This window comes from Leuresthes tenuis, unplaced genomic scaffold (assembly GCF_036924035.1).
Source record: "Leuresthes tenuis unplaced genomic scaffold, fLeuTen1.0.hap1 SCAF_23, whole genome shotgun sequence".
Taxonomy (NCBI): domain Eukaryota; kingdom Metazoa; phylum Chordata; class Actinopteri; order Atheriniformes; family Atherinopsidae; genus Leuresthes; species Leuresthes tenuis.
In genome coordinates, this window is record NW_027325377.1 from 1,601,925 (window position 1) to 1,673,824 (window position 71,900).

At 41.0% G+C, this 71,900-nt stretch overlaps 2 protein-coding genes across 2 annotated transcripts; both read right to left on the reverse strand.

Moving 5' to 3' along the window:
• Positions 1 to 8,715: 8,715 nt before the first annotated feature.
• LOC140282810 (uncharacterized protein C11orf98 homolog) lies at positions 8,716 to 14,674 on the reverse strand. The gene is made up of 4 exons (XM_072377370.1): positions 14,550 to 14,674; positions 9,376 to 9,500; positions 9,203 to 9,300; positions 8,716 to 8,994 (listed from the first exon to the last, which is right to left on the reverse strand). Exons 1-4 carry the CDS (start codon positions 14,586 to 14,588, stop codon positions 8,870 to 8,872), a joined length of 387 nt encoding a protein of 128 aa, XP_072233471.1. The 5' UTR covers positions 14,589 to 14,674; the 3' UTR covers positions 8,716 to 8,869.
• A 2,454-nt stretch (positions 14,675 to 17,128) lies between these two features.
• Positions 17,129 to 24,069, reverse strand: pthlha (parathyroid hormone-like hormone a). The gene is made up of 4 exons (XM_072377423.1): positions 23,972 to 24,069; positions 23,765 to 23,876; positions 18,901 to 19,434; positions 17,129 to 17,744 (listed from the first exon to the last, which is right to left on the reverse strand). The coding sequence occupies exons 2-3, from the start codon at positions 23,869 to 23,871 to the stop codon at positions 18,924 to 18,926; spliced, it is 618 nt and encodes a 205-aa protein (XP_072233524.1). The 5' UTR covers positions 23,872 to 23,876; positions 23,972 to 24,069; the 3' UTR covers positions 17,129 to 17,744; positions 18,901 to 18,923.
• Positions 24,070 to 71,900: the final 47,831 nt, after the last annotated feature.

Here is a 71,900-nt window from a genome sequence, read left to right on the forward strand (position 1 = left end):
GATATGAGCTCATCAAATGAAATAAAATTTCCATTTTGGATTATATGTTCCAGATGTTTGATTCCTTTGATCTTCCACAGAGTAAAGTTTAGCATTTTTTTGTTTTGCAGTATGTCAGGATTGTTCCAGATGGGTGTAAGCTTACATGGGACAATTGAAGACTTTGTTATTTTAAGAAATTCCCACCAGGCTGTCAGAGAGGTGCTGATGTTAATGCTTTTGAAACATTTGTGATGTTTTACGTTTTGACTAATAAGTGGCAGGTCAGAGATTTCCAGATTATCACACAATGCTTGTTCTATATTTATCCATGGTTCATCTATTGGGCTAGGTTTAAACCATTTTGATATATACTGTAACCTATTGGCTAAGGAATAGTGCTGAAAATTAGGTAAATCTAATCCACCACTTTCCTTAGTTTTCTGTAGGGTTTTTAAACTAATACGTGGTGGTTTGTTTTTCCACAGAAATTTGGAGATGCAAGAATCTAGTGACTTAAACCAAGTAGCAGATGGTTTTATGGGGATCATTGAGAACAAATAATTAACTTTTGGTAGTATCATCATTTTAATGGTTGTAACTCTCCCCATAAGTGATATAGGTAAGGACTTCCAACGAGAGAGATCGTCCTCTACTGTCTTTAATAATTGCACATAATTTAGCTTTGTTAGCTCTGAGAGCCTGGAGGAAATGTTTATGCCTAAATATCTGATATTTCCTGACTGTAAAGTGATCGCAGGTATATTCTGGACCCTGCAGTTAATGGGCAGAACTGTGGTCTTAGACCAATTGATAGAGTAGTCAGAAAGTGCTGAGAATTTATTTATGAGTGTGATCGTGTGAGTGAGAGACGTTTGAGAGTTCTGAAGGAAAAGTAAAACATCATCAGCATAAAGACTTATTTTATGCTCAATATTTTGGGGTTGGATGCCTTTAATATTTCTTTCTTGTCTGATAGCAGCTGCTAAAGGTTCGATGAAAATAGCAAAAAGTGAGGGAGAAAGTTGGCAACCCTGTCTTGTACCTCTCTGCAGACTGAAGTTTGGAGAGGTTTGATCATTTGTCCTCACACACGCATTTGGGGAGCTATATAATATCCTTATCCAGTTGATGAAGTGTGACCCAAACCCAAATTTGTTTAATGCTGCGAATAAAAATTTCCAGTTCACTCGATCAAATGCTTTTTCTGCATCTAGAGAGACTATTGTGGTTTCCAGGTTGTTGATGTTAGAATAGTCTATGAGATTAATTAGCCTGCGAGTGTTAGTGGATGAGTGTCTACCCTTTATGAAACCTGTCTGGTCAGGATGTATTATAAGTGGAGTTATTTTTTCTATTCTTTTGGCGAGGGCTTTACAAATTATTTTGAGGTCTGCATTTATTAGAGATATTGGGCGGTAGCTGGATGGAAGTATGGGGTCTTTTCCTGGTTTCTGTAGCAAGATAATGTTAGCAGAGTTCATGTGTGGGGATAATCTGCCATTCTGCTTAACTTGTAATACCATTTTGTGAAATGCAGGTGCCAAAACAGTCCAAAATTCTTTGTAGAACTCTGCTGGAAAACCATCTGGTCCCGGGGCTTTGTTACTAGGCATATGTTGAAGGGCTTCATGGAGTTCTCCTATTGAAAGAGGTGAATCCAGAGCCATTGCCTGTTCGGTTTGTAATTTTGGAAGGTTGATATTACTAAGAAACTGATCTATGTTACTATCTGATGGATCATTTTGTGATGAATATAAGGTTTTATAGAAGTCCCTAAAAGCATTGTTGATTACATCGGGGTCATGGGTGACATTTCCTTTTGAGTCTTTAACAGAAGTGATTGTTGTTTTCTCTTTGTTTCTCTTTAGTTGGTTAGCTAGGAACCTTCCAGATTTATTTCCGTGCTCAAAGTTCTCCAAGCGAAGTCTTTGTATGAGAAACTGTGTTTGTTTATCAATAATTTTGTTTAATTCAAGTTTAGCTTTTCTTAATTCATTCAGTGTGTGTTCCTCTTTGGAGGTACTGTAGACAATTTCTAATGATTTAATCCTGAGTTCTAAATCTGATATCCTTGAACTTTCCCTCTTTTTCTTATTTGATGAAAAAGAGATTATTTTGCCTCTCATAACTGCTTTTCCGGCTTCCCAAAGAGTACAAGCTGACATTCCTGGCAGGTCATTATTTTCTAAATATACAGACCATTCCCTTTTGAAATAATTAATAAAATCAGGGTCCTTTATTCTAAGACCTTTATTCTAAGACCTTTCCTCTAAGACCTTTATTCTAAGACCTTTCCTCTAAGACCTTTCCTCTAAGACCTTTCCTCTAAGACCTTTATTCTAAGACCTTTCCTCTAAGACCTTTATTCTAAGACCTTTATTCTAAGACCTTTATTCTAAGACCTTTATTCTAAGACCTTTCCTCTAAGACCTTTATTCTAAGACCTTTATTCTAAGACCTTTCCTCTAAGACCTTTATTCTAAGACCTTTCCTCTAAGACCTTTCCTCTAAGACCTTTATTCTAAGACTTTTCCTCTAAGACCTTTATTCTAAGACCTTTCCTCTAAGACCTTTCCTCTAAGACCTTTATTCTAAGACCTTTCCTCTAAGACCTTTCCTCTAAGACCTTTCCTCTAAGACCTTTCCTCTAAGACCTTTATTCTAAGACCTTTCCTCTAAGACCTTTATTCTAAGACCTTTCCTCTAAGACCTTTATTCTAAGACCTTTATTCTAAGACCTTTCCTCTAAGACCTTTATTCTAAGACCTTTATTCTAAGACCTTTCCTCTAAGACCTTTATTCTAAGACCTTTCCTCTAAGACCTTTCCTCTAAGACCTTTATTCTAAGACTTTTCCTCTAAGACCTTTATTCTAAGACCTTTCCTCTAAGACCTTTCCTCTAAGACCTTTATTCTAAGACCTTTATTCTAAGACCTTTATTCTAAGACCTTTATTCTAAGACCTTTCCTCTAAGACCTTTCCTCTAAGACCTTTATTCTAAGACCTTTATTCTAAGACCTTTCCTCTAAGACCTTTATTCTAAGACCTTTCCTCTAAGACCTTTCCTCTAAGACCTTTATTCTAAGACCTTTCCTCTAAGACCTTTATTCTAAGACTTTTCCTCTAAGACCTTTATTCTAAGACCTTTATTCTAAGACCTTTCCTCTAAGACCTTTCCTCTAAGACCTTTATTCTAAGACCTTTATTCTAAGACCTTTCCTCTAAGACCTTTATTCTAAGACCTTTCCTCTAAGACCTTTCCTCTAAGACCTTTATTCTAAGACTTTTCCTCTAAGACCTTTCCTCTAAGACCTTTCCTCTAAGACCTTTCCTCTAAGACCTTTATTCTAAGACCTTTCCTCTAAGACCTTTATTCTAAGACCTTTCCTCTAAGACCTTTATTCTAAGACCTTTCCTCTAAGACCTTTATTCTAAGACCTTTATTCTAAGACCTTTCCTCTAAGACCTTTCCTCTAAGACCTTTATTCTAAGACCTTTCCTCAAAGACCTTTCCTCTAAGACCTTTATTCTAAGACCTTTATTCTAAGACCTTTCCTCTAAGACCTTTCCTCTAAGACCTTTCCTCTAAGACCTTTCCTCTAAGACCTTTATTCTAAGACCTTTCCTCTAAGACCTTTATTCTAAGACCTTTCCTCTAAGACCTTTCCTCTAAGACCTTTATTCTAAGACCTTTCCTCTAAGACTTTTCCTCTAAGACCTTTATTCTAAGACCTTTCCTCTAAGACCTAAGACCTTTCCTCTAAGACCTTTATTCTAAGACCTTTCCTCTAAGACCTAAGACCTTTCCTCTAAGACCTTTCCTCTAAGACCTTTCCTCTAAGACCTTTCCTCTAAGACCTTTATTCTAAGACCTTTCCTCTAAGACCTTTCCTCTAAGACTTTTCCTCTAAGACCTTTCCTCTAAGACCTTTATTCTAAGACCTTTCCTCTAAGACCTTTATTCTAAGACCTTTCCTCTAAGACTTTTCCTCTAAGACCTTTCCTCTAAGACCTTTCCTCTAAGACCTTTATTCTAAGACCTTTCCTCTAAGACCTTTCCTCTAAGACCTTTCCTCTAAGACCTTTATTCTAAGACCTTTCCTCTAAGACTTTTCCTCTAAGACCTTTATTCTAAGACCTTTCCTCTAAGACCTTTCTTCTAAGACCTTTCCTCTAAGACCTTTCCTCTAAGACCTTTATTCTAAGACCTTTCCTCTAAGACCTTTCTTCTAAGACCTTTCCTCTAAGACCTTTCCTCTAAGACTTTTCCTCTAAGACCTTTCCTCTAAGACCTTTCCTCTAAGACCTTTCCTCTAAGACCTTTCCTCTAAGACCTTTATTCTAAGACCTTTCCTCTAAGACCTTTATTCTAAGACCTTTATTCTAAGACCTTTCCTCTAAGACCTTTATTCTAAGACCTTTATTCTAAGACCTTTCCTCTAAGACCTTTATTCTAAGACTTTTCCTCTAAGACCTTTCCTCTAAGACCTTTATTCTAAGACCTTTATTCTAAGACCTTTCCTCTAAGACCTTTATTCTAAGACCTTTCCTCTAAGACCTTTCCTCTAAGACCTTTCCTCTAAGACCTTTCCTCTAAGACCTTTATTCTAAGACCTTTATTCTAAGACCTTTCCTCTAAGACCTTTCCTCTAAGACCTTTATTCTAAGACTTTTCCTCTAAGACCTTTCCTCTAAGACCTTTATTCTAAGACCTTTCCTCTAAGACCTTTCCTCTAAGACCTTTCCTCTAAGACCTTTCCTCTAAGACCTTTATTCTAAGACCTTTCCTCTAAGACCTTTATTCTAAGACCTTTCCTCTAAGACCTTTATTCTAAGACCTTTCCTCTAAGACCTTTATTCTAAGACCTTTATTCTAAGACCTTTATTCTAAGACCTTTCCTCTAAGACCTTTCCTCTAAGACCTTTCCTCTAAGACCTTTATTCTAAGACCTTTCCTCTAAGACCTTTATTCTAAGACCTTTCCTCTAAGACCTTTCCTCTAAGACCTTTATTCTAAGACCTTTCCTCTAAGACTTTTCCTCTAAGACCTTTATTCTAAGACCTTTCCTCTAAGACCTAAGACCTTTCCTCTAAGACCTTTATTCTAAGACCTTTCCTCTAAGACCTTTCCTCTAAGACCTTTCCTCTAAGACCTTTATTCTAAGACCTTTCCTCTAAGACCTTTCCTCTAAGACCTTTATTCTAAGACCTTTCCTCTAAGACTTTTCCTCTAAGACCTTTCCTCTAAGACCTTTATTCTAAGACCTTTCCTCTAAGACCTTTATTCTAAGACCTTTCCTCTAAGACTTTTCCTCTAAGACCTTTCCTCTAAGACCTTTCCTCTAAGACCTTTATTCTAAGACCTTTCCTCTAAGACCTTTATTCTAAGACCTTTCCTCTAAGACCTTTCCTCTAAGACCTTTCTTCTAAGACCTTTCCTCTAAGACCTTTCCTCTAAGACCTTTCCTCTAAGACCTTTATTCTAAGACCTTTATTCTAAGACCTTTCCTCTAAGACCTTTATTCTAAGACTTTTCCTCTAAGACCTTTCCTCTAAGACCTTTATTCTAAGACCTTTATTCTAAGACCTTTCCTCTAAGACCTTTATTCTAAGACCTTTCCTCTAAGACCTTTCCTCTAAGACCTTTCCTCTAAGACCTTTCCTCTAAGACCTTTATTCTAAGACTTTTCCTCTAAGACCTTTATTCTAAGACCTTTCCTCTAAGACCTTTCCTCTAAGACCTTTATTCTAAGACCTTTCCTCTAAGACCTTTATTCTAAGACCTTTCCTCAAAGACCTTTCCTCTAAGACCTTTCCTCTAAGACCTTTATTCTAAGACCTTTATTCTAAGACCTTTCCTCTAAGACCTTTCCTCTAAGACCTTTCCTCTAAGACCTTTCCTCTAAGACCTTTCCTCTAAGACCTTTATTCTAAGACCTTTCCTCTAAGACCTTTATTCTAAGACCTTTCCTCTAAGACCTTTATTCTAAGACCTTTCCTCTAAGACTTTTCCTCTAAGACCTTTATTCTAAGACCTTTCCTCTAAGACCTAAGACCTTTCCTCTAAGACCTTTATTCTAAGACCTTTCCTCTAAGACCTTTATTCTAAGACCTTTCCTCTAAGACCTTTCCTCTAAGACCTTTATTCTAAGACCTTTCCTCTAAGACCTTTCCTCTAAGACCTTTCCTCTAAGACCTTTCCTCTAAGACCTTTATTCTAAGACCTTTCCTCTAAGACCTTTATTCTAAGACCTTTCCTCTAAGACCTTTATTCTAAGACCTTTCCTCTAAGACCTTTATTCTAAGACCTTTATTCTAAGACCTTTATTCTAAGACCTTTCCTCTAAGACCTTTCCTCTAAGACCTTTCCTCTAAGACCTTTATTCTAAGACCTTTCCTCTAAGACCTTTATTCTAAGACCTTTCCTCTAAGACCTTTCCTCTAAGACCTTTATTCTAAGACCTTTCCTCTAAGACTTTTCCTCTAAGACCTTTATTCTAAGACCTTTCCTCTAAGACCTAAGACCTTTCCTCTAAGACCTTTATTCTAAGACCTTTCCTCTAAGACCTTTCCTCTAAGACCTTTCCTCTAAGACCTTTATTCTAAGACCTTTCCTCTAAGACCTTTCCTCTAAGACCTTTATTCTAAGACCTTTCCTCTAAGACTTTTCCTCTAAGACCTTTCCTCTAAGACCTTTATTCTAAGACCTTTCCTCTAAGACCTTTATTCTAAGACCTTTCCTCTAAGACTTTTCCTCTAAGACCTTTCCTCTAAGACCTTTCCTCTAAGACCTTTATTCTAAGACCTTTCCTCTAAGACCTTTATTCTAAGACCTTTCCTCTAAGACCTTTCCTCTAAGACCTTTCTTCTAAGACCTTTCCTCTAAGACCTTTCCTCTAAGACCTTTCCTCTAAGACCTTTATTCTAAGACCTTTATTCTAAGACCTTTCCTCTAAGACCTTTATTCTAAGACTTTTCCTCTAAGACCTTTCCTCTAAGACCTTTATTCTAAGACCTTTATTCTAAGACCTTTCCTCTAAGACCTTTATTCTAAGACCTTTCCTCTAAGACCTTTCCTCTAAGACCTTTCCTCTAAGACCTTTCCTCTAAGACCTTTATTCTAAGACTTTTCCTCTAAGACCTTTATTCTAAGACCTTTCCTCTAAGACCTTTCCTCTAAGACCTTTATTCTAAGACCTTTCCTCTAAGACCTTTATTCTAAGACCTTTCCTCAAAGACCTTTCCTCTAAGACCTTTCCTCTAAGACCTTTATTCTAAGACCTTTATTCTAAGACCTTTCCTCTAAGACCTTTCCTCTAAGACCTTTCCTCTAAGACCTTTCCTCTAAGACCTTTCCTCTAAGACCTTTATTCTAAGACCTTTCCTCTAAGACCTTTATTCTAAGACCTTTCCTCTAAGACTTTTCCTCTAAGACCTTTATTCTAAGACCTTTCCTCTAAGACCTAAGACCTTTCCTCTAAGACCTTTATTCTAAGACCTTTCCTCTAAGACCTTTCCTCTAAGACCTTTATTCTAAGACCTTTCCTCTAAGACTTTTCCTCTAAGACCTTTATTCTAAGACCTTTCCTCTAAGACCTTTATTCTAAGACCTTTCCTCTAAGACCTTTATTCTAAGACCTTTCCTCTAAGACCTTTATTCTAAGACCTTTCCTCTAAGACCTTTCCTCTAAGACCTTTCCTCTAAGACCTTTCCTCTAAGACCTTTCCTCTAAGACCTTTCCTCTAAGACCTTTATTCTAAGACCTTTCCTCTAAGACCTTTATTCTAAGACCTTTCCTCTAAGACTTTTCCTCTAAGACCTTTCCTCTAAGACCTTTCCTCTAAGACCTTTCCTCTAAGACCTTTCCTCTAAGACTTTTCCTCTAAGACCTTTATTCTAAGACCTTTCCTCTAAGACCTTTCCTCTAAGACCTTTCCTCTAAGACCTTTCTTCTAAGACCTTTCCTCTAAGACCTTTATTCTAAGACCTTTCCTCTAAGACCTTTATTCTAAGACCTTTCCTCTAAGACCTTTATTCTAAGACCTTTCCTCTAAGACTTTTCCTCTAAGACCTTTCCTCTAAGACCTTTCCTCTAAGACCTTTCCTCTAAGACCTTTCCTCTAAGACTTTTCCTCTAAGACCTTTATTCTAAGACCTTTCCTCTAAGACCTTTCCTCTAAGACCTTTCCTCTAAGACCTTTCTTCTAAGACCTTTCCTCTAAGACCTTTATTCTAAGACCTTTCCTCTAAGACCTTTCCTCTAAGACCTTTATTCTAAGACCTTTCCTCTAAGACCTTTATTCTAAGACCTTTCCTCTAAGACCTTTCCTCTAAGACCTTTCCTCTAAGACCTTTATTCTAAGACCTTTCCTCTAAGACCTTTATTCTAAGACCTTTCCTCTAAGACCTTTCCTCTAAGACCTTTATTCTAAGACCTTTCCTCTAAGACCTTTATTCTAAGACCTTTCCTCTAAGACCTTTCCTCTAAGACCTTTATTCTAAGACCTTTCCTCTAAGATCTTTCCTCTAAGACCTTTCCTCTAAGACCTTTATTCTAAGACGAGTTCAGACCAGAGCCGGATTCAAAAGGAGCTTTAATGAACTCAGAATAAAACAAAGAGCAGCTTCAGAGGGTTCAAGCTCAGCTTTCAGACCTGCAGCCTGTCTGTAAAGTAGAAAAACACCAAGGCAAGAATCCCAGAATCCCTCTGAACTGAGTCAGAATAATATAAAATAAAAGCTCAAAGCTTCTTAAAGTCACAGAAACATGAAACAATCTCACTTTTCTCTCATTAAACAGTCAGAACTGGAATAAAAGCAGCTGCAGCTCCACTTTATTTAGTCAGAAACGGGCTTCCGTACTTTTCCTGTCAGCCATAAATCAGTTCATTGCACGTCTGCCATCTCCACATCAGCGTCAGAGGCGTTCTTCTTCTTCTCCTTCTTCTTCTTCTTCTGGGTTGGAGCTGACGAGGAGGACTCCTTCTTCTTCTTCTGTGGTGCTGCTTCGACTGTGGGGAGGACAGAAGTGAACGTTTGGCAGGTTAAGGTTCAGGGGTCAGGGGTCAGCTGAACATGATCACATCCAGGTGTTTAGTTCAGGATTACAGCTCATGACCCCAAACAGTTTGGAAATGCTTCAGAAGGAGGGAAGAAGAGCTGTGACTGGTTTCCAGGTGATGGAGGGTCACCTGAGCGTGGGGGCGGAGCCTCTCTTACCTTCCATCGTTGCCTTCTCCTGCTGCAGGTGCTGCAGCTGCTTCAGCAGCTTCCGTCTCTTCTTCCCAGACAGAGTGATGTTGGCCCTCGGACTCGACCTGAAGGTGGAGAACACAGAGGGTCAGCGGGTGGAGGTCGGAGGTCAGCTGAGCCTCGGCGGGTGGAACACTCACTTCCTCTTCTTCAGGTGATGGACGGTGATGAGACCTTCATCCACGATGGCTCCGACGATCTGATGCTTCTTCCTCTTCTCTCGGCTCTGAACTCGCCGCCTCTTGAAAAGATTCTTTCCCAACTCCTGAAAGAAGAAACGAGGTCAAAGTTCAGGAGGTGAAGCCGCTGGTCCCCAAAGCAAGGACATAGAAACTGATCAAAGTAACTATTTCTAGTTTGAATGTTTGAAGAACAGTTTTGTTTTCTAAATATTAGGCTTTTTTAAAGTCCTGATCAACAGTTCTGCAGCTTTCTGAAACCTTTAAAGTGTCCTGATCAACAGTTCTGCAGCTTTCTGAAACCTTTAAAGTGTCCTGATCAACAGTTCTGCAGCTTTCTGAAACCTTTAAAGTGTCCTGATCAATAGTTCTGCAGCTTTCTGAAGCCTTTAAAGTGTCCTGATCAACAGTTCTGCAGCTTTCTGAAACCTTTAAAGTGTCCTGATCAGCAGTTCTGCAGCTTTCTGTAACCTTTAAAGTGTCCTGATCAATAGTTCTGCAGCTTTCTGAGACCTTTAAAGTGTCCTGATCAACAGTTCTGCAGCTTTCTGAAACCTTTAAAGTGTCCTGATCAATAGTTCTGCAGCTTTCTGAAACCTTTAAAGTGTCCTGATCAATAGTTCTGCAGCTTTCTGAAGCCTTTAAAGTGTCCTGATCAACAGTTCTGCAGCTTTCTGAAACCTTTAAAGTGTCCTGATCAGCAGTTCTGCAGCTTTCTGTAACCTTTAAAGTGTCCTGATCAATAGTTCTGCAGCTTTCTGAAACCTTTAAAGTGTCCTGATCAATAGTTCTGCAGCTTTCTGAAACCTTTAAAGTGTCCTGATCAACAGTTCTGCAGCTTTAAACCTTTAAAGTGTCCTGATCAACAGTTCTGCAGCTTTCTGAAACCTTTAAAGTGTCCTGATCAATAGTTCTGCAGCTTTCTGAAACCTTTAAAGTGTCCTGATCAACAGTTCTGCAGCTTTCTGTAACATTTAAAGTGTCCTGATCAATAGTTCTGCAGCTTTCTGTAACCTTTAAAGTGTCCTGATCAACAGTTCTGCAGCTTTCTGTAACCTTTAAAGTGTCCTGATCAATAGTTCTGCAGCTTTCTGAAACCTTTAAAGTGTCCTGATCAACAGTTCTGCAGCTTTCTGTAACATTTAAAGTGTCCTGATCAATAGTTCTGCAGCTTTCTGTAACCTTTAAAGTGTCCTGATCAACAGTTCTGCAGCTTTCTGAAACCTTTAAAGTGTCCTGATCAACAGTTCTGCAGCTTTCTGTAACCTTTAAAGTGTCCTGATCAATAGTTCTGCAGCTTTCTGAAACCTTTAAAGTGTCCTGATCAACAGTTCTGCAGCTTTCTGTAACCTTTAAAGTGTCCTGATCAATAGTTCTGCAGCTTTCTGAAACCTTTAAAGTGTCCTGATCAATAGTTCTGCAGCTTTCTGAAACATTTAAAGTGTCCTGATCAACAGTTCTGCAGCTTTCTGTAACATTTAAAGTGTCCTGATCAATAGTTCTGCAGCTTTCTGTAACCTTTAAAGTGTCCTGATCAACAGTTCTGCAGCTTTCTGAAACCTTTAAAGTGTCCTGATCAACAGTTCTGCAGCTTTCTGAAACCTTTAAAGTGTCCTGATCAACAGTTCTGCAGCTTTCTGAAACCTTTAAAGTGTCCTGATCAACAGTTCTGCAGCTTTCTGTAACCTTTAAAGTGTCCTGATCAATAGTTCTGCAGCTTTCTGTAACATTTAAAGTGTCCTGATCAATAGTTCTGCAGCTTTCTGTAACCTTTAAAGTGTCCTGATCAACAGTTCTGCAGCTTTCTGAAACCTTTAAAGTGTCCTGATCAACAGTTCTGCAGCTTTCTGTAACCTTTAAAGTGTCCTGATCAATAGTTCTGCAGCTTTCTGAAACCTTTAAAGTGTCCTGATCAATAGTTCTGCAGCTTTCTGTAACCTTTAAAGTGTCCTGATCAATAGTTCTGCAGCTTTCTGAAACCTTTAAAGTGTCCTGATCAACAGTTCTGCAGCTTTCTGAAGCCTTTAAAGTGTCCTGATCAACAGTTCTGCAGCTTTCTGAAACCTTTAAAGTGTCCTGATCAACAGTTCTGCAGCTTTCTGAAACCTTTAAAGTGTCCTGATCAATAGTTCTGCAGCTTTCTGAAACCTCTAAAGTGTCCTGATCAACAGTTCTGCAGCTTTCTGAAACCTTTAAAGTGTCCTGATCAATAGTTCTGCAGCTTTCTGAAACCTCTAAAGTGTCCTGATCAATAGTTCTGCAGCTTTCTGTAACCTTTAAAGTGTCCTGATCAATAGTTCTGCAGCTTTCTGAAACCTTTAAAGTGTCCTGATCAACAGTTCTGCAGCTTTCTGAAACCTTTAAAGTGTCCTGATCAACAGTTCTGCAGCTTTCTGAAACCTTTAAAGTGTCCTGATCAATAGTTCTGCAGCTTTCTGAAGCCTTTAAAGTGTCCTGATCAACAGTTCTGCAGCTTTCTGAAACCTTTAAAGTGTCCTGATCAGCAGTTCTGCAGCTTTCTGTAACCTTTAAAGTGTCCTGATCAATAGTTCTGCAGCTTTCTGAGACCTTTAAAGTGTCCTGATCAACAGTTCTGCAGCTTTCTGAAACCTTTAAAGTGTCCTGATCAATAGTTCTGCAGCTTTCTGAAGCCTTTAAAGTGTCCTGATCAACAGTTCTGCAGCTTTCTGAAACCTTTAAAGTGTCCTGATCAGCAGTTCTGCAGCTTTCTGTAACCTTTAAAGTGTCCTGATCAATAGTTCTGCAGCTTTCTGAAACCTTTAAAGTGTCCTGATCAATAGTTCTGCAGCTTTCTGAAACCTTTAAAGTGTCCTGATCAACAGTTCTGCAGCTTTAAACCTTTAAAGTGTCCTGATCAACAGTTCTGCAGCTTTCTGAAACCTTTAAAGTGTCCTGATCAATAGTTCTGCAGCTTTCTGAAACCTTTAAAGTGTCCTGATCAACAGTTCTGCAGCTTTCTGTAACATTTAAAGTGTCCTGATCAATAGTTCTGCAGCTTTCTGTAACCTTTAAAGTGTCCTGATCAACAGTTCTGCAGCTTTCTGTAACCTTTAAAGTGTCCTGATCAATAGTTCTGCAGCTTTCTGAAACCTTTAAAGTGTCCTGATCAACAGTTCTGCAGCTTTCTGTAACATTTAAAGTGTCCTGATCAATAGTTCTGCAGCTTTCTGAAACCTTTAAAGTGTCCTGATCAACAGTTCTGCAGCTTTCTGTAACATTTAAAGTGTCCTGATCAATAGTTCTGCAGCTTTCTGTAACCTTTAAAGTGTCCTGATCAACAGTTCTGCAGCTTTCTGTAACCTTTAAAGTGTCCTGATCAATAGTTCTGCAGCTTTCTGAAACCTTTAAAGTGTCCTGATCAACAGTTCTGCAGCTTTCTGTAACCTTTAAAGTGTCCTGATCAATAGTTCTGCAGCTTTCTGAAACCTTTAAAGTGTCCTGATCAATAGTTCTGCAGCTTTCTGAAACATTTAAAGTGTCCTGATCAACAGTTCTGCAGCTTTCTGTAACATTTAAAGTGTCCTGATCAATAGTTCTGCAGCTTTCTGTAACCTTTAAAGTGTCCTGATCAACAGTTCTGCAGCTTTCTGAAACCTTTAAAGTGTCCTGATCAACAGTTCTGCAGCTTTCTGAAACCTTTAAAGTGTCCTGATCAACAGTTCTGCAGCTTTCTGAAACCTTTAAAGTGTCCTGATCAACAGTTCTGCAGCTTTCTGTAACCTTTAAAGTGTCCTGATCAATAGTTCTGCAGCTTTCTGTAACATTTAAAGTGTCCTGATCAATAGTTCTGCAGCTTTCTGTAACCTTTAAAGTGTCCTGATCAACAGTTCTGCAGCTTTCTGAAACCTTTAAAGTGTCCTGATCAACAGTTCTGCAGCTTTCTGTAACCTTTAAAGTGTCCTGATCAATAGTTCTGCAGCTTTCTGAAACCTTTAAAGTGTCCTGATCAATAGTTCTGCAGCTTTCTGTAACCTTTAAAGTGTCCTGATCAATAGTTCTGCAGCTTTCTGAAACCTTTAAAGTGTCCTGATCAACAGTTCTGCAGCTTTCTGAAGCCTTTAAAGTGTCCTGATCAACAGTTCTGCAGCTTTCTGAAACCTTTAAAGTGTCCTGATCAACAGTTCTGCAGCTTTCTGAAACCTTTAAAGTGTCCTGATCAATAGTTCTGCAGCTTTCTGAAACCTCTAAAGTGTCCTGATCAACAGTTCTGCAGCTTTCTGAAACCTTTAAAGTGTCCTGATCAATAGTTCTGCAGCTTTCTGAAACCTCTAAAGTGTCCTGATCAATAGTTCTGCAGCTTTCTGTAACCTTTAAAGTGTCCTGATCAATAGTTCTGCAGCTTTCTGTAACCTTTAAAGTGTCCTGATCAATAGTTCTGCAGCTTTCTGAAACCTTTAAAGTGTCCTGATCAACAGTTCTGCAGCTTTCTGAAGCTCTTTCACAGTTTTTCTTTGGAGATTTTCTGCTTTTCCCCTCATCTTCAGTCCTTGTTCCTGAGCATTTTCAGTGTTTTTTCTTTGTTCAGCCACTTAACTCTGACCTTTGACCCATTCAGGCAGAAAAAAGGCTCCTAACTCAAGGGATGAACCAGTGTTGTGTCGACACAGAACAGACAACTTAGCAAAGAAGCCATTTTAAACTGGATCTTTAGGCACTTTGTTACCAGCAGCCTGTCACAAAGACACATCATTTGTTCCAGACCAGAGATTCACTTTAAAGCTGCTGAGAACTGATAAAAAACTCTGTTTCTGCCTCAGATTCTGGGTTTATGTTCATGTTTGAACATGTTTCAGTGAATCTCTGCAGCTGCTTCCTGGTTTTATATCAAATGTAGCAGAAATTAAGCTGATCAGGACCGTTGATCTGTCAAGACCAAACATTCATTTTAATATTAAAGAGGAAAATCTTCACAAACACTCTGATTCCAAACTAAAAGCGACCTTTTTCCATCATATTCTGTTTTTAAATGGTTTTAACTACAGTTTCTCCATCAGAACCAGAATTTAACGGGTTTTACTGAGACTCGGTTGTTCTAAAAACTTAAACCTGGTTCTATAACGGAGTCTAAACACACTTTTACACAGTCTGAGATCAATAAGTTCCGGTTTTCTTACTGTTTTCGGTCTGTTTATCTTTCCTCCTGGAGGCGACATGTTTCTGTAGGTCCTCACATGGACCGGAACACGTTCTTCTTCTTCTTCTTCTGCTGCTGCTTCTTCTTCTTCTTCTGTTTTAGAGCTAACTGAAGCTAGCACGGCACATACCGCCCTCTGCCGTATCGGTCCGCTTTAACATGCTGCATTATTTCCTCCTTCTTTCTTTAGATTCAGTTCGTATAGTTTAATCGATCTTTTACAGTTTAATTCTACTAAATAAACAGTTTGAACGGAAAACACTTCAGTGAGCCAGTTTTAGGTGATACTTCTTCTTCTGTGCCTAAATTGCCGGCAGACTCGCAGCTCTCTGCTGCCCCCTGCAGCTCAGTTTCAACATCACCGCAAAGCTTGAAGCAAAAAAGCAACTGATCACAAGAAAACGACATTTTAAGATAAAGAGACAACACAAATATTCAGTTTTTTAATCTATGAAACCACAACTGAACACAAGAAGAGAATCACACGATCTGAAAGCAGCACAAACACAGAAATAGAGAAATGGGGCTGATTAAAAAGCAAGTTGTTGATGCAGGAACTTTGACTGGAGAAGGTTTAATGTGTTTGAAAGTGGGCACTTTGTCTCTTTCTGGTACCCGTCAGGAGTCTGGCTGCTGGAGTCTGAACTGGCTGAAACAGACTGACTGGGAACAAGAATCCGAAGACCTGGAGGTTAAAAACTACCTTCAGGTCATCCCTGGAAAGGATGGATTTCAGTTTAGAGATGCTCCTCAGTTAGTGATCCAACTAAGGAAAACCTTTTTACAGGAAAATAGGAAACTTTTAGTACTTTCTTGTGCTTTTAACCTTTTTAACTTGGTACTTTTTAATTATTTAGAGGCTTTTTAAACCTTCTGAGGATCCAGAATGTATAAAATCTACAGTGTTCCACAGAAAAAAAGATGGCAGTTTTTGAATTTACACGAATATTTTCCAGGCCCTGTAATTATTACACATTTGACTTTGAAACGTCAAATTGGTTTAAAATTCAAATTTAGCATCTACAAAAACCACTGAAAGGAGGTTGATCAGTGGTTTTAATCCCATCCCTCTGCTCATTTATGTGAACATAGTTCGTTAGATTAAAGTTTAAGACACATAAAAGTGTTGCTTCTTAACCAATCAGCTCTTTAAAGCTGGAAAAAAAGGGAGAATAAGGAAGTCTCCTCTGTCTCAAACTGTCTGAAGGAAGATGAAAATCTTTCCCTGACGTTTCGTCCAGTTTTTGGTAGTTTTTGCATTTAAAAAACATCTGAAATGAGTCCACTTCCTGGTTTGTATTTGAGTGTTATATCGATGGAGAGTGACTATGATGATTTTACACTTTCACAGCAGATTTGTCACTTTCAGCTCAGATTATGATCAAATATTCACTTTAGTTTAGGATTAAAGTCCATTATTTTGGCTGAAATATGCCCTCTGCCTGTTTTACACAAACATGGCGTCATGAAACCAGGGTTTCAAAAATATTTCCCTGCCGTTTCGTCCAGTTTTTGGTAGTTTTTGCATTTAAAAAACATCTGAAATGAGTCCACTTCCTGGTTTGTATTTTATAAAACAGAATAAAAGTGTTCGATGGACAGTGATGATGATGATTTTACACTATTTTACATTATTTTGGCTGAAATATGTCCACCTATATCATATTAATATATATATTATATATTATATACTATACAATATTCCCTCTGCCTGTTTTACACAAACATGGAAACCAGGCTGCAGATAACCAGCTCAGTGTGACTCTTTAACTCCTTCTTTGGTGGTAAAACTCTGACATCTGGTGGACAAAAGCAGAAACTGCAACTTTACCCACAGACAAAACATTTTAATATCTTAATAAATATTCTATAAATCTAATATTTGTTCTTTTAGTGATTTTTGTGGGGGTTTTTTCGATTCTGAGCTGTTTAAGATTCAAACTGAAACCCTTTTTCTTTTCAGGACCGAGCAGCTGATCTGATCGGTGCACATCTGGACTCCAGCTGTTAGAGGCTGCAGTTATAACTAATCAGTCTGAGGACCTAAAAGGTGAGAAACTTGGTAGTTGGAGTGTCATTGCTCAGAATTTCACGTTTTAGATCCAAATCATGTTGCTTTTCTGTCAGAAATCTGTCTGTGTGACTCTTTAAGTCCTTCTTTGGTGGTAAAACTCTGACATCTGGTGGACAAAAGCAGAAACTGCAACTTTACCCACAGACAAAACATTTTAATATCTTAATAAATATTCTATAAATCTTATATTTGTTCTTTTAGTGATTTTTATGGGTTTTGAAACCCTTTTTCTTTTCAGGACCGAGCAGCTGATCTGATCGGTGCACATCTGGACTCCAGCTGTTAGAGGCTGCAGTTATAACTAATCAGTCTGAGGACCTAAAAGGTAGTTGTAGTGTCATTGCTCAGAGTTTCACGTTTTAGATCCAAATCATGTTGCTTTTCTGTCATAAATCTGTCAGATCAGAGGATTCTGATGGGAAATAAAATGAATAAAAGTGTCAAAAGCAGAGATAAAGAGACCAAAGATACGGAGACAGAGAGGATGTCAAATGTTTAATCCATTCAGAACAGAGTGTTAATCTCAGTGCAAGTGCCAAAAACAACAATATCGAGCTGTTTGGTTTATGTACAAATCTGAACTTTGGCATTGAGAAGCGTAGCGAGTCGTGGAGGAAAAACACACCGGAGGCATCAGGAGGACTGGAGACAGGAAACGGCTTCAAGGGAGGCAGAAAACATCCAAAGAACAAAGAGAGGGGGTCTTTTCTTCATTTCAACCAACCACAAAACAAGTCCATGAACATAATTAATGGTATATATATTTATATTTATATATCTAAAGTGCATTATGGTACAAAAATATAGAAGGTCAGCAGCACCTCGATACATTTACAAAATAAATACACCATTCAGACAAAATAAATTACTGCAAAAAAGACTTAAATGAAGTAAAAAAAAAAGGAAAAAGCAAGGATTCACAAAGATTAAAATCTGTTGCCCCACAGAGCATCAATAAGTTTTTTTTTTATCATATTCTGCTATCTATTCTGCTATATTTAGAATATTTACACACAATAAATATTTTCCAATTTCTTTCCAAACAATCACAATTACAGAATCGTGAGCATTTAGGAGTCCACTGCGAGTGTCCGAAGGTTTCTGAGAAGAAGATGAAGAAGAAGAAGAAGAAGGAGAAGAAGAAGGAGAAGAAGAAGAAGGAGAAGAGGGTCAGTGCACTGTGAAAATCATTATGAGATAAATCCAACAACAACCTCAGATCAGACAAATCAAAGCTCCTCAAAGCTGAGTTTTCTGCTGTACTTCCTCTGATCACCACAGGGGGCGCCAATGAGTCGTTGGTGTGATATTAAACAGCCGATATTAAACAAACTAGTCATGAAATAAATAAATGGAATTATTCATATGAGATCATAATTATAATTACATTCATTCTAACTTTAAGAGACATTTTTTTAATGTCACTTTTACTTTTCGCTCTTTTACGTCACTAATATTCAAATTAGGGGGCGTGGCAACCGGAAAACCAATATATAACCACACCCCCTTTTTAATATTTAAATGTCGCCAAAACTAAATAAATGAACATATCCTAAAACATTAATAATTAAACTTACGTTTCATCTTTATTTCTATATTCAACTCATTTACTTACATAAGGGAAAGTTATATTTAATAATGAGCACCTGTTGAGCTGTTTTGGTCTTTTTAGTCATTTTAATCAATAAAAAACATGTAATGACTCGTTGGTGTGATATTAAACAGCCGATATTAAACAAACTAGTCATGAAATAAATAAATGGAATTATTCAGATGAGATCATTCTAACTTTAAGAGACATTTTTTTATGTCACTTTTACTTTTTGCTCTTTTACGTCACTAATATTCAAATTAGGGGGCGTGGCAACCGGAAAACCAATATATAACCACACCCCCTTTTTGATATTTAGAAGAAAAGTCGCCAAAACTAAATAAATTAACATTATCCTAAAATATTAATAATTAAAATCAAGTTTCATCTTTATTTCTATATTCAACTCATTTACTTACATAAGGGAAAGTTATATTTAATAATGATGAGCTGTTTTGGTCTTTTTAGTCTTTTTAATCAATAAAAAACATGTAAATTTCCATTAATTTAACACGGATAGCATTTCAGGAAGAAACTAAACTGTCAGCTGGGCTGAAACAGTCAGACCTCAGTATGTTTCAGGAGATAATTAATGCAGTTTGACTCTGTGATGAGAGCATTAAGGGCTACTTCCTGTTGTGCCTCAGCTGTAAAATGATGACTCACCTTCGTCAGAGACTGACGGGGTCTCAATGCAGCGCCCTCTGCAGGCCGAGCAGGGACCTCCACTCCAGGTGGAGTCCGCTCCCGGCTTCGTCTTCCAGCCTCCAGCCCAACGAACGTGCCCTCCTCTTCCTCTTCTCCCCTTCCCGCCTCTTGCCAGACTTCCCTTTCTTCCTCCTCTTGCCGGGCACCTTCAGCACGCTGTCTTTGTACACCTGTGACTTGTTGGTCTCCTGCGGCAGGTTGGTGCCCTCCTCCTCATCCACCTGGAAGCTGAGGGGCAGGTTCTTTGTTCCTCCGGGAGGTTTGGATGGCAGGGTGCTGCCGGTGGTGCTCAGATTGTTGCCGACCCCCGGCAGCACCACGGCGATGGCGCCGCTGCTGCTCCCGCTCGCCCCCGTGGTCCGGAGCGGGAGGTCGCGGACCTCAGCCGTGTGGACGACGTCCAGCAGCTCCTGCAGCCACATGCGACGCCTGACGTCTTGCAGTGTTCGACTTTTGTCGTGCATCAGCTGAGTGTGAGCCACCGAGCGTTTTCTGCAGAAACACAAGAGTTTCTCAGATCAGAACTCCTCTCTTAAAGCTCAAAACAATTAAATCAAAGGGACTTTTGACAGCTTTAGCTTTCTGATGGAACTTTATGTTGAAACAGAGCAAAACTGAGTCAGTTCGTCTGAGTCACCAGCAGAGAGCAGCACAAGCTAAGCAATGAGAGTGAGACGGAAACCAGAAGACATCATCATCTGTTCCTCTTAGATTAGCAGAAATTATTCAGTCCTGTTATTCCCAGGAACATCAGGAGGGCTGAAAGTCTGACGTTGACAGGAATATGAGAAGAAAGACGAAGCTTCTGGTGGATTTTGCTTTCTTTAATGTGGATTTTAACTGAGTCTGAGGGACAAAAACCTGCAGCGAGGCGGCATGTAGCTCCAGATTAATGTTCATATGAAGATTATTGGATTCGCTTTGGTGTTTTATTATGAGAAATCCCTTCTGGTTTATGATATCAGATATGATATCATTAGATCTGATCGACACCTTTACATCTGATCTATACTCTTAGATCTGATCGACACCCTTAGATCTGATCGACACCCTTAGATCTGATCGACACCCTTATATCTGATCTATACCGTTACATCTGATCTATACCCTTAGATCTGATCTATACCGTTACATCTGATCTATACCCTTAGATCTGATCTATTCCGTTACATCTGATCTATACCCTTAGATCTGATCTATACTCTTAGATCTGATCAATACCCTTACATCTGATCGACACCCTTATATCTGATCTATACCCTTAGATCTGATCTATACCATTACATCTGATCGACACCCTTATATCTGATCTATACCCTTATATCTGATCTATACCCTTATATCTGATCTATATCCTTAGATCTGATCGACACCCTTAGATCTGATCGAAACCTTTGGATCTGATCTATACCGTTACATCTGATCTATACCCTTATATCTGATCTATACCCTTAGATCTGATCTATACCGTTACATCTGATCTATACCCTTATATCTGATCTATACCCTTAGATCTGATCCATACCCTTAGATCTGATCGACACCCTTAGATCTGATCTATACCCTTATATCTGATCTATACCGTTACATCTGATCTATACCCTTATATCTGATCTATACCCTTAGATCTGATCTATACCGTTACATCTGATCTATACCCTTATATCTGATCTATACCCTTAGATCTGATCTATATCCTTAGATCTGATCGACACCCTTAGATCTGATCGAAACCTTTGGATCTGATCTATACCGTTACATCTGATCTATATCCTTAGATCTGATCGACACCCTTATATCTGATCTATACCCTTAGATCTGATCTATACCATTAGATCTGATCTATACCCTTACATCTGATCTATACCCTTAGATCTGATCTATACCGTTACATCTGATCTATACCCTTAGATCTGATCTATACCGTTACATCTGATCTATACCCTTAGATCTGATCTATACCATTAGATCTGATCAATACCCTTACATCTGATCTATACCTTTACATCTGATCTATACCCTTACATCTGATCTATACCCTTACATCTGATCTATACTCTTAGATCTGATCTATACCCTTATATCTGATCTATACTCTTAGATCTGATCTATACCCTTACATCTGATCGACACCCTTAGATCTGATCTATATCCTTATATCTGATCGACACCCTTAGATCTGATCTATATCCTTATATCTGATCTATACCCTTAGATCTGATCTATATCCTTATATCTGATCTATACCCTTACATCTGATCGATACCCTTAGATCTGATCGACACCTTTGGATCTGATCGACACCCTTAGATCTGATCGACACCCTTATATCTGATCTATACCGTTACATCTGATCTATACCCTTAGATCTGATCTATATCCTTATATCTGATCGACACCCTTAGATCTGATCGACACCCTTATATCTGATCTATACCCTTAGATCTGATCTATACCGTTACATCTGATCTATACCCTTAGATCTGATCTATACTCTTAGATCTGATCTATACCATTAGATCTGATCTATACCCTTATATCTGATCTATACCCTTAGATCTGATCTATACCATTAGATCTGATCAATACCCTTACATCTGATCTATACCTTTACATCTGATCTATACCCTTACATCTGATCTATACCCTTACATCTGATCTATACTCTTATATCTGATCTATACCCTTAGATCTGATCTATACCCTTAGATCTGATCGACACCCTTATATCTGATCTATACTCTTAGATCTGATCTATACCCTTACATCTGATCTATACCCTTATATCTGATCTATACCCTTAGATCTGATCTATACTCTTAGATCTGATCTATACCTTTACATCTGATCTATACCCTTACATCTGATCTATACTCTTAGATCTGATCTATACCCTTAGATCTGATCTATACCCTTAGATCTGATCGACACCCTTATATCTGATCTATACTCTTAGATCTGATCTATACCCTTACATCTGATCGACACCCTTAGATCTGATCGACACCCTTAGATCTGATCTATACCCTTAGATCTGATCTATACCCTTACATCTGATCTATACCCTTAGATCTGATCGACACCCTTAGATCTGATCGATACCCTTACATCTGATCTATACCCTTAGATCTGATCTATACCCTTACATCTGATCTATACCCTTAGATCTGATCGACACCCTTAGATCTGATCGATACCTTTACATCTGATCTATACCCTTAGATCTGATCGACACCCTTAGATCTGATCTATACCCTTATATCTGATCTATACCCTTAGATCTGATCTATACCCTTATATCTGATCTATACCCTTATATCTGATCCTATTTAATAGGAAATTAAATAAACCTTCTTTAGTTTCTTTCCTTCGTGTCCCTCATATTTCTGCTCAGATTTGCTTCACTATTTAATAAAAACGCCACATGAGTCTGACTTTAGATCCAAATTCTAGACTGAATAATTAATCATAAAGAGAATTTGAAGGATCAAATATTCAGATGGTGGAGCTTTCTGGGCCCAGACAGAATCAGGGTCTAGGTTCTGCTGCGCCACCTACAGGTGAGACCACAGGTAGACAGAAAGATTCACCCAAATGTACCTACAGGTGTGCACAATCTGGCCACACGATGGCGCCATCTGCACAGAGACCAGAGGCTCAGCTCTCCACCAATCGGACTCCAGTTCTGAGTCTTCAAGCATCAGGGTCAGGATGAGCTGCAGTTTAAGGTGTGAAAACAGCAGAGCTGAACCCACTGATGGCTCTGAGCAGATGGGATGGGCAGCAGAAGGATTCGGGCTTTGCTTTGCTGTGGTGTCGCGTTACTCAGAGTCTTAACTCTTAGGAAAACAGGGTACAGCTCGGAGCCTGGGAACCAAAGGTGTCTGAATCCTCCTCCTCCAGCCCAGCCTCTGTTTCTGATTCTGCTCTCCCAAAGTCAAAGTGCCGAGTAATAAGGCAGAGGGAGCCCCTGGGAGCAGCCTTTGTTGATATGCATACAGATATTTCCTGGAAGTCGTCTTTGAAAGCCGATCAGCTGCGTTTTCACCTTTATTACAGCTCAGATCAAACGGGAGGAAATGATCTCAGGCTCTCCCACCTCGGAGAAGATTTCAGCCTCCTGAGAACGAAAGTGTGACAAACAGCAGCAGCTGCTGGTTCTGGTCCTCCCTCCCTCCAGAAAACACAACCAACCAGACTTCTTTTATTTCCCAGGAGGAAAACGCAGCTCAGAAAGTGCTGAAAAGGACCAAACTTTCTGTGATTTAACCATCAGACGTTTAGGTTTTAGATGAAAAACACAGCAAAGCAGACGAATCAAACTAATAATGAGAGGTAATGTCCTCCTGAGCAGATCCTAGATGAATCAGATCAGGTCAGAGGTCACCCGCCATGAAAGGCTCTGTTTCCCCTGACATTTCTTCCCCTGGAAGAGGTCTGATTAAAGCCTCCAGCAGAGCATCTTCTCTCCGCCTCATTAAGACCCGTCACTTCCCAATAATGTGGAAAAAGCTCTCAGAGAGTGTTTGGTACTGGGGCTAAAAGAGCATTTCTTCTGCTTGGCATCGGGCGGCTCAGCGGGAGCAGCAGGTTTGGTTTGGCCGAGCCCAACATCAGCATTATTCATTTCACTCAGCGCCTGTCGGGACGGTCGGCGGCGAGTTTATCGCACCGAGACGCTCTCCGCTTTAGGTAAACACGCAGGTGGGCGAAGGCTAACTAAACAGCTGACGAATGGACACATTTTCCACCCACAAAGCAAAAGAAAGACTCTGGGGCTGATGATTCAGAGGAGAAACAGTTCAATCAAAGCCAGACTTACATTCTGCTGCTCAGGGCATCGATGGGCCGCCCGTCGTGTGGCACCGGAGAGCAGAGCAGGAACAGAGCGAAGCACCACTGCTGCAGGACCCTCCTGGAGAAGAACATCCTTTCTGGAAAGAAACACAGGAGAACATGAGAAACCCGAGTCCAGGAGTCCCTCAGAAGCCACAACAAAGCCGGAGTCAGTCACCAGCGGGGAACTTACTTTCCCACAGCCCTGCCTGTCCCCCACGGAACGATAAACACAAGTTATGTCCTCTCAAAGTTTCCAGCAGCAGGAAAGAGAGATGTCAGAGAAACTCCAGGTGAGAGAAGGAAAAAAAACAGCGCAATCCAGAGGCTCCTCAGTTTAAAACCTCCCTGGAGTGCCAGAGGAGGAGGTCCAGCTGCAGCTCCTGAAGCCCTGCAGGCGTCCGGCGGTTCAAGGTGAGACACGTTGCTGCTGCTGCTGCTGCAGGTCCATCTGATGGGAGGGTTTGCTGCATGCTGCCTGAGAGCTGCAGCAGGTCAGAGGCGAAGGGAAGGGGAGGACTTGTTAACAAAGAGGAGGGCCTCCACCTCTGGGAGGAGGAGCAGGCTGCAGGAAGGTGGCGCTCCAGGGTCAGTTAGTGCTCTCAGAGCCTCTCATGAAGCCAGAGACTCGTCCTGATCTGCAGGGCACCGGTTACCGACCCCCTGAGTCTGGGTCCGGGTGACTCAGGTATTTAAAAGTAACACTAAACTGAAGAAAACCACCTGAAGCAGAGACAACAGCAGGTAAATCTGATGTTTTCACTGCTCCGGGTGACTCAGGTATTCAAAAGTAACATTAAACTGAAGAAAACCACCTGAAACAGCAGGTAAATCTCATGTTTTCACTGCTCCGGGTGACTCAGGTATTTAAAAGTAACGTTAAACTGGAGAAAACCACCTGAAGCAGCAGGTAAATCTGATGTTTTCACTGCTCCGGGTGATTCAGGTATTCAAAAATAACGTTAAACTGAAGAAAACCACCTGAAACAGCAGGTAAATCTGATGTTTTCACTGCTCCGGGTGACTCGGGTATTTAAAAGTAACATTAAACTGGAGAAAACCACCTGAAGCAGCAGGTAAATCTGATGTTTTCACTGCTCCGGGTGACTCAGGTATTTAAAAATAACGTTAAACTGAAGAAAAACACCTGAAACAGCAGGTAAATCTGATGTTTTCACTGCTCCGGGTGACTCAGGTATTTAAAAATAACGTTAAACTGAAGAAAACCACCTGAAACAGCAGGTAAATCTGATGTTTTCACTGCTCCGGGTGACTCGGGTATTTAAAAGTAACATTAAACTGGAGAAAACCACCTGAAGCAGCAGGTAAATCTGATGTTTTCACTGCTCCGGGTGACTCAGGTATTTAAAAATAACGTTAAACTGAAGAAAAACACCTGAAACAGCAGGTAAATCTGATGTTTTCACTGCTCCGGGTGACTCAGGTATTTAAAAATAACGTTAAACTGAAGAAAACCACCTGAAACAGCAGGTAAATCTGATGTTTTCACTGCTCCGGGTGACTCAGGTATTTAAAAATAACATTAAACTGGAGAAAACCACCTGAAGCAGCAGGTAAATCTGATGTTTTCACTGCTCCGGGTGACTCAGGTATTTAAAAGTAACATTAAACTGGAGAAAAACACCTGAAACAGCAGGTAAATCTGATGTTTTCACTGCTCCGGGTGACTCAGGTATTTAAAAATAACATTAAACTGGAGAAAACCACCTGAAACAGCAGGTAAATCTGATGTTTTCACTGCTCCGGGTGACTCAGGTATTTAAAAGTAACGTTAAACTGAAGAAAACCACCTGAAACAGCAGGTAAATCTGATGTTTTCACTGCTCCGGGTGACTCAGGTATTTAAAAATAACATTAAACTGAAGAAAAACACCTGAAACAGCAGGTAAATCTGATGTTTTCACTGCTCCGGGTGACTCAGGTATTCAAAAATAACATTAAACTGGAGAAAACCACCTGAAACAGCAGGTAAATCTGATGTTTTCACTGCTCCGGGTGACTCAGGTATTTAAAAATAACGTTAAACTGAAGAAAACCACCTGAAACAGCAGGTAAATCTGATGTTTTCACTGCTCCGGGTGACTCAGGTATTTAAAAATAACGTTAAACTGAAGAAAACCACCTGAAACAGCAGGTAAATCTGATGTTTTCACTGCTCCGGGTGACTCAGGTATTCAAAAGTAACACTAAACTGAAGAAAACCACCTGAAACAGCAGGTAAATCTGATGTTTTCACTGCTCCGGGTGACTCAGGTATTCAAAAATAACATTAAACTGAAAAAAAACCACCTGAAGCAGCAGGTAAATCTGATGTTTTCACTGCTCCGGGTGACTCAGGTATTTAAAAGTAACGTTAAACTGAAGAAAACCACCTGAAGCAGAGACAACAGCAGGTAAATCTGATGTTTTCACTGCTCCGGGTGACTCAGGTATTCAAAAATAACATTAAACTGAAGAAAACCACCTGAAACAGCAGGTAAATCTGATGTTTTCACTGCTCCGGGTGACTCAGGTATTCAAAAATAACATTAAACTGGAGAAAACCACCTGAAACAGCAGGTAAATCTGATGTTTTCACTGCTCCGGGTGACTCAGGTATTCAAAAATAACGTTAAACTGAAGAAAACCACCTGAAACAGCAGGTAAATCTGATGTTTTCACTGCTCCGGGTGACTCAGGTATTCAAAAATAACGTTAAACTGAAGAAAACCACCTGAAACAGCAGGTAAATCTGATGTTTTCACTGCTCCGGGTGACTCAGGTATTTAAAAGTAACGTTAAACTGAAGAAAACCACCTGAAACAGCAGGTAAATCTGATGTTTTCACTGCTCCGGGTGACTCAGGTATTCAAAAGTAACATTAAACTGAAGAAAACCACCTGAAACAGCAGGTAAATCTGATGTTTTCACTGCTCCGGGTGACTCAGGTATTTAAAAGTAACGTTAAACTGGAGAAAACCACCTGAAACAGCAGGTAAATCTGATGTTTTCACTGCTCCGGGTGACTCAGGTATTTAAAAATAACATTAAACTGAAAAAAAACCACCTGAAACAGCAGGTAAATCTGATGTTTTCACTTCTCCGGGTGACTCAGGTATTCAAAAATAACGTTAAACTGAAGAAAACCACCTGAAACAGCAGGTAAATCTGATGTTTTCACTGCTCCGGGTGACTCAGGTATTCAAAAATAACATTAAACTGGAGAAAACCACCTGAAACAGCAGGTAAAACTGATGTTTTCACTGCTCCGGGTGACTCAGGTATTCAAAAGTAACGTTAAACTGAAGAAAACCACCTGAAGCAGCAGGTAAATCTGATGTTTTCACTGCTCCGGGTGACTCAGGTATTTAAAAGTAACGTTAAACTGGAGAAAACCACCTGAAACAGCAGGTAAATCTGATGTTTTCACTGCTCCGGGTGACTCAGGTATTTAAAAATAACACTAAACTGAAGAAAACCACCTGAAACAGCAGGTAAATCTGATGTTTTCACTGCTCCGGGTGACTCAGGTATTTAAAAGTAACATTAAACTGGAGAAAACCACCTGAAACAGCAGGTAAATCTGATGTTTTCACTGCTCCGGGTGACTCAGGTATTTAAAAGTAACGTTAAACTGGAGAAAACCACCTGAAACAGCAGGTAAATCTGATGTTTTCACTGCTCCGGGTGACTCAGGTATTTAAAAATAACATTAAACTGAAAAAAAACCACCTGAAACAGCAGGTAAATCTGATGTTTTCACTGCTCCGGGTGACTCAGGTATTCAAAAATAACACTAAACTGAAGAAAACCACCTGAAACAGCAGGTAAATCTGATGTTTTCACTGCTCCGGGTGACTCAGGTATTCAAAAGTAACGTTAAACTGAAGAAAACCACCTGAAACAGCAGGTAAATCTGATGTTTTCACTGCTCCGGGTGACTCAGGTATTTAAAAGTAACGTTAAACTGGAGAAAACCACCTGAAACAGAGTTAACAGCAGGTAAATCTGATGTTTTCACTGCTCCGGGTGACTCAGGTATTTAAAAATAACGTTAAACTGAAGAAAACCACCTGAAACAGCAGGTAAATCTGATGTTTTCACTGCTCCGGGTGACTCAGGTATTTAAAAATAACGTTAAACTGAAGAAAACCACCTGAAACAGCAGGTAAATCTGATGTTTTCACTGCTCCGGGTGACTCAGGTATTTAAAAATAACGTTAAACTGAAGAAAACCACCTGAAACAGCAGGTAAATCTGATGTTTTCACTGCTCCGGGTGACTCAGGTATTCAAAAATAACGTTAAACTGAAGAAAACCACCTGAAACAGCAGGTAAATCTGATGTTTTCACTGCTCCGGGTGACTCAGGTATTTAAAAATAACGTTAAACTGAAGAAAACCACCTGAAACAGCAGGTAAATCTGATGTTTTCACTGCTCCGGGTGACTCAGGTATTCAAAAGTAATATTAAACTGGAGAAAACCACCTGAAACAGCAGGTAAATCTGATGTTTTCACTGCTCCGGGTGACTCAGGTATTTAAAAATAACATTAAACTGAAGAAAACCACCTGAAACAGCAGGTAAATCTGATGTTTTCACTGCTCCGGGTGACTCAGGTATTTAAAAATAACGTTAAACTGAAGAAAACCACCTGAAACAGCAGGTAAATCTGATGTTTTCACTGCTCCGGGTGACTCAGGTATTTAAAAGTAACGTTAAACTGGAGAAAACCACCTGAAACAGCAGGTAAATCTGATGTTTTCACTGCTCCGGGTGACTCAGGTATTCAAAAATAACATTAAGCTGAAGAAAACCACCTGAAACAGCAGGTAAATCTGATGTTTTCACTGCTTTAAGACTCAAAGACTCAAAGATCTGACAGCGATCTGTGATAAAATTTAAATATACTGATCTGTGAAATTGTTAAAACAATAAAACACTCTTTAAGTTCTTTAAGGTGCTTAAAAAGCTCTGCTCTGATTGGGCAGCCTGAAAAAGAGGCCCCGCCCACCAAGCTGCAGCAGCTCCACTGAAACTTGAATTTGGACCAAAGCGTTTGATTGGATGATGCGTAACCCTGGAGACGTTCGCGACCCTTTTTCTGCACATTCGACCGTCTTTTCGATGTCTTTTTTCGTGCACGTGAAGCTGTGCACACTCTTTCAGCCCAGAGTGCAGCATCTTCAGTGGAAATTGGGTTCCCATCAATGCTGATCGGAGCTGTAGCCGATAAATCGTTGGTCATGTGACGCCGCAGGTTAAACACAAGCTGACACCAGGTCTTTAAAGCTATCATATTACTTTAGAACGTGTTTGAAGAGTTTATTAATTGATCTGCTGCCCTAAACTTCTTTTATTGGACTGTTCTTGTCTTCATTATTGATTAATCTGATGATTAAGCCCTTGAATGGAGGAGGTCTTTGAGCAGCATCTTCAGAGGAAATTGGGTTCCCATCAATGCTGATCGGAGCTGTAGCCGATAAATCGTTGGTCATGTGACGCCGCAGGTTAAACACAAGCTGACACCAGGTCTTTAAAGCTATAATATTACTTTAGAACGTGTTTGAATAGTTTATTAATTGATCTGCGGCCCTAAACTTCTTTTATTGGACTGTTCTTGTCTTCATTATTGATTAATCTGATGATTAACTGATTAAACCCTTGAATGGAGGTCTTTGAGCCTAAATAATCCTTCATTTCTGCAGCAGTGATGGAGACACAAAGACTTTTTGTGTTTCAGAGCTCTCCCGGGTGTCAGGTTTGTCTCACAGTTCTGGATGTTAACAATTAAGTTCGGGGGTGGCTGTTTTTCCTCGGACTTAAGGGGTTTATTCTACACCGTGAGCACAAACATTTTCTCAGAACTGACGGTCCAAAAGCTCAGAATGTTTAATTAATAACCAGGTCTTTAAAGCTATAATATTACTTTAGAACGTGTTTGAATAGTTTATTAATTGATCTGCGGCCCTAAACTTCTTTTATTGGACTGTTCTTGTCTTCATTATTGATTAATCTGATGATTAAGCCCTTGAATGGAGGTCTTTGAGCAGCATCTTCAGAGGAAATTGTGTTCCCATCAATGCTGATCGGAGCTGTAGCCGATAAATCGTTGGTCATGTGACTCCGCAGGTTAAACACAAGCTGACACCAGGTTTTTAAAGCTGTAATATTACTTTAGAACGTGTTTGAATAGTTTATTAATTGATCTGCGGCCCTAAACTTCTTGATGAACGCTTTATTGGACTGTTTTTGTCTTCATTATTGATTAATCTGATGATTAAGCCCTTGAATGGAGGTCTTTGAGCCTAAATAATCCTTCATTTCTGCAGCAGTGATGGAGACACAAAGACTTTTTGTGTTTCAGAGCTCTCCCGGGTGTCAGGTTTGTCTCACAGTTCTGGATGTTAACAATTAAGTTCGGGGGTGGCTGTTTTTCCTCGGACTTAAGGGGTTCATTCTACACCGTGAGCACAAACATTTTCTCAGACTGACGGTCCAAAAGCTCAGAATGTTTAATTTACTGTCACATGTGATGAGGGAAAGCAGCTCGACTTCCTGCCTGCCTGCAGGAAACCTGAAATGGAAAGTTCTCCTGCTGGTTAAATCCCCGCAGCTCCACTGTTTACAGAAGAAAACCCAGCGTCTGTGAGGTTGGGAGCAACCTGAGGTATTCTGGCGGCTTCTCTGGGTGCCGCTGGGCTTTAAGCGCCCGCTCAGGTGTGCTGGCTCAGGTAGGACAGCTGGAAATGCGAGCTGATGAGCTGTGGCAGGTGAGGATGTTCCTGCAGGAGTCTGTCAGCACCTGCTGTCGCCTGACTTTCACACTCAAATTAAGCCACATTTTAAAGTAAGGCTTCAGTTTAGAGGATGATTTAGATGCATTACTCCTGGAAACGACTCGTTCTGACAGCGTCGTGAAAGAAATCCGACTGAAATGAACATTAATGTCACGTCCACGTCAGCTTTATTAAATAAATACATCCCTCTGAAATCATCCGTTGGGCCACCGGCCTCAGAGCGCCGAGCCAGCAGCCGATGCTGCTGAGATACATGAGCAGGCGCTGGAATTAATGCCACATTTACTCACTGAATCTGTTTCTAATGATCTCCGAAGTTCTCTTACCACTACAGTGATTTTCCACCTCAAACAAGAGTAAAACCTCTGAGGATTTGCTGGATACTCAGTGCTGGAAAAGGCCTTTAAAGGACAGGTGGGTGGAAACTCTTCCTGGGGAAAAGGTTTGTGATCACAGAGAGATTTAATTTGATCTTTAGTCCCATAAACTGACCCCTTTCCAGCCCTCATTTCCTCACATGTTTTAAGGACTTCACAGACGTTATTTAGCTTTTTCTTTGACAAGTTTCCTCAGATTCAGGCTGAATTTGTGGAAGCTGTTTCACTTCCACTTATTGCAGTAAATCCAGTAAATCTGACCTCTGATTGGAGGAATCTGACACAATCCGATCTAAGACTCTTCTTCATGTGTGAGGACCACCAACACTGAGCCACATTATTCGCCTCAGCTGTGCTGCAGTTCATAAACTCTTCTTCTCTTTAGTCTCTGACCAGCTTGTTGAGTCTGGACGAGATTCATTGAAAGAAACTCCCAGCAGGAGCAGCGACTTTCCCATTAAAACGCCGGCGTTCAGCTGCTCCTGAAGTGTAAAATGTACCTTAAAAACGGTGAATCTGACCTAACCTTCTGCCCTGTTTTTAGTAGCCTTTGTAGCTAAGGAACGTGACTTAATTAAACGAGGAAACCTGGAAGTTTACTTGTTTTGTTTTGCACTCACATGCACTCACATGCTCTCACATGCACTGGTTTTTCCTCCATATTCAAGTGTCAAATGTGAGCTTTTATGAGATGTATTCTGCACACAACATCTGGAAGCTTTGAAGGTTGTTTTTACTGGTATTTTCTGCAGGATTATATAGAAAATGTTGATAACTCCTCCCAAACTGGTGGGCGGGGCCTAATCAGGCCTCTGAAGCTGACCAATTAGAGCAGGCTAAAACTCTTAGAAGGCAACATTGTGACAGGAAACAGGTTTTTGGTTGAAATTACCCATGAAATGGCTCTTTTTTTTGTTTGTTGGTTAACTTTTCCTCAAAACCATCCTCAGTATCACAGGAAAATGATGTTTACTCTTGTGCTTTGTTGTTATTTTGCATCTTTTGCGGCTTTCCCATTAAAACGCCGGCGTTCAGCTGCTCCTGAAGTGTAAAATGTACCTTAAAAACGGTGAATCTGACCTAACCTTCTGCTCTGTTTTTAGTAGCCTTTGTAGCTAAGGAACGTGACTTAATTAAACGAGGAAACCTGGAAGTTTACTTGTTTTGTTTTGCACTCACATGCACTCACATGCACCGGTTTTTCCTCCATATTCAAGTGTCCGTGAAATCAAATGTGATCTTCAACATCTGGAAGCTTTGAAGGTTGTTTTTACTGGTATTTTCTGCAGGATCATATAGAAAATGTTGATAACTCCTCCCAAAATGGTGGGCGGGGCCTAATCAGGCCTCTGAAGCTGACCAATTAGAGCAGGCTAAAACTCTCAGGAGGCAACATTGTGACAGGAAACAGGTTTTTGGTTGAAATGACCCATGAAATGACTCTTTTTTTTGTTTGTTGGTTAACTTTTCCTCAAAACCATCCTCAGTATCACAGGAAAATGGTGTTTACTCTTGTGCTTTGTTGTTATTTTGCATCTTTCCCATTAAAACGCTGGCGTTCAGCTGCTCCTGAAGTGTAAAATGTACCTTAAAAACGGGGAATCTGACCTAACCTTCTGCTCTGTTTTTAGTAGCCTTTGTAGCTAAGGAACGTGACTTAATTAAACGAGGAAACCTGGAAGTTTGCTTGTTTTGTTTTGCACTCACATGCACTCACATGCACTCACATGCACCGGTTTTTCCTCCATATTCAAGTGTCAAATGTGAGCTTTTATGAGATGTATTCTGCACACAACATCTGGAAGCTTTGAAGGTTGTTTTTACTGGTATTTTCTGCAGGATTATATAGAAAATGTTGATAACTCCTCCCAAACTGGTGGGCGGCAACATTGTGACAGGAAACAGGTTTTTGGTTGAAATGACCCATGAAATGACTCTTTTTTTTGTTTGTTGGTTAACTTTTCCTCAAAACCATCCTCAGTATCACAGGAAAATGGTGTTTACTCTTGTGCTTTGTTGTTATTTTGCATCTTTTGCGGCTTTCCCATTAAAACGCTGGCGTTCAGCTGCTCCTAAAGTGTAAAATGTACCTTAAAAACGGTGAATCTGACCTAACCTTCTGCTCTGTTTTTAGTAGCCTTTGTAGCTAAGGAACGTGACTTAATTAAACGAGGAAACCTGGAAGTTTACTTGTTTTGTTTTGCACTCACATGCACCGGTTTTTCCTCCATATTCAAGTGTCCGTGAAATCAAATGTGATCTTCAACATCTGGAAGCTTTGAATGGTAGTTTTTACTGGTATTTTCTGCAGGATTATATAGAAAATGTTGATAACTCCTCCCAAACTGGTGGGCGGGGCCTAATCAGGCCTCTGAAGCTGACCAATTAGAGCAGGCTAAAACTCTCAGGAGGCAACATTGTGACAGGAAACAGGTTTTTGGTTGAAATGACCCATGAAATGACTCTTTTTTTGTTTGTTTGTTGGTTAACTTTTCCTCAAAACCATCCTCAGTATCACAGGAAAATGGTGTTTACTCTTGTGCTTTGTTGTTATTTTGCATCTTTTGCGGCTTTCCCATTAAAACGCTGGCGTTCAGCTGCTCCTGAAGTGTAAAATGTACCTTAAAAACGGTGAATCTAACCTAACCTTCTGCTCTGTTTTTAGTAGCCTTTGTAGCTAAGGAACGTGACTTAATTAAACGAGGAAACCTGGAAGTTTACTTGTTTTGTTTTGCCCTCACATGCACTCACATGCACCGGTTTTTCCTCCATATTCAAGTGTCAAATGTGAGCTTTTATGAGATGTATTCTGCACACAACATCTGGAAGCTTTGAAGGTTGTTTTTACTGGTATTTTCTGCAGGATTATATAGAAAATGTTGATAACTCCTCCCAAACTGGTGGGCGGGGCCTAATCAGGCCTCTGAAGCTGACCAATTAGAGCAGGCTAAAACTCTCAGGAGGCAACATTGTGACAGGAAACAGGTTTTTGGTTGAAATGACCCAATAAACACTAAGGAAGCACTAACAGCCAATCAGCATCAGGGGCGGGACTAAGGCCCTGGATACATTTCTGTGATCACACACAGGAGGGGTGTGACGTCTTGTAGTAACTCCCCTCGGCCACATGGGGGCATCATTTAGGATATAAAGAGCAACTTGCATTCTTCGCCTCTTTTTTTTTGTTTGTAGGTTAACTTTTCCTCAAAACATCCTCAGTATCACAGGAAAATGATGTTTACTCTTGTGCTTTGTTGTTATTTTGCATTTTAACTTTCTATTTAACACCAACTCTCAACCAATCAGCATCCAGCCAAAGTGTAGCCTCTGCCTCGTTAGCCTTTTAGAGGCTAACGCAGTGGCATAGCAGACATGGGCTACTGTTGTGTGTTTACTGTATATTAGAATATAATATTATATATTGTATATTATGTATAACATCATCTAAATGATGTCAAATTGATTCGACACCAGTTTCACTCGATTACCAAGTGTGTTAGCTATAGTTAGCAGGATTAGGCGAGTAGCTAGTTTGCTAGCTTCATGTTGGAAATAGATCCAGAGTCTCTGATTCATTTGTGCTCTGAATTTCATGTTTTTTTTGCACATTTTCCACCGTTTTGCAACAACAAGAAATACAGAATCTATAGAAGACTGTCGGTCCCCTTAAATGTTGATACGATGGCTACGCCTCAGCTTCAAATACCCACAATCCTTCACTCTGCGGGGGCTGACATAGACGCAAACGGACACCTCAGTGCGTGTTTTTTCTGTTTTATTTCGTGACTTTGGGTCAGATTTCTGTCTGTTTAATCTATTCGTGCCTTTTTGTTTCTAGTCTTTCTTTGGGGATTTGCTTTAGCTGTAGTTTCACATTTATCTGACGTAGCCTCGGCTGTGTTTAACCTTCAGTCTCAGAGTAGTTCTGATCAGTTTAGTCTTACACTGGAGGAGCTTTTGGGATTTCATCCTTGGTTTTCAGTCTGTCTTTGGGACTTCTCGTTATGATTTTGAGTATTTTTTCTGGAGTTTTCTGCCAAGCAGCGCTTTCAATTTATTGAGAAACATAAAGACTTTTGGGTTCTGTTTCCAACTGATCCACTTTTGGATCCAAACTTCACACCTTTAACCGTGGATCCCATAAACTAGGCACAGCAACCCTTCTTCTGAACTACCGATGCATGGCTGCTAATCAGTAAATCGGGGAACATTGTGAAGTGTTTTAATTCCTCTGCCTCACCTCAAACTGAAATATAAATAGATATCGTGGCTCACACAGGGGTTAGGGGTCTGTCTACCCAACAGAACCTACCTGAATACCAAAGTAAACTGTCTCAGTTTGTTAAATAAGACTCGAGCAGTTTGAATAGTTGAAATTTCGGAGCTAAAAAGTCTGAGTTTCCTGACTTCACCCCCACATATGGGAGCTTTATCTTTGCTCTGAAGAGCAAACAACAGTAAGTCAGACAAACACTGCGGGCAGCAGCGCCATTCCCCTCCTCAGCCCTGACTGACACGTGTTGAAATATCAACAATGTGTTCCAGCTGTCGTCTCCAACAATTAGGAGCAGATCTGTGAGGGAAAAGCAGCCCAACGAACACTCAAATGGTCTTATCGTTGTGGGGAAATCTGTGGTGATAAAAGATGTTGACTCAAGCACGTGGAATCAACATTTCATATGTTCTGAGCTTAGATTTATGTGTAATTGGACACGTTTTTAATGTCCCAGCACCATGTGACGACTGCGTTCATAAACAACAGACGTAAGACTAATTCTGCTCACACTTTAGCTAATGGCTGCACGCAGAGTTTTAAACTGGATTAAAGTTTTGACTCCCACCCAGGGGCAAGTTTAACTGCTGCTTACAGTCAACAAATGATGTTACACAAATTTATCTCCACAGCATCAACACAACATCCTCTGATTGAGACTGCAGAGGAAGGAGTGAAAAGCTGAGACAGATCACTAAAAGAACTGGATTAATCGTGATAAGTCGGAGCGTTTGGCTGTTAATCTTGAAGGTGGTTACTCTCTAAACTTCGGGAACACATTCGAATTAAAGCATGACTGTACACGCTGAAGATGGAGGCATCTTTACAGAAGTACAAGTAGTAGATTTGTCCTCAAATCTAGCAGAGTATTCATGAATTTCCTATTTAAGAAGAAGTGGTGGGCGGAGCCTGATCAGACCACTGGAACGGACCAATCAGAGTGGGCTGGGCTTTTGGGGAAGGGGTTACATGAAATAGCTTGTGATTTAATTAAGGTAACATGTAAGTATGTGTAAGAAAATAGCTAATCATGAGCACTTTAAGCTAAGTTCATAAGCTACGTTCACGCCATGTACATAATGTGTCTATACTTTCTAATGTGCATTTAAACAACTTAGTTTGTCCATTTTTCGGGCTATTGTTAGCATTGTTAGCTCTTTCTCTTTCAATAATGACTGTATAGTTGTTTTGTTTTACAATGTGTGTGTTACTGTGTTTTCAGTGAGGAAGCGCAGTGTAAAAAATGAAAGAAAGTACATCTGAATCTGCTCCGGATCAGATCTGACGAAGCACAATCGTAACTAAAACTCACCCAACTGGCCTCTGACACTAAAACTATGCGCATGAGACAACATAAACCGACATAAACCAACAGTAACCAACATAAACCAACAGTAACCAACATAAACCAACAGTAACCAACATAAACCAACATAAACCAACAGTAAAACAACATAAACCAACATAAACCAACAGTAAAACAACATAAACCAACATAAACCAACAGTAAAACAACATAAACCAACACTAAAACAACATAAACCAACATAAACCAACAGTAACCAACATAAACCAACATAAACCAACAGTAACCAACATAAACCAACATAAACCAACAGTAAAACAACATAAACCAACATAAACCAACAGTAACCAACATAAACCAACATAAACCAACAGTGACCAACATAAACCAACATGAACCAACAGTAACACAACATAAACCAACATAAACCAACAGTAAAACAACATAAACCAACATAAACCAACAGTAAAACAACATAAACCAACAGTAACCAACATAAACCAACATAAACCAACAGTAACCAACATAAACCAACAGTAACCAACATAAACCAACATAAACCAACATAAACCAACAGTAAAACAACATAAACCAACATAAACCAACATAAACCAACATAAACCAACATAAACCAACAGTAAACCAACATAAACCAACAGTAACCAACATAAACCAACATAAACCAACATAAACCAACAGTAACCAATATAAACCAACAGTAACCAACATAAACCAACAGTAACCAACATAAACCAACATAAACCAACATAAGCCAACAGTAACCAACATAAACCAACAGTAACCAACATAAACCAACATAAACCAACATAAACCAACAGTAACCAACATAAACCAACATAAACCAACATAAACCAACATAAACCAACATAAACCAACAGTAACCAACATAAACCAACATAAACCAACATAAACCAACATAAACCAACAGTAACCAACAGTAACCAACATAAACCAACATAAACCAACAGTAACCAACAGTAACCAACATAAACCAACAGTGACGGATGGTGTTATACTTATAAAACCACCGAGACTCGTGAAAAAGCTGCTGCAGCCGAGCTGGGTGTCTACTTTTCCTGCTCAGATAACATCTCAACTTTCCCTTTGTCACCCAGACAAACACAACTCAGACACACAGGTCAGCGCTGCTTTGCTTTTCGACCACAGTGACCTTCTCTAATCTAACGGGATTATCACGGCCTCGCTACAAACACTGGCTTCACCTTCGGTCTCGTCTTGGTGGGGAAACGCATGTCTTTCTCTGATGCTTTCTAGCACTTCAGCTGCAGCTCGCAAACCTCCGAATCCCCAGTTTAGTGTTTGCAGCTGTCCGTGGACATAAACCCCGAACTATCCCTCAGCTGGACCCCGCGCCCCCTTAAAGACGGATTTTCTTTAAAAGGCTCAGAGTTTATGTTGGGACAGCTTTAATCGGAGGAGCTGATGAAGGGAGGGTCGGGTTAGTTGGTGTGGGCACACTGAGCGTAAAGAGCAGCATGAAAGCCCACCGTGCACTCGGAAAATGTTTAGCTAACGCTACGGCCGGCCTCCTGGGGTTTCAGACGGGCCGTGCTCCTCAAACATCGTACGTGCAGATATTCATCAGGGCTTCCCTGCTCCCGGCTCTCCGGCTCAACACTGAAGCGACTGACGGAGTTGAGTCAAACTGTGTTTTCAATTTTCTCAATTATCTCAAACATTCTGGCTTGGCGACTGTGGTCTATTGACGCGTCCTTGATTTTTACCCAGAAATAGCAGCTTGACTGTAAAGGTCACTGTATGAACATGAAAAGCACACAATGAACGCAGTATTTGTTCAATCTGCCAGCTGCCAACAGCAGGCCTGAATGTTGTGATGCAACAGACCTTTCTGCCGTGCTTTTCATTCATTAGCGATCATAAACAGAGTCCATTGTTCCTTCCAGGTCATCGTTTAGGGTGTAAAAAAAGCCTGCGTTTTCATGGTAAATGATTAGTGCCAGAGAGAACCATGGGAGTAGTTTTCCCCCCAGTTTGTCTGCAAATTAGTCGAGTTCCTTCCAGTTTATGAGCTCTTCTGGTTGGAATCGGTTCAGGAACACAACGTCCAGGCAGATCTTTTTTCTGTAAAGCCTGGAGAACAAAGGGGATCGGTGACAGGAAACACGACCTGTCCTCATCCCCGAGGCAGCTCTCTGGCCTGGAAAAGAGGGCTCCCACGTGCAAAAAGACACTTTACCTGCATGTAAACAGGTAGGAGAAAAAAGTCTTTCCTGGCAGCGGGCAGCATGTGGGGTCGGAGCCAGGAAAGCTGTTTTACATTCATAGAAAATTGCTGCGTTTTGGCAGAGCACCACATGCACAAAACAAATGTCCGCTTTTAATCTGCGCGACTGCACCCCCGCCTCTGCTGCCTCTCTGCGTCCTGAAGGCAACAAAGGCATGTACTGTTGGCACCCGCCCCCCATCAGTGCTCCCGACCCCCTGCTGAGGCCTCCACCTCTCTGATAAGACCGTTAGGGAACTTTAAAAGGCTGTTTCTGATGAAAACCCTCTGGAGCTGGGACTCCTCTTCCCTTTAGTGGCCATTTTCAGATTGATTTTAATGCTCACTTTAAGGTTTTAGGTGGACCATCCTGTTTATCTCAGTCACATCCTTGGCCTTTCTTTGGTTTATTGTCTTTTCTAACTTTCTACTTGGTGAAACAAAGGGAATCTGCTTGCATGCATGGTGGCTCTGGGCGACCAAACGACGCCCAAAGAGCAACCAAAGCAGGAGATGCAGCCAGTTCTGGCAACTATGGAGACTGTAAATGTCATCTGAACTCTAAAGGAAAACCTTCAGTGCTCCTCTTTCATCTGGGACACGTTTAAGGTGCTTCTGAGGCGTAAAATCTCCTCTGAATGTGAAGCAAATGCGTAAAAGCGACCTGAACGCTGTCAAACAGATGGCAGGTTGTACGGCAGCAGCGTGACTGAGGAACATGGAAACGATGGGAAAGTGGAAGGAAAGAGGCTGAGCAGGGTGATGGATGATGATGATTGAGAGATGATGAAGAGACCAAAGAATGTCTCCCTCTCAGGGGTGGCCTTCCCCGTATTAACCTCTGGCTCACCTCCTTTGTGGCCCCGGCTTTGCTCGGCGGCGACATATTTGACCGGAGGAATTCAGGAATGCACAGTTTGTGTTTTGTTGGAGCAACATGGACGGAAACTCTCATCCTCGCCCTTCTGCCCCATGTTTTTTACGCCCATTCACATCCTACAGGTCACTCCCACTGCAGTGAGGCCACAAACTCTAACTGTGGGCTGTTCTGTGCAGCTACAGCAGCGTAGGGAGGCTTTACACTGTGGCCACATAACCTCACCGATAAAGCTTCGCTGCGTACAATCAATCAACTCGGTTTGGTTTGTTTTCAGAGAGATTTCTTACACTGATGGTTGTTTATTGGACTCAGCCTAAAACTGTGAGTTACAGACTGAAAACCAAGGAGATTGATGTTTTAAAATGTATTAGATGGAATAATATTCAATAAAAAAGGCACATGTGCCTCTAAAAATCAAAGTAAAACCTGATGTTGAACCTTTCATATTATCATGGTAATAATTCAGCACTGATTTACAGCTCAGTTACTGAACCGAGTCACCGTTGAATGGGGATATAATCCTGCTGTATCACAGTGATTTAATGTGAGAAAGAAAAGGGGGAAGGTGGCGTTCTTCACTTCCTTCTTTGTTAACTGAAGCAAGTTTTCATCACTGCATCATGTGAGCTTGGATCAAGATCCAAGTGAATCATACAGACGACATCATCTATCAGCAAAGCAAACTAAAATGCAGGAGCTCTGCTCAGCAAAAGCCTCTGGCAGACGGACTGTTGGAGCTCCAGCAGCGAACAGCACTGAGAAAGCAGGGAAAGGCGCCTGCAGTCTGCCTGTCTCTGGCTCTCTGTGTGACTTTTGCAGATGTCACCAGATGGGTGTTGATAATCTGATGGTGTGTCACTCTTGGATCCCAGCGAGGCAATCATGTCCTTTCGCTCAATTAGATCTGATTATGGTTAGCGCTGCGCTGCCAGCAAACTGGATTAAAGTTTGGTGAGGACACAAAGTGGTTTTGACTTGCTAAACAGTTTTTTATGGGTTTAGGGTTGTGATTAGATTGGCATTTAAAGTCAGAAACAAGAGGTGTGCAACTGACTCTGTAAAGTCGTTTTTAAGCTATTAACGGCACAAAGCAGCATTCCCTGAGTCTGATATGTGAGCAACACCACCAGCTTGTATTTAGATTATTAGACTGCATCATTATGCATTTTTGTTCATATTTGTACAAATTGTACATGTGTCACCCTAAGTTTTTGGAAGATTAATGTCAAACACGCAAAACTTTAATGAGACATTTATCCTGGCTAACCGTTGCAAACAAGCTAATTTCTTCTGGGGAGGAGACAGTCTACACAAAAAGCCATAAAATCAACTTGAATCAACAATGAAAAAACAAATGAAACGGTTTTTCCTGCTTTAGTTTAACTTTAAAGATAACACAGCAGCTAACGATCTTATAAAACATAAAAAGTATGTTTACTATACTTTTTTATGGCGTTTGAAATGCCTCTGACAACGTTAAAAAAAACATTCAGTGGTAGCTTATATCAGTAGGTTGCTAACGAGCTAACATAAGCAGCTAACAAGCAGCTAACAAGCGGCTAACAAGCGGCTAAAGAGCGGCTAACGAGCGGCTAACAAGCGGCTAACGAGCGGCTAACAAGCGGCTAACAAGCTAATGGTGAGGCGAGCGTTTTCTGGAGAATAGAAAACAAAAAAGAAAACACAAAAAATCTAACAAACTCATATCATAAGTGTTGGAAATACTCTCTCTTAAATAAAGAGAGATTATGTTTATCATGTGTGATGTTAAGCTACTAGCAGCTGATGGGATACTCCATAAAACGCCTCTTTCAGGCACCTAACTACACAATTTTGTTTGATATGCCACATTGAAATGATGAAAACTTATATTTCACACCATATTATGGGGTTTGTGCAAAAAATAACCCAATAACAACAGGACAAAATAACTTTCTTTATCTAAAACAAATGGCACAAAGACCATATCAGCACTGGAGACAACACATCTAACACATGGGAATTACATTTATGACTTTACGAGATAATGCTGTTGATCTATAGGTGTTTCAGCCTGGAAAACAGCAAAATAACATCTGCTGAATGCTCAGTTTGGGTCTTTATTTTGCACTAATACTGCACTAAAGTTTGGTTATCTTTCTCTGATGTAGTTTCAGCTGAATTTCAGTAAAACTATTCTGTGACTGGATGCTTTCAGCCACTTTTCTCCCTGAAGCATTAAAATACATATTCACCATTTTCTCTAAAATCATGTTTTTTATTGATCGGCAGCTAAAGGCTCTAACTCCACACTGCAAATAAATAAAAGCAAATAAATGGAGTAAAAACCATAATTTTTTACCCTTTTTTAATCTTTAAATGCACCTTGACTTTCTCCAAACTGGATCTTACTCAGACCAGGTCCATCTGTTTAGCATAAAGATTTTCACTGAGCTCAGATCCTTACTGGATCAATAAGTAGAACATTAATTTGGTAAATTTTCTTCAGCCAAACCTTTGGACCTGTGTCTTTCTTTCACTGGTTATCACCCCCTTTAGTTCTTCTTCTATGCACATGCATAACTTGATTTTTTTTTTACTCACTCGTGTCCCAGTTTCTTCAGAATATTATGAATCCAGTGGAGACTTGTCCCTTAAACTAGAACCCGTCCAGTCCTCTCGTCAGTGGTGGCGCTCTTCTGAGGAGAAGGTTTGTCGGAGGCTGCTGGAGCGTTTCTGCTTGTGAAGGTCTGAAAAGCCTTATAAATACGTTTAAACCCTCCTGCTGACATCACAAACTGGTCATCAGCATCATCACTGCTAGCAGCAGAATGCATAAAGCTGCATGTGTAATTAGGTGGATGAACTTAGTCACTATCTGCTCGTCCCTACCTCCCACATCTCCTTCCCTTGTTTCAGTGTGACGGGAGGAAACACAAAGACACCACAACCTCAGTTCATAACTTGGATTCTGAGCTAATTACATGTGAGGCTCCTTGTAGTGTTTGGTTCTTGGCCAGTAAATTTAACCCCTTTTCACCAGAAGTGGTTTTGTGGTGACTTTACTCTCGCTTTGTTACAGTTTTTAACTGCCCTGCGCGTCACTGAGGTGTGGCAATAAAGCCAACATGTTGACACCAACCTCATAAATGTTATTGCTGCTGCTGCTGCTTCACCTTCACTTCGGCAGATTAATGCAATAATTTAATGTTCTGAAAACAGAGTGCAGACAGGGCAGCGTGTTTTTGTCTCCGTTTAATGCCACTCTGTTCAGTAATGACCCCCTGCTGTCAGACTCGTGTTCAACTGAGGAGGAAAAAAATGGAAAAAGCTCTCCAAAACATGGTAGTAGTGGTTCTCTTCGTCACGCCTTCCCTTGCTTGCGTAGCATGCCTCCTAATCTCCAACACGAAAGCAAAGAGCTCCAGTTCCACTCGTGCCATCTGGTCTGAGGTTCTCTATGTTTAGCAGAGGGTCATGGTTTGAGGTTGTGAACACTGGTTCAAACACTGCTTGGTGAGTCGAAGCCAAACGCTGCTGGCCTGCCATTTACAGTCTGGCAGCGCTGGCTGTCTGAAGCCAGGCGCTATTTACTGTGCAGGGACACCTAATTCTCCCAGAAGCAAATTTAAAGGGCCAGTTTTCAGCTGGAATCATTAGCCAAACGAAGCTGCTCAACTGTGTGGAGACAAAAAATGTAACCCTCAAAAATGATTTAATTCATCTTTAAGCAGGAAATAAAAACTCAACATCTGGGAGCAGCTCAGGTAATATGTACATAAAGAAAAAAGTGAATAAAAACAGCAAAAGTTTAAGATACAAAACCATAAATTTACATATTTATTTAAAATGTGCTTAAAATGAGCTTAAATCATAAAGAAATACATAGAAATGTAAATATCATAAAAAGTGAATAAAAACAGCAAAAGTTTAAGATACCAAAACCTTAAATTTACATATTTATTTACATATTTATTTAAAATGTGCTTAAAATGAGCTTAAATCATAAAGAAATACATAGAAATGTAAATATCATAAAAAGTGAATAAAAACAGCAAAAGTTTAAGATACAAAACCTTAAATTTACATATTTATTTATATATTTATTTAAAATGTGCTTAAAATGAGCTTAAATCATAAAGAAATACATAGAAATGTAAATATCATAAAAAGTGAATAAAAACAGCAAAAGTTTAAGATACAAAACCTTAAATCGGTCAATCGCAGCATTTACATCTGGACATATTTATTTAAAATGTGCTTAAAATGAGTTTAAATCCATTTCAAATGGATTTTTTTAATAATCTCTTCTAAGCAGAGGGAGCAACAAACTGAAAATCAGTAAATATTTGCAGATCTCATCATTTTAAATTAGATTATTCGCTGTTTTTCCTTGTCACATTTTTCAAAATGAACATTAGAAAGTTGACATTTTTGCCCTGTATTAGATTTTAGAGTTTCTTTAGTTTAAAAACTAACTCTCTGACATGCATCCTCAGAATAGTCTGAACATCTGTTGTAATTTGATGTAATAAATTAAACTAAACTGAACTGAAAGCTGTCATTTCAACAAGGTGAGAGTGTGTTTAAGTCGTGTTGCAGCTCGATCAGGACACTTAATACGACTTTGATCTGTCCTGTCTGATCTATAAAGTCCCAAACTGAAACAGTTTAGATCAGATGTCAAACTCCGGTCCTGGAGGGCCGCTGTCCTGCAGGTTTTAGCTGTTTCCCTGCTTCAAAGCACCTGAATCAGATTAATTGAATCTCTTCTAAAGATTGTTACATTCTGCACAAACCAGCTAATGAGGCATTGATCTGAATCAGGTGTGTTGGAGCAGGGAAACACCTAAAACCTGCAGGATAACGGCCCTCGAGGACCGGAGTTTGACATCCCTGTAAAGTTTAGATGTTCATCCTCTCAGGTCGGCCCATTTAATACCATTTAATGTCCGATTTAACACTTTAATTTGATATTATCGCATCACATCATTCATGCTCTGACTGAAGATTTCTTTCAAACTTTCTTTAGAGTTTTTGGAACAGGTGAGATGGACATTTGACCCCTCTGAGCCACCGTACACACACAGATCCGCACCTCAGACACACCTGGAATCAATTGGGACATTTCTGCAGCTCTTTACCAGTTGGTGAAAGTCTTGTTTTTGAGGCCTTGTAAAAATCAGATGCACCATTTATTTTATTTTCCTTCTCTGAGGAAAGTGAGAGGAGCACAGAACCATCCAAAAACCCATGAAAACTTCACTGTCGTGTAAATCAGGATGCTGCAGGATCAGCTGTTACGTTTAACTCTTGGAGAAAAATCTTCAATACAACAACAAATGACTGGAAATGTACGTTTGTGGAAGCTCTGAACTGTGCTCAGGAACAAATGATCTAATTACTGTAAATCTGCTCCAGATTAACTGATATACAAAACATTTTGGCTTCCTCGGGTCAGTTTGGGTCAGTGTTTCTGTTGCTGTGTCAGAGCAGCAGCATAAAGACATGCACAGCAGCTTAAATAATGACTCTACAGCACGGCTGCTGGCTCCAGGCCCACACTTTTGTGAATGTGAGCTGAAAGTGTGACGTTCAGCTGAAAATAATCCACTTAAGTCAGTGTAAAGAGGTAAAGGACATGACTTTCTGACAAAAACACCGACTTTCACCTTAATCTTAATCTTAATCTTCCCCATAAATCTTCCCCAAAGCCAAATCATCCTTCCTTCCACAGCAGCACATTACGGGAGTAACACGTTTCACCATTAGCTTGTTAGCCGCTTGTTAGCCGCTTGTTAGCCGTTTGTTAGCCGCTTGTTAGCTGCTTATGTTAGCCGCTTGTTAGCCGCTTATGTTAGCTCGTTAGCAACCTACTGATATAAGCTACCACTGAATGTTTTTTTAATGTTGTAACACAGGATGTTTCCCATGTTCCCAGGGAAAATGTTTCTTTATTCAGCTCGACCTCGATTAAGCAAAAAGGAGTAAAAAAAAACAATGTAGAATAATGTGAAATGAGTTCTGAAAATGCTAAAGTAGCTGTTTGGTCGATGGTCAGGAGCTCAAACAGGTGGTTTCTGTCTCTGGTTTCCTCTTCAGGGAAACAATGACAGATGGTTTATCTTCATCACACACATTTATTTCACACAGATCTTTACTATAACCTTTCAGGAGAGATAGAAGATTCTTCTCTGCTCCAGAAGATGGAGAATGTGAATGCTGCGTTCAGGGTTAGCAACAGCAGATCAGATGATGTTGTAACTCCCAGAATCAGTGGTCAGAACTAACGTGAAGCTCCTGAAGAGTCAGCTAAAAGGGTCCAGTTAGTCATCAGATGCCAAGCTGGTTGGAAAAGAAAAGATGGAAGCCGAAAGGAAGGCGGGAAACCGGAGGCTAAAGGGATCTGTGGCACCTCCAGGTCCAGAGACTGGTGAACTTCTGCTGTGAGAGACATTACTGACCATAAAAAACACAATTTGATGGTATTTCTTAATGTAATGAAGGAAAATCTCCAGAAAGCCTGAAAATGAAGAATGATTTTTAATGCAAATGATGTGAAAAGAAGACGTTACGACTTGAAATCTCTCAAATGTGAGGCCTGATGTCTCATGCTGTTTTAACGTCTCACCTGTAGCTGAATATTATGTTAAAGCACGCAGAAGAAGACACGTAAAGCTGGTTTGTGACGTTATTGGTCCGTAATCAAACTTTGGTCACACAATTCCTCAATTATTCTTCATAAAATCAGGACTTTGAACTGAAAACACACAGTTGCTGCCCTAATGTACAATAATGAGGACAGAAACTGTACCACGTGCTTCTCTGCTGTACCAAGAAATATTCTGCTTTTCCCAGAAAAGCCGATTGAATTATTACTGCTAATTAAACGTGCTGCTCATGTCTGATGCTGTTAATGTCACAGATGAGACGAAAGATGGAAGCTGCAGAGTGAAAGAACAGCAACAAGATAAGTGAAGAAGAAACATGGACTGTACGAGTTCAGCATGGCTTCATTTACAGGCTCTGTTCTCTCTGAACACATAAAAATGCTGTAGTAAAATGTTTCCACATGCACACATCCTCTTTATTGTGCAGATGGGAGGCTGAGTGTCACCAACAGACACAATATTAGAGCAGATACCACCATCTTCTTCTAATGAAGCCGCCTTTGAGGCTCCATGACAAACTAAGTTAGATCCAGACGCAGGATTGTTTCATGTCTTTAAATGAGGTGTTTGAAGATAGATGAGAAACCACTCGGTTTCATTAACATTTTAGCTTCGACGTCACCATGTGGACCAAGGTGGGACAGATCAAAGTGGAGGCTGACAACCCGGGTTGAGAGAACTCGTGAAAGAAATTAGAAACCAGACTACGGAAACAAACTAGCTTAAATAAAAGTCTTGACTCTAAAAAGGAAGCCACAAAACATGTGACCTTACCTGCCTTTACGAGACAGACCACTTAATTCATTAATTTATACATATATATGTATGTTTAAGGCCTACAACACTGAGGAATCAGTGTTAATCCTTTTCAATTAGACAGGTTGAAATGCAGCTAATCGCTAATCGCTAATCGCTAATGCTAATGCTAATGCTAATGCTCCCTAACATGACCTGTAACAGTTTGGGAAAGCAACACTGATCCAGTTTATATGGTGGAGAATAAAGCTATTAGAGTTATAAATTAATTTAGAAAGATTTAGTTGCGCACAGAAAAATTAGAGGAAACAAAAGAAGGTTCTATATCTGTCTGAAGGGTAAACTTGTGTTGTTCACTACGTAAAATGTACCAAAATGTTCAAAGATCGAGTGGTAAACAAATGATATGATCACCGTACTTCAATGTTTATTCTTAATATTCTGTTTTCTTACACCTTTTCAGTTAAAAGTCTGTGTTCTTCCCATGAATTCAATTAAAAATGTCACAGAATGAAGTTGTAGAATTAAAAATATGCATCAAGAATTTAAACTTATTGATAATAATAAGATCACATGCATTAAAATACGACTGCAGTTATCTGTTCATGGCTAAAACAAGTGATAAAGTTAGGATGGAATAAATATGAATGTGAGGTACCTTTCTTCCTTTGTTTGAATTGAAATGTTCATGGTTCTCAGTATGAATAAAAGACTACGGAAACAAACTAGCTTAAATAAAAGTCTTGACTCTAAAAAGGAAGCCACAAAACATGTGACCTTACCTGCCTTTACGAGACAGACCACTTAATTAATTAATTTATACAAATATATGTATGTTTAAGGCCTACAACACTGAGGAATCAGTGTTAATCCTTTTCAATTAGACAAGTTGAAATGCAGCTAATCGCTAATCGCTAATCGCTAATGCTAATGCTCCCTAACATGACCTGTAACAGTTTGGGAAACTTAGAAAAGCAACACTGATCCAGTTTATATGGTGGAGAATAAAGCTATTAGAGTTATAAATTCATTTAGAAAGATTTAGTTGAGCACAGAAAAATGAGAGGAAACAAAAGAAGGTTCTATATCTGTCTGAAGGGTAAACTTGTGTTGTTCACTACGTAAAATGTACCAAAATGTTCAAAGATCTAGTGGTAAACAAATGATATGATCACCGTACTTCAATGTTTATTCTTAATATTCTGTTTTCTTACACCTTTTCAGTTAAAAGTCTGTGTTCTTCCCATGAATTCAATTAAAAATGTCACAGAATGAAGTTGTAGAATTAAAAATATGCATCAAGAGTTTAAACTTATTGATAATAATAAGATCACATGCATTAAAATACGACTGCAGTTATCTGTTCATGGCTAAAACAAGTGATAAGGTTAGGATGGAATAAATATGAATGTCAGGTACCTTTCTTCCTCATAACGAGGCCCAGATTCATGGAGTTTCGGGCCTTTGTTTGAATTGAAATGTTCATGGTTCTCAGTATGAATAAAAGTCTGCAGAAGTCTGGAATGACGCACACCGACACTTTCACCGCGCTTCCACGTGTTTCTGTGCTGGAAATCATTTCATTCCTATGTGGAGCACCGCTGCCGAGCTTTTCCCTGCAGAATTTTCCTCAGTTAGGTTGAAACTTTGGAGGTGGATTGTGGAGAGAAAACTTAAACACTTCCTGCATCATAAAAGATTGAATCCCTTCAGAATTCAATTGGATAAAAGACAAACTTTGTTTTCTATAGCTGTTTCTTTTAGTGAAACACGATATTCACTCCATGAATGTAGTTAAACGGCAGCTTTTTCGATGTGTTTGGAGGAACTCGCCTCCTCAGATGATTCCTTTACGCTTCAGGCAGACTCATCAACATTTAACTTGGTTAAACTTTGGGTTAAATCAGCCAACGAGTTATTTTCATTCTAACTTTATCTTTTCACACTGGTTGTAGATGCTCATCTTCATGATATATTCATCATTAATTCAGGACTGTTGGGTCTGTGTCATTGTGTTTTAGAAGATGCACGATGACGATTTAGACTTCTGAAGCGTTTCTAAAACAATGCTGAGTCAGTTTTCTCCTGGTCCTGCTGAAGGTTTCTTCCTGCTAAAAGGGAAGTTTTTCAGTTCACTGCCACCTGGAGCAACTTTTTTTATGAAATGTATGAGTTTGACTCATTTTTTGGATTTAAAATCATTTGAATTAATTGGGTTTTAATTAGCTTTCAGTAAATGATCGGGTCTATAGAAATACATGGAAGTGTATGTTAATTTATTGGAGGTATTTCTAAAATGTTAACAGTCATGCAACACATCGGCATGGTAACCATCACCTAAATTTATGTTTCTCTGGCCTTAACCAATAACTTTGATTCCCTAACCTGAAAGTACTGAACATGTCTAAAACTAAATGTGAGATTAATGCACCAACTTAAAGGAGCCAGAATGTCTTAGACAGTTTGTGGCTAACAAGCTAACGAGCTAACGAGCTAACAAGCTAACAAGCTAACACAATACTCAGGTAATGAGGCTGATATTCGGCTGATAACAGGAAGAACAAACTGTTGCATCGTACAAACTCATTCATTTGTCTTTAGGACACAGTCAGTGGAGGGTCCTGGATTTTCCTGAAGCTCTTCTCCAACTTTGAATACTTTCTTTTGAGTAAGAATCTGTCATTTTCATCTCTTTGACAGAAAAACATGTTTATCCACAGAAGTGGTTACGAGTGAGTGTGTGGCATGAAAGAGCTGCAAAGTTCTTCTGTTTCTGTTCCCAGAATCCATTTCCCCCCTGAGTCAGTGGGTATATTTCACAGTCTTGATCCCCTCTGTCAGTTCTCATATGTTTCCCCAATGTGGTTTCACTTTAAAGGCATCGTGTGATTCGGTTACTCTTTATGCACAATAAACTCAGGCAGTGTTTAAAACCGAAACACGGTTCATCCTGCAGAATCACAGCAAAGTTAAAGAATAACATGACGACCCTTCATCACCCACCGACGTTTATGTCACAGGAAGCTTCTTTTATGATACAGTTACAGGAAGTTTACAGCTGCTGCATGTGGGGTCTCTCTGCTGCTCTCAATATGCTAATCAGAGGCAGGATTAAATGACTAATTTAATCAAGTTTATTTGTGTAGAACCACTTCACGATGCTTTTAGCTCTTTTTTCATCAGAGAAGCGTTAATGTTAGACTTCGGGAATGCGAGCGTGTCCGTGCACGGTGTGGAAAAGATGTCAGACAGGTGAGGACAGAAGCTCACTTTAGCAGCGTGTCGAAGGAAATTTAACTGTTCAGAACTTATTTGACTACCAGACATTTAAGGGACTCTGATGTTTCGCTTTTACAGGCGGCGTGTTGCAGAACCAAATGTTTGAAAGACAGCAGGAAAAGTCTTTCTAAATATAATTCTATTATATTATATATTACCTGTAAGGAGAAAGCAGTACGTTATCTTTACCTTTACTGGGAAAAAAGAAGAAAATGTACCATTGATTTGAGTTGAGAACAACTTTAAGGGATTCTCTTTCATTTCTGGTTCATCCATTTTGATCCATTGGTGAAATTATAAATAAGTGATAAAGAGGGAACTGTAAGATGTATTTATGATCAGTGTTTTTATTTCCTCCATTTTAAAAAGTTCAATTTAAAAGACTTTTGTATGAATAACTACGGTGAAACACAGCAGAAGTTCTTTAGCAGAGACTGAAATAGCCAGAAGCAATTCAGCCAGATCCAGATGTTTTAATATTTGTTGAATTGGTAACTCAAACTCTCCTCTTTATTTTGTTTGTGATGAATAGTTTTGTGTTTTGTAATTTACAGTTTTAAATTAGGCTTTGAACGCCTCGCTGATGCTCTCAGAGTTGGCAGATCTGCCACCTTTTTGTGGTAAAAATAAAAAAGGCCTTGTGCTCTTTGTCGGCTCCTCTGTAATTCTTTCTATAAGAGCCCAAAGTCCCCCTCTCTGCAGTATTTACTGTGTGATGAGCAGTTTTCCTTGTGGCTGGTTTACAGTAGTTTCCATTTGCAAAGGTGTCCTCAGAGATTACAGTCGAAGCCTACGAATCTGTAATTCCAGCCGCTTTTCTTCCACTGCAACACGGCAGGCGAACGGTTGCAGAGGACGCTGCCAGCACAATGCGATTTTTCCACTTAAAAAAAACAAAAAAGGGATGATTTTGAAGGCCAGAACACAGATATATGTTCATGAGGCTGTCGGAAGCTACGTCAAAGCCAGGCTGTAATGTGCTGGTGGAAGACGGCAGCCAGTAAAGTGCATAATTCTGCTGCAGTGGAGCCGTCTGCTTGGCTTCACTTGAAATGGCTTCAGTTTGCTTCAGTTTCCAAGTTGACTTTCCGCCACACAAAGCAAATCAGACAAGCTCACGCTACTATAAATAGCTCCATAAAGTCCTGCTGCTAATAGCAGAGCAACAGACTACAGTACGAGTTTCCATGTGATCTGTAGGCAGCATCGTCGCCGAGGGAGCTCAAAGCTTCATCAATGGAATCACTTAAGACCTGCAGAGTTATTTTATTTCATTTCAAATGGTCTGACTAATAAAGAAGGTAAAAGATACTGGAATGTGGCGATGAAGCAAACAAACATGATGAATGATGGAAATATTGTCTGGTAGGATATGAAAAAATGGCTGAGTTGGATGGAAAAAATACGAGAGTCAGTGCTAACGATGGGTGTTTCCAACCACGTTTTATACTTTGAGACGAGTTGTCAGAATCACTTATACATTGTATCAATACAGTAAACCAATTAATTTACATGTACAAGAGTAAAGCTTCAGCTCATTATTTTCATAACTGGAAACAAAACTGATAAATCAGTCTTTTTAAAAATGTCGCCAGTGAAACCAAACTGAGGTTCAGACGGGTGTAAACTGTGTTCTCTTCTTTTGAAATCAACGAAAGCTGCAGATTACAAGAAACATTATAGTTTTGGACTGAAAATTAGATCGTAAATCATGTGACTTCAACGTACAATGAGAATCCTCCATGTGGAGCTTCCCACTCACTGATGAAACGTAAACAAAGATTAGTTAAGGTGCGGTTGTTAAGATTAATTAGATTAGTTAAGGCACGGTTAGTTAAGATGAGTTAGATTAGTTAAGGCACGGTTAGTTAAGGTACGTTTAGTTAAGATTAGTTAGATGAGTTAAGGCATGGTTAGTTAAGGTGTGGTTCGTTAGGATTAGTTAGATTGGTTAAGGCACGGTTAGTTAAGATGAGTTAGATTAGTTAAGGCACAGTTAGTTAAGGTGTGGTTAGATAAGATTAGTTAGATTGGTTAAAGCACGGTTAGTTAAGCTACGTTTAGTTAAGATTAGTTAGATGAGTTAAGGCATGGTTAGTTAAGGTGTGGTTAGTTAGGATTAGTTAGATTGGTTAAGGCACGGTTAGTTAAGATGAGTTAGATTAGTTAAGGCACAGTTAGTTAAGGTGTGGTTAGATAAGATTAGTTAGATTGGTTAAAGCACGGTTAGTTAAGCTACGTTTAGTTAAGATTAGTTAGATTAGTTAAGACACGGTTATTTAAGATTAGTTGTATTAGTTAAGGTGTGGTTATTTAAGATTATTTAAGGTACGGTTAGTTAAGATTAGTTGGATTAGTTAAGGTACGGTTAGTGAAGATTAGTTAAGATTAGTTAAGGCGTGGTTAGTTAAGATTAGTTGGATTAGTTAAGATGTGGTTAGTTTAGATTAGTTGGATTAGTTAAGGTACGAATAGTTAAGCTTAGTTATATTAGTTAAGACACGGTTAGTTAATTGGTGGTTAGTTAAGAGTAGTTGGATTAGTTAATGTACGATTAATCAGACTAGTTAGATTGGTTAAGGGGTGGTTAGTTAAGATTAGTTAAGGTGCGGCTGTGACACGCAGCCCTCAATTATTTAAAAAAACAGCTAACATCTTTGTGTTGTCGCCCATAGACCAACGGTTCCTTTCTTTCAGGACTTTGCACATTAATTCTGTGTTTTTTTACTATGCTCTTTAAAAAAAGAAAATAATCATGACATACAGAACATTGAGTCTGATAAATGTTTAAAACCCATAAATCTAAGTTTAATCCCTCCCGGTTGGTCTCACAGGTTGTTTCTATGCGATTGTTCGGTCCATAATTCCATCGTCCGTACGAACTCTAGCGCCTGCTGGTATTCAAAGGAATGAAATACATTTAATTTGGGATTGATGACACTTCACTGCAGTTATATGAAAAGCTCATTTTAGCAGTTTTCAAATGAAATATCCTGGAAAAAGAAACAGAAATACACTAATTTAACAGGAGGGGAGGTCTGCTAAATATAATAAATATTACAGAGGAGCAGAGTGTTCAACTTTAAACCCAAATATGACTTCTTCTGTCCCCTTCTTCCACAGCTTAAGTGGGAAAAATACGGCACCCAACACCCCAGTTGTGAGCTGCTTCAGATAAGGGTTTTTTGCACATCTGTAAACGATGATGATAATTTCACACACCTGTTGGAGATCACAGGATTCCCATAAGGATGGACTTAAAGTGGACTTATGTGAACAGCAAGCATGATTTAAAGTGTGATAACAGCTTTTGTTTCTGCAGCTGAACCTCTCATCCATGGTTAAAATCCTCTGATATATTGAATTACTGTCTGGTGCATGGATTTACAGACGTTTGTGGAGATGAATAAAAGATTCTTCATGTAATTTCCACATCTGCAACACTTTACATTCACACTTTTCTGCCTTTGTTATGGTGTTTCCTTAAGTATTAAAACAAAAATAAGGTCCTCAGCTTTGGCTCAGTTGTTACGATGTGGGTGGTGAGAAGTTATGAGCGACCCAAAGCCAGGAAGCAGCAGTTCAGAGGCTAACGAATGATCGACTGTGTTTTTATTTGAAAGAAACTAGAAGTGCAGCAGAGCCGGGAATCCATAAACTAAAGTTGGAAAACAAAGACTCATTCATAGAACAGCCAGAGGACGTGAAATACAGAGAAGAACGGTGAGATCTGACAAAAACTGACACAAAGTAAGGCGTCCGCTAAAGAGTGCGGGAAGAAAACAGGGCAACCGAGGACAGCTGGGGTAATGAGGACCGAAACTAGCAGGAAACCAACCGAGAACACAGGTAAACCAGGGCACCAAGAAGTAACTAAACCAGAGAAAAAGACTAAAAACCAAAAGCACACAAAGTCAATACAACGATGCACCAATTTCTACCCAATATATAGAACTTTAGGGGCTTATATAAAGGAGAGTCTACCAATATATTGCTGTATTAGCTCCTAAATGAGGCTAATGTTACACAGAAGCCTTCACCTGGGTTGAATAAAACAGAGCAAAAGCAAGATTTACAACCAGGAGTTCATTAAACTCCAAACAGAAAGTCTGACAAAGAGCCGGGAATCCATAAACTAAAGTTGGAAAACAAAGACTCATTCATAGAACAGCCAGAGGACGTGAAATACAGAGAAGAACGGTGAAATCTGACAAAAACTGAACCAAAATAAGGCGTCCGCTAAAGAGTGCGGGAAGAAAACAGGGCAACCGAGGACAGCTGGGGTAATGAGGACCGAAACTAGCAGGAAACCAACCGAGAACACAGGTAAACCAGGTAAACCAGGTAAACCAGGGCACCAAGAAGTAACTAAACCAGAGAAAAAGACTAAAAACCCAAAGCACACAAAGTCAATACAACGATGCACCAATTTCTACCCAATATATAGAACTTTAGGGGCTTATATAAAGGAGAGTCTACCAATATATTGCTGTATTAGCTCCTAAATGAGGCTAATGTTACACAGAAGCCTTCACCTGGGTTAAATAAAACAGAGCAAAAGCCAGATTTACAACCAGGAGTTCATTAAGATTAGTTATATTAGTTAAGGCACGGTTAGTTAAGATTAGTTGTATTAGTAAAAATGTGGTTAGTTAAGATTATTTAAGGTACGGTTAGTTAAGATTAGTTGAATTAGTTAAGGTATGGTTAGTGAAGATTAATTAAGATGTGGTTAGTTAAGGTGTGGTTAGTTAAGATTAGTTGGATTAGTTAAGATGTGGTTAGTTTAGATTAGGTAAGGGGTGGTTAGTTAAGATTAGTTGTATTAGTAAAAATGTGGTTAGTTAAGATTATTTAAGGTACGGTTAGTTAAGATTAGTTGAATTAGTTAAGGTATGGTTAGTGAAGATTAATTAAGATGTGGTTAGTTAAGGTGTGGTTAGTTAAGATTAGTTGGATTAGTTAAGATGTGGTTAGTTTAGATTAGGTAAGGGGTGGTTAGTTAAGATTAGTTGTATTAGTAAAAATGTGGTTAGTTAAGATTATTTAAGGTACGGTTAGTTAAGATTAGTTGAATTAGTTAAGGTATGGTTAGTGAAGATTAATTAAGATGTGGTTAGTTAAGATTAGTTGGATTAGTTAAGATGTGGTTAGTTTAGATTAGGTAAGGGGTGGTTAGTTAAGATCAGTTGGATTAGTTAGTTAAGATCAGTTGGATTAGTTAAAGTGTGGTCAACTCCAAACAGAAAGTCTGACAAAGAGCCGGGACAGACTCCTCTGACGTGTCGTCATTCTTAAGGTGCTGGAGATCCACACTACAGCCAATTAAAGCCTCCTGGGATAGCTGTCAGCTGAGTAAGAGGAGGGTTAGGGCTGGATAAGGCTGTCATAACACAGCAGGCTGAGAGTAGCACCGCAGGGAGGCTGATCCGAGCCCAGCCACCGCCTTTCTGCCTTCAGGGGTCCAAAAGTGACGCATCCTCCCGCCGGTGGATCTCCTCCAGTGTGTCAAACATGTCTAAAGTTAGAGGGAGATGTCTATTCATGGAGCTGCTCCGTCATTCCAGCTTTTATTTTGAGTGTTTCCAAACAGAAAGTGGGCGACATGCAAAGGGTGAACGAACCCTGACTCAATGCTCTGAACCAAACACACCACAGGTCTGACTTAAAGTGTCCAGATCAACGTTTTATGTGTCAGAAAGCTTCAAAAGAGTCAACAGCCTTCATATCACATTCATTTTTATTCAAAAAGGGAAACATTTTGCTGTTTAAAGGTTGTTTACGTCGCTGAGGACCATCTCAGTCAGTAGTTTTCAGTTAAATCCTTTCCTTTTTAACAGAGAATTAGGGTGATTACAGTGATTCAGTGTCTTTGTTAATGAAGTTAATGAACCCTTACCTCAGTTTTACATTTTCTATGTCATAATGACAGCAAAAAGACGACCAAAAGCATCAGAAAGCATCTGTTTATTGCTTTATTTTAACAGTCGAGAGAGGAAAAACCGTGATGCGTTCACTGCCCTGAAAGTTAAATTCTTTCAGTTAAATCCTTTTCTTTTTAACAGAGAAATTAGGGTCATTACAGTGATTCAGTGTCTTTGTTCACAGCCAAAAGAGGTGAGAATGTAACGCTCTTTTGTAGCTTTCTTGTAGGGAATTATCAGCAGATTTAATGAACCCTTACCTCAGTTTTACATTTTCTATGTCATAATGACAGCAAAAAGACGACCAAAAGCATCAGAAAGCATCTGTTTATTGCTTTATTTTAACAGTCGAGAGAGGAAAAACCTCAGGAAAAACCGTGATGCGTTCACTGCCCTGAAAGTTAAATTCATTCAGTTAAATCCTTTCCTTTTTAACAGAGAAATTAGGGTCATTACAGTGATTCAGTGTCTTTGTTCACAGCCAAAAGAGGTGAGAATGTAACGCTCTTTTGTAGATTTAATGAACCCTTACCTCAGTTTTACATTTTCTATGTCATAATGACAACAAAAAGACGACCAAAAGCATCAGAAAGCAACTGTTTACTGCTTTATTTTAACAGTCGGGAGAGGAGTCTCAGCTCTGATGCCTCCGTGATGCGTTCACTGCCCTGAAAGAGACTTTAAAGAGTGCTTAAAAAGTCAAATCTGGTACAACAGGAGGCGGGCAAGAGGAGAGTCGAGGAATACAACAAAGGAAAGAATGCACCAAAGAAGAAATCCCTTCTCCTAAATACATTTTCAGGTTTTACTTTGGCTGCTGAGGCCTGTTTTCCAGCTGCTTATCTAATCTTAACCAATCAGATGATAATGATGAACACGTTTCTAATCTGGGGTTAGTTCTTGGTGTTGAACTGAAGCACTTCTGTTGTGGCCCTAAGACCTCATTTTCTTTGGAGCCGTGACAGGATCATTTAAAACCTCTGGATCTGGCTTTGATTAGTTCCTGGTGGCTGTGCACTTGAAAGAAAACTGTTTTTTTTACCAGGGCAGAGCAGAGTTTACCTCGACTGGAGCTGTTTCCACGCTCAGGTGGGATCCCCAGAGACCTGCTCAGTCCAACAAAGCACAATGGTGTGCAGCTGCCACAGCCAATCACAGAGCTCAGCACTCACCTGGGCTGCAGCAACAGCCCATCTCTGCGCTTTCATCGATCGTGGCCAAGAAAACGGTCTGAGCGGCGGCTTGTGGTCGAGTAAATGAGTCGTAGCATGAGCTCATTCGCACAATGTCGGCCTTGTCGCCCGTCACTGGGGGCGTGTTCCGACTGCAGCGGCCTTCATCGGGCGGCTGGTTTCAGTCCTGGTTCAGAGAGGGGATTTAGATTATCCCTATTGTGTAAAAGTCCTTCTTCCTGCTCCTGGGAGCAGATATCAGGGCGTCTGAGGTCACCAGCAGGTGTGAAACTCAACCCTGGGATTTATTTAGTTCCCCTTAAGTTCACTCCTTAAGTTGACTCCGCCTCCTCTGATAAGCTAAGAGTAACTCTCAATGTCTCGTTGTATTACTGTTAACTAACCAACTAACTAACTAACTAACTAACTAACTAACTAACCCTTCACCAACGTTCTGCTGCAGCCTCCCTGGTTGAACGTCTTTGGTTGAACCTCTCTGGTTGAACCTCTCTGGTTGAACCTCCCTGGTTGAACCTCCCTGGTTGAACCTCGCTGGTTGAACCTCCCTGGTTGAACCTCGCTGGTTGAACCTCGCTGGTTGAACCTCCCTGGTTGAACCTCGCTGGTTGAACCTCCCTGGTTGAACCTCGTTGGTTGAACCTCTCTGGTTGAACCTCCCTGGTTGAACCTCGCTGGTTGAACCTCTCTGGTTGAACCTCCCTGGTTGAACCTCTCTGGTTGAACCTCTCTGGTTGAACCTCCCTGGTTGAACCTCGCTGGTTTAACCTCCCTGGTTGAACCTCCCTGGTTGAACCTCTCTGGTTGAACCTCCCTGGTTGAACCTCTCTGGTTGAACCTCGCTGGTTGATCCTCTCTGGTTGAACCTCTCTGGTTGAACCTCGCTGGTTGATCCTCTCTGGTTGAACCTCTCTAGTTGGACCTCTCTGGTTGAACCTCCCTGGTTGAACCTCCCTGGTTGAACCTCTCTGGTTGAACCTCCCTGGTTGAACCTCTCTGGTTGACCTCCCTGGTTGAACCTCTCTGGTTGAACCTCGCTGGTTGATCCTCTCTGGTTGAACCTCCCTGGTTGAACCTCCCTGGTCGAACCTCTCTGGTCGAACCTCCCTGGTTGAACCTCTCTGGTCGAACCTCCCTGGTCGAACCTCTCTGGTCGAACCTCTCTGGTTGAACCTCCCTGGTCGAACCTCGCTGGTCGAACCTCCCTGGTTGAACCTCTCTGGTTGAACCTCGCTGGTCGAACCTCGCTGGTCGAACCTCCCTGGTTGAACCTCGCTGGTTGAACCTCGCTGGTTGATCCTCTCTGGTTGAACCTCCCTGGTTGAACCTCCCTGGTCGAACCTCTCTGGTCGAACCTCCCTGGTCGAACCTCTCTGGTTGAACCTCTCTGGTTGAACCTCGCTGGTTGAACCTCGCTGGTTGAACCTCTCTGGTTGAACCTCGCTGGTTGAACCTCGTTGGTCGACCCTCGCTGGTTGAACCTCGTTGGTCGACCCTCGCTGGTTGAACCTCGCTGGTTGAACCTCGCTGGTTGAACCTCGCTGGTTGAACCTCGCTGGTTGAACCTCGCTGGTTGAACCTCCCTGGTTGAACCTCCCTGGTTGAACCTCGCTGGTTGAACCTCGCTGGTTGAACCTCCCTGGTTGAACCTCTCTGGTTGAACCTCGCTGGTTGAACCTCCCTGGTTGAACCTCCCTGGTTGAACCTCCCTGGTTGAACCTCTCTGGTTGAACCTCCCTGGTTGAACCTCTCTGGTTGAACCTCCCTGGTTGAACCTCCCTGGTTGAACCTCTCTGGTTGAACCTCTCTGGTTGAACCTCCCTGGTTGAACCTCTCTGGTTGAACCTCTCTGGTTGAACCTCTCTGGTTGAACCTCTCTGGTTGAACCTCCCTGGTTGAACCTCGCTGGTTGAACCTCTCTGGTTGAACCTCTCTGGTCGAACCTCGTTGGTCGAACCTCGCTGGTCGAACCTCGCTGGTCGAACCTCGCTGGTTGAACCTCGCTGGTTGAACCTCTCTGGTTGAACCTCTCTGGTTGAACCTCGCTGGTTGAACCTCTCTGGTTGAACCTCTCTGGTTGAACCTCCCTGGTTGAACCTCTCTGGTTGAACCTCGCTGGTTGAACCTCGCTGGTTGAACCTCGCTGTTTGAACCTCTCTGGTTGAACCTCTCTGGTCGAACCTCGCCGGTTGAACCTCGCCGGTTGAACCTCGCCGGTTGAACCTCTCTGGTTGAACCTCTCTGGTTGAACCTCTCTGGTTGAACCTCCCTGGTTCAACCTCGCTGGTTGAACCTCGCTGGTTGAACCTCTCTGGTTGATCCTCTCTGGTTGAACCTCTCTGGTTGAACCTCTCTGGTTGAACCTCTCTGGTTGAACCTCCCTGGTTGAACCTCGCTGGTTGAACCTCTCTGGTTGAACCTCTCTGGTTGAACCTCTCTGGTCGAACCTCGTTGGTCGAACCTCGCTGGTTGAACCTCGCTGGTTGAACCTCGCTGGTTGAACCTCTCTGGTTGAACCTCGCTGGTTGAACCTCTCTGGTTGAACCTCTCTGGTTGAACCTCCCTGGTTGAACCTCTCTGGTTGAACCTCGCTGGTTGAACCTCGCTGTTTGAACCTCTCTGGTTGAACCTCTCTGGTCGAACCTCGCCGGTTGAACCTCGCCGGTTGAACCTCGCCGGTTGAACCTCTCTGGTTGAACCTCTCTGGTTGAACCTCTCTGGTTGAACCTCCCTGGTTCAACCTCGCTGGTTGAACCTCGCTGGTTGAACCTCTCTGGTTGATCCTCTCTGGTCGAACCTCGCTGGTTGAACCTCGCTGGTTGAACCTCTCTGGTTGATCCTCTCTGGTTGAACCTCGCTGGTTGAACCTCTCTGGTTGAACCTCTCTGGTTGGAGCCCACTGACTCCGGTCCAAACTGATGTAATTCCACAGTTCTGAGCACTCAGCTACGGGGATTAAAGATAAATTTGTTTTTAGACGCAAAAGTAAGCAACAAGTCATATTTTTTCAATTTGTTGAATTCTTAGTGGGTAAACAGACATAAACAACACTAATCTGCATTTCTATATTTAGAGTTTCCTCCACTTTGAGCTCACTGTGTTCTGTAATTCTTGCTGTTTTCACATTGCTGAAACTGGACGCTGCTCAGTGATTGTGTATTTCCGAGTATGACATGTTTACCGTCCTGTTTTACAGTTCACACCATCATGCCAAACAGACCGGAGGGCGTCGGGCAGATTTATCCTCATGTACAACGACCCAAAAAAGTTCCTTTTTACTGTTTTCAATTATTTCTGGTGAAACCTCAAACCGGGGCTGCCTGCAGGAACCCAAACAAAACGGAAAATGAAAGTCTGCAGGTCAATAAATACTCAACTTCTCTCTGCTGACAGCGAAAGCAGCATTTTCTCAGTGATCTGGGTCGCCTCTTTGTCCAAATGTGCTCATAAATCACACAGATGTTTTTCTGAGGATTCGTCCTAATTGAACATTTCACAGAACATAAACGTTGACTAAACCCAGCAGCCCTGAAACCCTTTTTGTTTTCAGGAAATTGTGACAACAGATGAATAACGTTGCTCGTATCGTGTCAGAGTGACGGTCAGAGGGAAAACCAGGGAATCTCCCCAAGTCTTGAAAATGATTCAACGCTGAAATATTTTCAAAAAACAACATGTTTATGTTTCTGTGTTTATCAGACGCTTTTATCCAAATGAGGATATAACAGCTATACAAAAAGCTAACAATAAGCTACATAGAAGGAACCCAGGAGTCCAGCAGTTAGCTGTACGTTAGCAGTTAGCTGTAAGTTAGCAGTTAGCTGTAAGTTAGAAGTTAGCTGTAAGCGAGCAGTTAGCTGTAAGTTAGCAGTTAGCTGTAAGTTAGAAGTTAGCTGTAAGCGAGCAGTTAGCTGTAAGTTAGCAGTTAGTTGTAAGTTAGCAGTTAGTTGTAAGTTAGCAGTTAGCTGTAAGTTAGCAGTTAGCTGTAAGTTAGAAGTTAGCTGTAAGCGAGCAGTTAGCTGTAAGCGAGCAGTTAGCTGTAAGTTAGCAGTTAGTTGTAAGTTAGCAGTTAGCTGTAAGTTAGCAGTTAGCTGTAAGTTAGAAGTTAGCTGTAAGCGAGCAGTTAGCTGTAAGTTAGCAGTTAGCTGTAAGTTAGAAGTTAGCTGTAGGTTAGCAGTTTATGTTTATGTTTTTAGCAGACGCTTTTATCCAAAGCGACTTACAAATGAAGATATAACAGCTTTATAAAAAGCTAACAATAAACTACATAGAAGGAACCCAGGAGTCCAGCAGTTAGCTGTACGTTAGCAGTTAGCTGTAAGTTAGCAGTTAGCTGTAAGTTAGAAGTTAGCTGTAAGCGAGCAGTTAGCTGTAAGTTAGCAGTTAGCTGTAAGTTAGAAGTTAGCTGTAAGCGAGCAGTTAGCTGTAAGTTAGCAGTTAGTTGTAAGTTAGCAGTTAGCTGTAAGTTAGCAGTTAGCTGTAAGTTAGAAGTTAGAAGTTAGCTGTAAGCGAGCAGTTAGCTGTAAGTTAGCAGTTAGCTGTAAGTTAGAAGTTAGCTGTAGGTTAGCAGTTTATGTTTATGTTTTTAGCAGACGCTTTTATCCAAAGCGACTTACAAATGAAGATATAACAGCTTTATAAAAAGCTAACAATAAGCTACATAGAAGGAACCCAGGAGTCCGACTCTGTCAGAGGGGACAGAGTAGAGATAGGGTGCAGGCATAGAAGGAAGAGCAGAAAGATAAAGTGCAGAGATAGAGGGGGGAGGGAAGTACAAGGTAAGTGCTGGGATAGGAGATGCTCTCTGAAGAGCTGGGTTTTCAGGAGCTTCCTGAAGATAGACAGGGACGCCCCTGTTCTGGTAGCGCTCGGTAGGTCATTCCACCATCGTGGGACGACACATGAACAGAGTTTGGATTGTCTTAGGCGTGGTGTAGGAGCTGCTAGACGACAATCCTGGGACCAACGGAGGGACCCAGTTGGGACAGAAGCCTTTGCAAGGCAGCGTTCAGAAAAAAGCATTTATGCCACGTATTTGTGCGTTACTCATAGGTATTTAAGTTAAAACCATCGGTTTTACAGGCACTATTCGGGGGAAAAAGGACTGGATAGTGTAGTGGTTTTATTGCCACCTTTCCTGTGGGACACTTGGGTTCAAATCCCCTGCATGAAAAGCTCTACCTCCAGTAGGGGTCCTTAGGCAAGACCCCCTAACCGGGGGCTCACACCAAAAGCGTTGTGAGCGGCCAGCTGCCATTCATTTTCAATGTAAGCTGGCGTCGATGAGCGGCCGGCGTTGTGAGCTTCGTGAGTTGAGAGAGGCTCAACTTTATGCAAATGAGCAGTGACGCTACGCAACGACAGCCAATTAGGGCCGATCTGGATTCCGATGGCGGAAAAAAGGCGGGAAAAAAGGCGGGAAAAAGCGGAAAACGGCGGAAAACGGCAAAACACAAAGAAACACAAAGAAACAACTCTTTTGTTGTGAGCCCCCGGTTACCCTACCTGCCTACCTGTAAGCTGCTTTGGATAAAAGTGTCTGCCATAAAAATAAAGGCATTTACACCACGTATTTGTGCATTACTGATAGGTATTTAAGTTAAAACCATCGGTGTTACAGGCACTGTTCAGGAAAAAAAGCATTTATGCCACGTATTTGTGTGTTACTGATAGGTATTTAAGTTAAAACCATCGGTTTTACAGGCACTGTTCGGGGGAAAAAGGACTGGATAGTGTAGTGGTTTTATTGCCACCTTTCCTGTGGGACACTTGGGTTCAAATCCCCTGCATGAAAAGCTCTACCTCCAGTAGGGGTCCTTAGGCAAGACCCCCTAACCGGGGGCTCACACCAAAAGCGTTGTGAGCGGCCAGCTGCCATTCATTTTCAATGTAAGCTGGCGTCGATGAGCGGCCGGCGTTGTGAGCTTCGTGAGCTTCAAGAGTTGAGAAAGGCTCAACTTTATGCAAATGAGCAGTGACGCGACGACAGCCAATTAGGGCCGATCTGGATTCCGAAGGCGGAAAAAAGGCGGGAAAAAAAGGCGGAAAAAAGCGGAAAACGGCGGAAAACGGCAAAACACAAAGAAACAACTCTTTTGTTGTGAGCCCCCGGTTACCCTACCTGCCTACCTGTAAGCTGCTTTGGATAAAAGTGTCTGCCATAAAAATAAAGGCATTTACACCACGTATTTGTGCATTACTGATAGGTATTTAAGTTAAAACCATCGGTGTTACAGGCGCTGTTAGGGAAAAAAAAAGCATTTATGCCACGTATTTGTGCGTTACTGATAGGTATTTAAGTTAAAACCATCGGTTTTACAGGCACTGTTCGGGGGAAAAAGGACTGGATGGTGTAGTGGTTTTATTGCCACCTTTCCTATGGGACACTTGGGTTCAAATCCCCTGCAGGAAAAGCTCTACCTCCAGTAGGGGTCCTTAGGCAAGACTCCGGCGGCGCGTTATGAGCTTCGTGAGCGCCGTGAGCTTCAAGAGTTGAGAAAGGCTCAACTTTATGCAAATGAGCAGTGACGCGACGCGACGACAGCCAATTAGGGCCGATCTGGATTCCGAAGGCGGGAAAAAAGGCGGGAAAAAAAGGCGGAAAAAAGCGGAAAACGGCAAAACACAAAGAAACACAAAGAAACAACGCTTTTGTTGTGAGCCCCCGGTTACCCTACCTGCCTACCTGTAAGCTGCTTTGGATAAAAGTGTCTGCCATAAAAATAAAGGCATTTACACCACGTATTTGTACGTTACCGATAGGTATTTAAGTTAAAACCATCGGTTTTAGAGGCACTGTTCGGGGGAAAAAGGACTGGATAGTGTAGTGGTTTTATTGCCACCTTTCCTGTGGGACACTTGGGTTCAAATCCCCTGCATGAAAAGCTCTACCTCCAGTAGGGGTCCTTAGGCAAGACCCCCTAACCGGGGGCTCACACCAAAAGCGTTGTGAGCGGCCAGCTGTCATTCATTTTCAATGTAAGCTGGCGTCGATGAGCAGCCGGCGTTGTGAGCTCCGTGAGCTTCAAGAGTTGAGAAAGGCTCAACTTTATGCAAATGAGCAGTGACGCGACGTGACGACAGCCAGTTAGGGCCGATCTGGATTCCGAAGGCGGAAAAAAGGCGGGAAAAAAGGCGGGAAAAAGCGGAAAACGGCGGAAAACGGCAAAACACAAAGAAACACAAAGAAACAACGCTTTTGTTGTGAGCCCCCGGTTACCCTACCTGCCTACCTGTAAGCTGCTTTGGATAAAAGTGTCTGCCATAAAAATAAAGGCATTTACGCCACGTATTTGTACGTTACTGATAGGTATTTAAGTTAAAACCATCGGTGTTACAGGCACTGTTAGGGAAAAAAGCATTTGAAGCATTTATTTCTTTATGTTACCATACACATTTAATTAAAAGTTTAAAAATCCTCACGTGTAACATCTTTCTGTGTAAATATCTCATGTTATAATGTGGATATAACCCGGTGCGGTACAACATTTTTAAAATTAGAGGGTGCGGCTTATATTCAGGTGTTTATATTCAGAATTTATGGTTCAATTTAACATTTCTGACAAGCAGTGTTTTACAGGATGGATGCACAGCACCATCAGACGCTTTGCACCAGTCTGATCACAAGAGTCTCATCTTTCCGACATGAACGTCTCCACAGGCGCTATGAGTTCGCCTCACTGGTGGAAGCTGGCACTGAAGAGCCTGAGCAGAGCACTTTAGGTGCTCATGGTGCAGAACGTCTGCAACTCCTGCAGCTGCAGAAGAAGAAACATGTGAAGTATTTCAGATTAAACTGACTCAAAAAGCCTCGTTTTTGCACCTTTAAACAGCAGCAGCTGGTCTGCATCCAGCTGTGGTCACACGACCCTCCTCACAGTGGCCCTCGGGGGCCCCGGCCTGTCCTCTCTCTCCGGCTGGAGGCCCACACAGAGCAGACTCAGTGTTTCTGCTCCCCAAACCTCAGGCTCAGCTGCCAACACACACAGAGTCTGACTCGGGATTCCACAGCCGGCCTTTTCTGTTTGTGATGTCATCGAGGAGTCTGTGTCAGACTGTGGACGCTCTGATTGGCTGCTGGTGGCTGTGTGTCATCACACAGAGACTCAAAGGTCTTCTGCAGCTTTGCTTGAACTTTGTTCTGGATCAGGTTAAGTGTCTCAGAGTGTCGTCACAGAAACTGATCACAGTGTGTCAGCCGAGCTATTTAAAGCAGCAGTGGGCGTCGAGTTGTGCGCCGAGTCTGTGGCGGCGCTCTAAACCCGGAGAGATTCTCTTGTTATGATACCAAAGTAGAATAGAGTTGTGGCCTCAGAGCCTATCGAGCCGCCTGCCAGCACAGCTCTGCGGTCACAGTCTGATCCAGGACCAGCCGACACTCAGTCAGACAGTAACCTTTATTTATTCAGCACCTTCCAGAGGTCCAGAAAGCCTCCTCCATCTCTGTTGGTGATGAAACCAGGAAACAGCCGAACAAAGGAGACAGAAATGAGTCTTCAGCAGCTGTTAGGAGATGAAAATCTGTGAGTGTTTGGAAGTGATGTTCAGGAAACCTGATCAAGACATTTTATTACATGAATAAAAACAGAAAATTGATTCGACTTAAAGAAAGAACTGGTGAAAGAAAGTGTCCTGATCAACAGTTCTGCAGCTTTCTGAAGCTCTTTCACAGTTTTTCTTTGGACATTTTCTGCTTTTTCCCCTCATCTTCAGTCCTTGTTCCTGAGCATTTTCAGTGTTTTTTCTTTGTTCAGCCACTGAACTCTGACCTTTGACCCATTCAGGCAGAAAAAAGGCTCCTAACTCAAGGGATGAACCAATGTTGTGTCGACACAGAACAGACAACTTAGCAAAGAAGCCATTTTAAACTGGATCTTTAGGCACTTTGTTACCAGCAGCCTGTCACAAAGACACATCATTTGTTCCCATTTCTTTAGCTGCATCTATGAAAAACAGCAAAGAAAACACAGTTTGACAGACAGAAAATAGGATTTCTGCAGCAACAAGGTGATTCCCAAAGAGCTATTAGCTGAAAACTTGGCATATCTCAGCATGGTGTGCAGTGTGTCCTTAAAACATTTGAGGAAACTGGACAAGTGGAGGACAAAAGAAGAAGTGTCAGGCCTAAAAAACTATCTCCAGCAGATGAACAGGATCTGAAAGTGATGTCCTTAAGAAAGAGGAAAAAATCCAGCTGTGACCTGACAGGACCTGAGAGATGCATCTGGACCTTCAGCTGATCCATCTACTGTTGGCCCAAGCCTCATCAGAAATGGTCTCCATGGAAGGGTGGCTGTCAAGAAGCCGTTCTTAAGGAAGGGAAACAGGGAGAAAAGGCTGAGCTGTGCCAAATGACACAAGAAGTGGACTGAAAATCAGTGGCAACAGGTCTTATGGAGGGATGAATCCTCCCCAGAGCCCGGACCTCAACATTATTGAAGCAGTGTGGGATCATCTGACAGAGAACGGAACAAAAGGCAGCCCACATCCAAAGAAGAGCTTTGGGATGTCCTTCAAGAAGCCTGGAGAACTATTCCTGAAGACTCCTTAAAGAAATGACAGAAAGCAACGAGGGCTGGACGTAAAGAGATGAACAACACGGTTCTGTGCTGTTCTGATGAATCTGTAAACAACACATTTCTGGCACCAAAGAGCATAATAACTCCATAAAAGAGTCACATCTGATATTAATTTGTTGTACATTTGGCTGTGAAACACAAACCATATTTGACACCTTTTTAAGAGCTGAGTGAGAGTTTTATCACAATGATTTAACAGTTTGCATTTTAATGCCATGAGTTTAGATTTCAGTTAGAATTCCTCACGTAGAAGTCTGTCAAACTGCCTGTGAGCGTTTTCGCAGCATCTGGACCCCCCAGACATCAGCTGAAGGAGGGACTGCTGGGAAACCTGCCAGCTGGAGGCAGCAGCGGCTTCTCAGGAGGTCTGAGAGTCGACAGCTCACAGCCAGAGGAGGCAGCTCGCTGCAGTCCAACGTTGACAGACTGGAAAAAACCCTGTCCCAGCATGACCTGTCCCTTTGTACTCTGACCTGTCACAGCCTCATCTGAAACTCTCCAAATGCAACTCGTTCTGAACAGGGGGAAAGCATCTATGGTGTTTAATAACCTTCCATTTTCCTGCCATAAAATCAAACCATTTGATCAAGAGAAAGCAAATGGATGGAGGAGGAAAAGTTCCCCAAAATGGAAGTAAATGTAAAGTAAAACCTTCGATATTTGTCTCTTTGGTGTCATTTCAAATGAAAAGACAGGATATTAGCATCACCAGGAATTAAGTTCAGACTGAAACCCGGAAACACACCACAGGAAATGAAGAAATGCAAGTTTCTGCATCAAAACTCCGGCTCTTAGCTTCCCAAAAGTCCTCCGAGCTTCACAGCCACGGAGGTCGTCTGTTCAGACCCTTAAAAACAGTGACAAGTGGTGGGAAGGATATCTCATCAGAGCGTTTCTATGACAACTGTTACATCACTTTTATTTCTTCTTGGTTGGTTTCAGTCAGTAAGGTCACTTGGTTGGGAAAAGATCAACGTTGGGGCCAGAATAAGTAGAATAGTATTAGAATAAGTGGTATAACTAGGGTTTGTGTCCTCTTCTGAAGTAATGATAGGTCAACCATGACCATAGTCTTATTTATCACTATCCAGATGACCACAACTTCTACAAATATGTCAAAAAACCCTCTTCAAGGAACCACCAGGAGGATGGAACCACTGTAAGTTCCTGCTCAAGGCCTCTAGTTCCTCACCAGGGACCTCTAAGATCTATCCAAGACCTGGAAAACATCAGCACAGTGGAACATTCAGAGAGGAACGCTGAACTTTATCCAGAAGTTTACAGCCTTATCAAGGTCCTGTAGACACCTTTAAGGACTTGAGGACAACATATGGACATCCCTGAGAAATCCCTGCACATTTTAAGCTGAAAAACTTCTCCAAGAACCTTTAAAATCCTATTAGTTATCTCTTAAATTTACAGAATGACCTACTTCAGCGACATCAAAGTCTTCTCTAAGACATCTTGAACCTGTTCATGACCTGTGGAAATCCACCAAAGACCCGTAGACTACGGACACTAAATCAAACTCCTGACCTTTGCACCCTCTGACTTGAACTCTTAAACCTCCTCAAAGAAGTCTTCATCCAAAGCTTGTAAAGCTTTATTCCCGTGAAATTCCTTCAAGCACATTTCCAGGATCTCCCAGGACCTGGAGAACCTCCCAAACACCAGAGTAGGATCTGGTTTCCTCTGGATTCTCATATAAGAAACCTACAGCTGTTCTTGCAGACATCATCGGCCTTTTGAAGATGTTTTAAGGACCGTCGGCCTGTTAAATCTCATGGAGAATTCGCCCTTCATGTGTTTCTGTGTTTGGAGGAAGCCCAGTTTGTCTGTTTTGCAGACAAAGCCTCCACAGGGAGGAGTGTCTGATCGGTATCAGCAGTGACCTCACCCTGTTTACACACCATCACTCCTTGAGATGATCCTGGGTGGTGCGTTTGTCATGCGGTGGGGGGGCTGGTTCAGATATGGTAAACTGGGGGTGGGCTGAGTGGGCGGTGGAGGCAGCATGATGAGACAGCATAGTGTTTCCACCCGCCTGGAGACGCCTCAGTGGGATGACGACATGTTTAACTTGCTGCTTCCATGATGCAATCGATTCTTGTTAATCCTCTGATCCACTGCTGAGCCACAAATATGAAATCTATGCTGCTTTAATGTTTAAGAATCCATCTCACCTCCTCCACAGCGACGCTACACACATTCCCTCGGTTTGGGAGGCCAAAATGTGAATCTACAGAGCTATAAAATGTGGTTGATGAATCACTTAAGCAAGTCTTTGCACTGTCTGTCACACAGTCAAGAGTTGAGAACAAGAGTTTTCCTCCTTCGTTACTTCTCAAAGACAATAAGAACCTCAAAAGAACAACAATAAGAACCTTTAAAATCTACTAAATTACCCCTGGGACTTCTCTTAGATCTCCCACATCTAATAAGGGGAACTTGTTCCTTTCTAAACAAACATTCAACCTATTCGGGATCCCCAAAGACCTCTGAAACGTCCTTTAAAATCTACTAAATTACCCCTGGGACTTCTCTTAGATCTACCACATCTAATCAGGGGAACTTGTTCCTTTCAAAACAAACATTCAACCTATTGGGGATCCCCAAAGACCTCTGAAACGTCCTTAAAAATCTACTAAATTACCACTGGGACTTCTCTTAGATCTCTCACATCTAATCAGGGGAACTTGTTCCTTTCTAAACAAACATTCAACCTATTCGGGATCCCCAAAGACCTCTGAAACGTCCTTTAAAATCTACTAAATTACCCCTGGGACTTCTCCTAGATCTCCCACATCTAATCAGGGGAACTTGTTCCTTTCAAAACAAACATTCAACCTATTGGGGATCCCCAAAGACCTCTGAAACGTCCTTTAAAATCTACTAAATTACCCCTGGGACTTCTCTTAGATCTCCCACATCTAATCAGGGGAACTTGTTCCTTTCGAAACAAACATTCGACCTATTCGGGATCCCCAAAGACCTCTGAAACGTCCTTTAAAATCTACTAAATTACCCCTGGGACTTCTCTTAGATCTCCCACATCTAATCAGGGGAACTTGTTTCTTTCGAAACAAACATTGAACCTATTCGGGATCCCCAAAGACCTCTGAAACGTCCTTTAAAATCTACTAAATTACCCCTGGGACTTCTCTTAGATCTCCCACATCTAATCAGGGGAACTTGTTCCTTTCTAAACAAACATTCAACCTATTCGGGATCCCCAAAGACCTCTGAAACATCCTTTAAAATCTACTAAATTACCCCTGGGACTTCTCTTAGATCTCCCACATCTAATCAGGGGAACTTGTTCCTTTCAAAACAAACATTCAACCTATTTGGGATCCCCAAAGACCTCTGAAACATCCTTTAAAATCTACTAAATTACCCCTGGGACTTCTCTTAGATCTCCCACATCTAATCAGGGGAACTTGTTCCTTTCGAAACAAACATTCGACCTATTTGGGATCCCCAAAGACCTCTGAAACGTCCTTTAAAATCTACTAAATTACCCTGGGATTTCTCTTAGATCTCCCACATCTAATCAGGGGAACTTGTTCCTTTCTAAACAAACATTCGACCTATTCGGGATCCCCAAAGACCTCTGAAACGTCCTTTAAAATCTACTAAATTACCCCTGGGACTTCTCTTAGATCTCTCACATCTAATCAGGGGAACTTGTTCCATTCGAAACAAACATTCAACCTATTTGGGATCCCCAAGGACCTCTGAAACGTCCTTTAAAATCTACTAAATTACCCCTGGGACTTCTCTTTGATCTCCCACATCTAATCAGGGGAACTTGTTCCTTTCTAAGCAAACATTCAACATATTCGGGATCCCCAAAGACCTCTGAAATGTCCTTTAAAATCTACTAAATTACCCCTGGGACTTCTCTTAGATCTCCCACATCTAATCAGGGGAACTTGTTCCTTTCTAAACAAACATTCGACCTATTCGGGATCCCCAAAGACCTCTGAAACGTCCTTTAAAATCTACTAAATTACCCCTGGGACTTCTCTTAGATCTCCCACATCTAATCAGGGGAACTTGTTCTTTTTTAAACAAACATTCGACCTATTCGGGATCCCCAAAGACCTCTGAAACGTCCTTTAAAATCTACTAAATTACCCCTGGGACTTCTCTTAGATCTCCCACATCTAATCAGGGGAACTTGTTCCTTTCGAAACAAACATTCAACCTATTGGGGATCCCCAAAGACGTCTGAAACGTCCTTTAAAATCTACTAAATTACCCCTGGGACTTCTCTTAGATCTCACTCATCTAATCAGGGGAACTTGTTCCTTTCGAAACAAACATTCAACCTATTCGGGATCCCCAAAGACCTCTGAAACGTCCTTTAAAATCTACTAAATTACCCCTGGGACTTCTCTTAGATCTCCTGCATCTAATCAGGGGAACTTGTTCCTTTCTAAACAAACATTCAACCTATTCGGGATCCCCAAAGACCTCTGAAACGTCCTTTAAAATCTACTAAATTGCCCCTGGGACTTCTCTTAGATCTCCTGCATCTAATCAGGGGAACTTGTTCCTTTCTAAACAAACATTCGACCTATTCGGGATCCCCAAAGACCTCTGAAACGTCCTTTAAAATCTACTAAATTACCCCTGGGACTTCTCTTAGATCTCCCACATCTAATCAGGGGAACTTGTTCCTTTCAAAACAAACATTCAACCTATTGGGGATCCCCAAAGACCTCTGAAACGTCCTTTAAAATCTACTAAATTACCCCTGGGACTTCTCTTAGATCTCCCACATCTAATCAGGGGAACTTGTTCCTTTTTAAACAAACATTCGACCTATTCGGGATCC

What these genes read in the sequence shown, in the direction of transcription:
- pthlha (XM_072377423.1), bottom strand. Translation starts at nt 23,871, where the DNA reads ATGTTCTTCTCCAGGAGGGTCCTGCAGCAGTGGTGCTTCGCTCTGTTC. An exon ending in GATGCCCTGAGCAGCAGAAT is followed by an intron (nt 19,435 to 23,764) that starts GTAAGTCTGGCT and finishes GTGTTTCTGCAG; the next exon opens with AAAACGCTCGGTGGCTCACA.
- LOC140282810 (XM_072377370.1), bottom strand. Translation starts at nt 14,588, where the DNA reads ATGTCGCCTCCAGGAGGAAAGATAAACAGACCGAAAACA. An exon ending in CATCACCTGAAGAAGAGGAA is followed by an intron (nt 9,301 to 9,375) that starts GTGAGTGTTCCA and finishes CTCCACCTTCAG; the next exon opens with GTCGAGTCCGAGGGCCAACA. An exon ending in GGAGAAGGCAACGATGGAAG is followed by an intron (nt 8,995 to 9,202) that starts GTAAGAGAGGCT and finishes TCCTCCCCACAG; the next exon opens with TCGAAGCAGCACCACAGAAG.